We start from the raw sequence: 72,089 nt of genomic DNA, 5'->3' as shown, positions 1-72,089 counted from the left end.
TGACCCAAAATGGGAGGTGTGACGAGGTGTCGTTTCAGGGTTTCAAAGGAGGTCTGGCACTCTGCCGTCCATCGGAATTCCACTCCTTTTCACTTCAATGCGTTGAGTGGTTCTGCGACCTGGGAGAAGTTCAACACAAACCGATGGTACCATCTAGCCATCCCAAGGAACCGTTGAAGGGCCTTGAGGGTGGTTGGCACAGGGAAGTCTTGTACAGCCTTGGTCTTTTCAGGATCCACATGGATGCTGTCAGAAGACACTATGGCCAAGAAACGTCAGGGAAGTTTGGCAGAAGTTGCTCTTCTTCATGTTCAATGTCAGACCAGCTTATCTTAGCTTGTTCAACACTGCTTGAAGATCTTGAAGGTGTTGGTCTCTGGTCTGGGAGTCGATAATTATATCGTCCAGATAGACAACATATTTTCCCTTTGAGCTCACCTAACGCAATATCCAGCAGTCTTTGGAAAGTGGCTTTAGTCCAAAAGGCATCCCTTTAAAGGAAAACAGGCCCTCAGCAAAGACAAAAGCAGTCTTGTCCTTGCTTTCCTGGTCCATCTCAAACTCAAAATAGCCAATATTAGGGTAATGAACACAACAGCGCCAGGATCTCTTGGATGGTGGGAAGAGGATAGGCATCAGTCTGGGAGACGTATTTGGTCTTCCTATAGTCCACATAAAATCTAAGACCACCGGTATTTTTTGGTATGAGGACAACAGGATAGGCCCAGGGAGAGGAGGAACGTTCAATAATACAGTATCTTGTGTCAACGTATTATTAATCAGTCCCTGTTGGATAATTAGCTCCACTGGAGACAAACGATATGTCTTCTTCTTTATCGGCATTTCCTGTGTAAGGAATATTTTGTGCTTCAGGAGCCCTGTGCGCCCCAGCTTTGAAGTGCATACCTCAGAGTTATTCTGCAGCTGTTCCAACAGCCTTAACTACTCTGGCTGTTCCAGCTGAGCTTATCGCGCAGCCTATAAAAGGAGATCATCAGAAGGATAACCAAGGGTTAGCTGTACCGGAAAAAACTGCCACACTTGGTTGTGCCAGCTTGGCCCTCAGTGGTCTGAACAGAAGTGGACACCAGAGAAGCTCTGTGCAAGGAGTTGAGCCTAATGGAGGCCATGTCAATAGATACGTCATTCCAACATTTTACCACATTTAGAGAGCTCTGTCTGCTAGTGGTCTACAGTGTTAACCAGAGGAGAAAAAACATACTTAACGTTCTTGAGCACCTCAGTGTGGTGATCAAATTCTCTGTCCATGGCACCAGTAACATCCCGTCTTTCACTCACCCTGAGCTCTGTCAGCGTGTGAGTTAGAGTGCTCAGTGAGTCTCTGAATTCCGTTGCGCTCTGTTGCTCTTTAATCAGACATTAGAATTTATGGGGGATTAGAGTTTGGAGATGTTGTTGAGTCCAACGAATATCAAGTATGTCACCTTGAAGTTGTAAAACAACAACCTCTGGAGATAAACCCGCAATGGAGGAAGGTTGGGTGCCAGAGGGAGGGCTAGCTCAGAACTTCCACACAGGTCCATGTCAATAAGTGAGAAACTAGTTAGACCTCCCGTGGCCCAGGGCTCTGTCCCAAATCAACTCCATTCACATCATCAGTATTCACATTATGATTTGCATTGTCAGCTCCACTGTCAGAATGACCCTGTGTATTCCAATTGACAGGTATGATATGGATAAGCACATTTTCCTGAGGGGAATTGTTTAATTTAATTCCATTGTTTAATTTCTGCACAAAAGATTTTAAACTGTTCTGCCTGCGGCTATGGAACCCTGACCTGTTCACCGGACGTGCTACCTGTCCCAGACCTGCTGTTTTCAACTCTCTAGAGACAGCGGTAGAGATACTCTTAATGATCGGCTATGAAAAGCCAACACATTTACTCCTGATGTGTTCTATTATAATCTCCACCCGACACAGCCAGAAGAGGACTGGCCACCCCTCATAGCCTGGTTCCTCTCTAGGTTTCTTCCTAGGTTTTGGCCTTTCTAGGGAGTTTTTCCTAGCCACCGTGCTTCTACACCTGCATTGCTTGCTGTTTGGGGTTTTAGGCGGGGTTTCTGTACAGCACTTTGAGATATCAGCTGATGTAAGAAGGCCTTTACAAATACATTTGATTTGATGATTTGCTTCAGCTATTTCTCAATGTTGAGAGGTCCCATCTGGGGTGCCATTTTTATGTAACGGTTTTGACTTGAAGTTATTGTTTGTAGGGGTGCCAGGTAGGTTATGCCTACCAGAGAAAATATAGACTTTTCCTTGTTGTTTGGGAGGGAATGTCTGGCCTGTCAAGTCTACACCAATACAAAGTCAGTATGGAAATACTATTTTAACAAACCTTTAAAACATAAAAAAAATTACTTCAAAACAACTGTTCTTTTGCATGGGTTGTATTACCCAACATAAATGATCACACACAGAATAATATAACAAACAATGAGCTTTTGTTCCTAAAGAAAAGTCCCATACCTCGGGCATAAACAAAGTGTCCTTCCCCGGTAAATGAGTACAGTGAACTCAAGTGACCTTAGTTACGCAATGTTTGTCTGTAGCGTAAACCCAGTCTCAATCATTCAATCAAAATATCAAACTCTTTTACCACACAACCATAAGGAGTATCAAATCTCAGTAGTCTTCAACTACAAATGACCACATAAATCAACACAGTATAAATAACACTAAAACAAATTAAATACCGTATGCAAAAAGAGTTGCGGTCAGTCAGACAATCAAAACTATGACATAAACATATGGAATGATGCAGTAACCAAAAAATTGTAAAACAAATAAAAAAACATAGATATATATATGTGTGTGTATATATTTTTTATTTCACACATTGTTGTGTTACATACTGATTTAAAATTGATTAAATGTTCATTTCTCTACCATATGCCGTGTCATATGGTAGACACCACGCACTGGAAGCCTGGTGCGTGGTGTAGGGACTGGTGGTACTGGGCTGGAGCGGGGAGGTGGCGCCGGAAATACCAGACCGTGCAGGCTTACTGGCTCCCTTGAGCACTGAGCCTGCCCAACCTTACCTGGTTGTATGCTCCCCGTCGCCCGACCAGTGCGGGGAGGTGGAATAACCCGCACCGGGCTATGTAGGCGAACCGGGGACACCATGCGTAAGGCTGGTGCCATGTAAGCCGGCCCGAGGAGACGCACTGGTGGCCAGATGCGTTGGGCCGGCTTCATGACATCCGGCTCAACGCTCAATCTAGCCCGGCCGATACGTGGAGCTGGAATGTACCGAACCGGGCTATGCACGCGTACAGGAGACACCATGCGCTCTACTGCGTAACACGGTGTCTGCCCGTACTCTCGCTCTCCACGGTAAGTACAGGGAGTGGGCACAGGTCTCCTACCTGACTTCGCCACTCTCCCTTTTACCCCCCCCCCCCCCCCCCCCCCAAGAATTTTTTGGGGTTTACTCACAGGCTTTTCGGGTTTCCAGCCACGTCTCCTTGCTGCCTCCTCATACCACCGCTCCTGGGCTTTAGCTTCCTCCCTCTCTTCAACAGAGCGGCGAGATTCCCCTGTCTGAGCCCAGGGTCCTTTTCCGTCCAATATTTCCTCCCATGTCCACGAGTCCTGGTTTCTTTGCCGCTGTTGTTGGTTCCTCTCACGCTGCTTGATCCATGGTTGGTGGGTGATTCTGTAACGGGTGTCCTCCTCCTCTTCAGACGAAGAGGAGGAGTAGGGATTGGACCAAAGCGCAGCGTGATAATTTGACATAATGATTTTTATTTAAACAAACGAACTAAACATGAAATAACTTCAACAAACTACAAAATAACAAAACGACGTAGACAGACCTGAACATGGAACTTACGAGCAGGAACAGACTACATCAAACGAACGAACAAACCGAAACAGTCCCGTATGGTGCAACAAACACAGACACGGAAGACAATCACCCACAAACAAACAGTGTGAACAGCCTACCTTTATATGGTTCTCAATCAGAGGAAACGTCAAACACCTGTCCCTGATTGAGAACCATATAAGGCTAATTACAAATGACCTAAACATAGAAACACAAAACATAGAATGCCCACCCCAACTCACGCCCTGACCAACTAAACACATACAAAATTAACAGAAAACAGGTCAGGAACGTGACAGGCTCTTAACCAACCGTGCTATTTTGTTTGTTTTTTGTAACTTAATTTGTACATAATGTTGCTACTACCGTCTCTTATGACCGAACATAGTTTCTGGAAATCAGAACAGAGATTATTCACCTTGAAGTGGACGAAGAATTTTTCTTTAATGAGTCGGATGAGAGGGATTTAATCCAGACACCCGAACAGGCCCTCATCCCCATCATTCGCAGGAGAAAGAGACGGAAAAGATATTGTGAAAAGAAACCTTGTGAGGATCCGCCGACGAGAGGCTAATCTGCCCTTGCCATCCGTACTACTGGCCAACATACAATCACTGGAAAATAAATTGGATGAGCTAAAATCATGTATATTCCACCAACGGGACATTAAAAACTGTAATATCTAATGTTTCACCGAGTCGTGGCTAACCGACGACAGGAACAACATACAGCTGGCGGTTAAACACTGCATCGGCAGGATAGAACAACAGCCTCTGGCAAGACAAGGTCTATGTATATTTGTAAACAACAGCTGATGAACGAAATCTAAGGAAGTCTCAAGGTTTTTCCCACCTGAGGTAGAGTATCTCATGATAACCTGTAGACCACACTATCTACCTAGAGAGTTTTCATCTGTATTTTCCGTTGCTATCTACATACAACAACAGACCGATGCTGGCACTAAGACCGCACTCAATGAGCTGTACACCGCCAAACGCTTATCCAGAGGCGGCGCTCCTAGTGGCCAGGGACTTTAATGCAGGGAAACTTAAATCCCTTTTACCTCATTTCTATCAGCATGTTAAATGTGCAACCAGAGGGAAGAAAACTCTTGACCACCTTTATTCCACACACAGAGACGCGTACAAAGCTCTCCCTCGCCATCCATTTGGCAAAAATGACCATAATTCTATCCTCCTGATTCCTGCTTACAAGCAAAAACTTAAGCAGGAAGCTCCTGTCAGAGACTCCAGTCACCCAAGTCATAGACTGTTTTCTCTGATACCGCACAGCAAGCGGTACCGAAGTGTCAAGTCTAGGACCAGAAGGCTCCTTAACAGCTTCTACCCCCAAGCAATACGTCTATCCCCATGACACTGGACTATTTACATTGACCCCCCCCCCCCCCTCCATTTGTTTTGTACACAGCTGCTTCTCACTGTTTATTATCTATGCATAGTCACTTTACCCCTACCTACATGTACAAATTACCTCGACTAACCTGTACCCCTGCACATTGACCCGGTACCGCTACAGCCTGTATATAGCCTCATTATTGTTATTTTATTGTGTTACTTACTTTTTTTTTTACTTTCGGTTATTTAGTAAATCATTTCTTAACTCTATTTTCTTAAAACTGCATTGTTGGTTTAAGGGCTTGTAAGTCAGCATTTCACGGTAATGTCTACACCTGTTGTATTCGGCGCATGTGACAAATACCATTTGATATTGATTTCATTGTCACAATATCTGTTTTAATTCAATGTTCAAAGCCGCATGAAAAGGAATGTTGGCTAATTCAAACATTTTGTCCGGTGTTGTTTGTTGCTGTGTTTTCATAACCCTGGTGTCAAACCATTATTAACTCAAATATTTTGCTCTGTCTAGTGTTGACTGTTACCAATAGGAAGCTCTTGCCAGCACAGTAAGTACACACAGGATACACTGCCATCTAGTGTTGAGATTGTGCCCCTGTAGTCCACTAACTTAATACAACCATCCGGAAGTCTCGCAAGCTTACATTCTGTTTAACTATGCAGCTGCAGTGGTAATCAGTCTGGTACTTACAAGGCTAGTAGTCCACTGCCCACCTACATAAACTGCACACTTACAGCAAACAGTAAAAGGCAATAAGCCTCTGCTTGATTGAAACCTGCTCTTTCAGCTCCCACAGTGCAGATGGTAGTGGTAACATGTTTTGGTCTAATGACCAGTGGCTTGTATTCATGGATTCCAATGGAAGCCAGGTTTCCACAAACTATTGAAAAGAATATATATATATTATCTTTCGTCTCTCTGTGTTTCATATTTTCCTTCAATTCGCAAGAGGCCGAGAAGGAGAAAGCATCCGAGTGAGCGAAACAGCAAAACTGTCACGATCGTCGTAATGAGCGGACCAAGGCGCAGCGGGATTGAAGTTCCACATCTTTATTACGGTGAAACTTTAAACAAAAACAATAAACCAATAACGAAAGGTGAAAGTAGTGGTGCACATGGACAAACACAAAACAATATCACACAAGCAGAGGTGGGAAAAATGGCTACCTAAATATGATCCCCAAATAGAGGCAACGATTACCAGCTGCCTCTAATTGGGAAACATACAAAACACCAACATAGAAATATTGAGCTATAACACCCCCTAGTCACGCCCTGACCTACTACACCATAGAGAACCAAAGGCTTTCTATGGTCAGGGCGTGACAGAAACAGCGCCCCTCTGTCTCTCTATGTTTAGGCCATCTATCTGATGCTGTCTGGTCCAAACGAGTATGACATTGTTGCCGTCCGTAGCATTGAAGCCAAGGGAAGCCAGCGAGCATCTGGCCTCCCTTGACAAAAAAAATGTTGAGCAGAACTGTGAATGGTCCTGGCGCACCAAAACAGCTTGGATTTGACATCACTCCTATCAAATCCCATAGAGAGCATAAGTCATTGACAGAAAAACTTTAATTGTCACATCTCATTGTGGTGTCCTAGCTAGCCAAGTGGCTAGCTAGCCAGCTAAAATTGTTCCTTTCCTAAATTTGCGATGGATGGAGCTAGAGATTTGGACTTGTGGTTTTATTTAATTATATGTACTGGCCAATGATTATAAACGCGATTCTGACCCAACCATTATGTCATACATTGTTGTACCCCTGGCTTGAGAGGATGGAAGTTCAGTATATAGCTAGATGTAGAAGGCTAATGTTAACTAGCTAACGTTGCCCATGAGTGGAAGCTCGGCTAGCGAGCAAGCATTTTAGCCAGGTAGCCTAGGACAACAAAAAATAAAAGTGTGTACTGTATGACAGAGGGATAGATGATTTTGTCAACATGAAAGAGAGGAGGATGGCATTGCCGCTTCTCTACAAATAGAGTGAGTAAACATGTTTTTCTACTTGCATGAATTTGCACGAACACACACACACAAGCACACAGAAATCAGAACCATCAGCCACATCATATTTGGCTTACGTTGACTGGACTAAATGTTTCTGGTATATTTTAGTTCTCACTGTATTAGACTGAGCAGAGGTGATTTGATGATGTCAAAATGTTGAAGATGAAATGGTGCTGGAATAGGGGAGGCAGTTCTTGTTTTCTTTGTGAGTTGCGTTAACTCTCAGTGGATCGAAATCAATAGTTGTTCAGTGGTCCAAAAATGGCGGAAACATTAACTTGCTTGACCATGCTGTGGGTCATGTAACTGTCTGTTACTGTACATGCAATATGCTTTGTGGACTTCACTGGACAGAGGTTGCTATCGGGTTTTGTGATAAAACAAAGGTTTGGTTGAATTTATTCTGCAATTGTGTCTTCTTATTGTCTCGGCCTTTACAGTAAAAGGCTATAAGGCCTATATAGGCCTATATATCACAGTCGCAAGGCATATGAATTAACAGGTTATAGAGCAAACAATACATAGGTTGTAATAAAGCTTCCTGAGTGATTTTACCTAAGCACCACTACTGCTAATGACTAGCATAATGTGGGACGCTAGCGCCCCACCTCGACGACATCCGGTGAAATTGCAGAGAGCGAAATTCAAAATACAAAAATCATAATATTAAACATTCGTGAAAATACAAGTGTCTTAAATCGTTTAAAAGCTTAACTTCTTGTTAATCTAACCGCGTTGTCAGATTTCAAAAAGGCTTTACGCCGAAAGAATACCATGCGATTATCTAAGGACAGCGCCATGCATACATACTTGAGTAAAAGTCAGAAGTAAATGTAAATGTTATACATTAAATTCCTTATATTAAGCAGTGGTGGATGTACCTAAGTTTCATAAGTAAAAGTATGAAACGTAAGAGCCGTAAATTCAAAAAGCAAAACAGCCAGACCTTTTATTTGGTTTGAGCTTTTCTGAAAGGTAACAGTCTTACGGATGTAAGAAGAGCTCAGATGTAAACTAAAAAAAGTGGATTCTCAAATAGGCAACACTTCAAAATACATCTCTTACAGACAAAATAGAATTATGCCTTAATAATTAAGGAATATAGCCAGTAAACCTAAGCACTTACAAACACAGTCACTTTGCTTTAGAAAAAAACATCCTATAATAGAACCCTATACAAAAGAAAAAAACATTTAACTCATCAAAAGTACACACAACCTCACTGTAGGAATATGAGGACATCACCACTGATGGAACTGTATTAGAAATCAGGGTGTCAGGTCAAGCCTTTTAGCAAGGACACCTATAAATTGTAAATTTTACACATACATTAACAAAACGCATAAGGCATCCATGTCATTGTGCTTGCTAGCATTACGCTGTCATTACTTGAAGTTGAAGAATTGAATGTTCATCATCAGTAAAAAATGTTTTTCAAAGTTTCTGGAATCCAGCCTTGCTCTCCTGGGATTGAAAACAAGTCATGCAGTGCTGAACAGCTGATGCAGGTACGGGTGTGTTTAACCTCAGAGACAGCTTACAGACTGCCGGGAAGGACTTGAGCAACTCCATTTGATCAGATAAACAGGCCAGGCATCTGTCCAGCTGTTTGGAGCTTTCTTGTGCTTGACACGTTTTCATGGCAGAGAAGAAGTCCTACTCATCTGATGAACTGCTGCCATCACCTAGCTGCAGTAAGGGTTCTTCTAGGTGGTCCTTGATGTAGTCCATTCCTGAACTGAAAGGAAAACGGCAATATAAATCATGCAGTTATGAGCCTACATTAATCCATCCCCATCCCACATCCTCTCACTGTCAACTGCGTTTATTTTCAGCAAACTTAATAACATGTGTAAATATTTGTATGAACATAACAAGATTCAACAACTGAGACATGAACTCAACAAGTTCCACAGACATGTGACTAACAGAAATGGAATAATGTGTCCCTGAACAAATGGGGGTCAAAATCAAAAGTAACAGTCAGTATCTGATGTGGCCACCAGCTGAATTAAGTACTGCAGTGCATCTCTTCCTCATGGACTCCACCATATTTGCCCGTTCTTGCTGTGAGATGTTACCCCACTCTTCCACCAAGGCACCTGCAAGTTCCCGGACAGTTCTGGGGGGAATGACCCTAGCCCTCACCCTCAGATCCAACAGTTCCCAGACTTGCTCAATGGGATTGAGATCTGGGCTCTTTGCTGGCCGTGGCAGAACACTTTCCCGTCTTGCAGGAAATCACGCACAGAACGAGCAGTATGGCTGGTGGCATTGTCATGCTGCAGGGACATGTCAGGATGAGCCTCCAGGAAGGGTACCACATGAGGGAGGAGGATGTCTTCCCTGTAACACACAGCATTGAGATTGCCTGCAATGACAACAAGCTCAGTCCGATGATGATGTGGCACACTGCCCCAGACATTGACGGACCCTCCACCTCCAAATCAATCCCGCTCCAGAGTACAGGCCTCGGTGTAATTCTCATTTCTTCAACAATAAACGTGAATCCGACCATCACCCCTGGTGAGACAAACCGCGACTCATCAGTGAAGAGCACTTTTGCCAGTCCTGTCTGGTCCAGCGACGGTGGGTTTGTGCACTTAGGCGACGTAATTGCCGTTGATGTCTGGTGAGGACATGCCTTACAACAGGCCTACACACCCTCAGTCAAGCCTCTCTCAGCCTATAGTGGACAGTCTGAGCACTGATGGAGAGATTGTGTGTTCCTGGTGTAACTCGGGTAGTTGTTGTTGCCCTCCTGTACCTGTCCCGCAGGTGTGATGTTCAGATGTACCGATCCTGTGCAGGTGTTGTTACACTTGGTCTGCCACTGCGAGGGTGATCAGCTGTCCGTCCTATCTCCCTGTAGCACTGTTTTAGGCGTCTCACAGTACGGACAGTGCAATTTATTGCCCTAGCCACATCTGTAGTCCTCATGCCTCCCTGCAGTATGCCTAATGCACATTCACACAGATGAGCAAGGAGCCTGGGAATCTTTCTTTTGGTGTTTTTCAGAGTCAGTAGAAAGCCCTCTTTAGTGTCCTATGTTTTCATAACTGTGATCGTAATTGCTCACCGTCTGTAAGCTGTTAGTGTCTTAACGACCGTTCCACACAGGTGCATGTTCATTAATTGTTTATGGTTCATTGAACAAGCATGGGAAACAGTGTTTAAACCCTTTACAATGAGATCTGTGAAGTCATTTGGATTTTTACAAATTTTCTTTGAAAGACAGGGTCCTGAAAAAGGGACATTTCTTTTTTTGCTGAGTTTATAGAAACCAAGCAACAGGGCTAAGTAGGCTAACCATTGGACTGAACCACAAAGTCAGGAATGTAGTTTAAATGGGTGCTTCTCAAATCTATGAAGTGTCAAAATTTACACTATAAACAGTTGTTGATGAATAATAAAATACTGTTAATTAACCACATGTTGTCTTACCCATTCTGAGGGTGCGTCATCCTTTGTCCACGTTGTTGTGAATTCGGGGAGGAAGATTGCAGCTCCTATCAGCTCAGGGTCGTGAAACATGTGGCTGAAGCGCTTCTTCAGTCCCGGTTGTAGCGCATCCACCAGATGGCCTTTGTGACTGGGCTCATGGTGGCTGCATACTCTGTGAGGAAGGCGAGTTCAGCTGGATTGAACCTATGAAAATATATATATATATATATATATAATAATACAGTGTTTCCTAACCCTATACAAAGGGGACCACTAACCATTTCAACTGATTTAACTACAGTAATCAATGGCTGGATGAGTAGTTGACTAAATGGATCAATGATAGTGTATGGCTACAACATGTGAAGCAGTTATTAGTCCACAAGCAAAAGGCACAGGAAACACTGCAACAGATTTAGACAACATTCAATACCTTAAATTATGACAAAATAATATATAATCCTTACTTAGATTGGGACCTCGAAGCCTGTGCAGAGAACTCTGACGGCCACCTCTCCTTTGTCTTTGACGATCCTCAGGACTCTTTCTACAGCCATCAACCAGGAGTTCCACCTTGTAGCAATCGGGCGCAGCAGCTGGAGATCGCAAGCATCTTCAACCATTTCGGCTGCAAGTGTGGATCTTACGCATTGGTTCCAGATGCTGTAGAGCATCTGTTGAGACTGGTAGGCTCTATCCAGTGGGCTGCAACACTAATGAAGCTCTGTCTTCTTACAGACCAGCAGTCAGTGGTGGTGGTGATGTGGTCAACTCCTCTCAAGGCCTCAGTCACCTTCTTCTTCATTTCCTTGGAGGCTTCATCAATCCTGGAGCGTAGTGTGGGCCTTGATAAGATCTTTGAGTTAGGCTGCAGATCCTGGACAAACTCTCTGAACGGTTCTTGTTTTACAACAGCAAATGGTTGGAGCCCTTGGACCACATACTTCACCACAGCTTTGTCAATGGATTTTTGAGACACTGTCTTCAGTAATGTGCTCTGCTTGATGGTGGATGAAGTCTTAGGGGCATGTTTTCTCTTCAGTGTGTTTGCTGTCAGTTCTGAATACTTCTTAAAATGTGGTACAAGCTTTATCTGAAATAAGAAGAAAAGGAAAGGGGAAAGACAGTTACTTAGATAACTACCATCACCAAATACTTAAAGTATAGGTTCCTAATTTTAAAGGTATAAACAACATTAGTTAAGTGAGAGATTGTGACCACCATTTAATATTACAATGAGAAAAAAAAATACTCTAGCTAGTGGGTTACGTCAATAACTTAAGTCTACAGTAATTAGCAACTTTATCAACTAATACAGGGAATAAAATAGCTAGCTAACTTGGTGTTAGCTAAAATTTGAAAGCTAACATTAGTTAGCTAGCTAGTTTGACCAGGATTTTGGAGAAAAGGTATTTGTCTAGACTAACATTAGCTGACTAAAATATGCCCAGATTCAGAAACTACCAGTTAGATAGCTTGTTAACAAGGGCACATTTTAGCACCGAGGTAAAAGTTGGTTTTATATTCACACATTCGGATATTCATCAGACATTCGCCAAAAGCCATTTAAAATTGTAAAAATCAATAACTAATTCACCGTTTGTCAAAGAAACATCAAACAAGGTACGATTTATTCTATAAATGTCTAGCATACCTTTACAACCTTTGTTTTGAGGAAAAACTCCAGTTTTGACTGGATATAAATACACTACAGTTCAAAAGTTTAGGGTCACTCAGAAATGTCCTTCGTTTTGAAAGAAAAACACATTTTTTGTCCATTAAAATGACATCGAATTGATCAGAAATACAGTGTAGACATTGTTAATGTTGTAAATGACTATTGTAGCCGGAAACGGCTGATCTAAAAAAAAATATCTACTTAGCCGTACAGAGGGTCATTATCAGCAACCATCACTCCTGTGTTCCAATGGCACGTTGTGTTAGCTAATCCAAGTTATCATTTTAAAAGGCTATAGAAACCCCTTTTGCAATTATGTTAGCACAGCTGAAAACTGTTGTCCTGATTAAAAAGCAATACATCTGGCTTTCTTTAGACCGGTCGAGTATCTGGAGCATCAGCATTTGTGGGTTTGGCTCAACATGGCCAGAAACAAAGGCTTTCTTCTGAAACTCGTCAGTCTTTTCTTGTTCTGAGAAATGATGGCAATTTCATGCGAGAAATTTCCAAGAAACTGAAGATCTCGTACAACGCTGTGTACTACTCCCTTCACAGAACAGTGCAAACTGGCCCTAAACTGAATAGAAAGAGGAGTGGGAGGCCCTGGCACACAACTGAGCAAGAGGACAAGTACATTAGAGTGTCTAGTTTGAGAAACAGATGCCTCACAAGTCCTCAATTGGCAGCTTCATTAATTAGTACCCGCAAAACACCAGTCTCAATGTCAACAGTGAAGAGGCGACTCCAGGATGCTAGCCTTCCTGCTGCCTAGTAAAACAAGTTCACCCATCAATGTGCCAACTCGCCGATGTCGCTTGCTTATTTTTTCCAACATAATTCGTTTTTTTTCTTCCAGCTTCAGATTGATTTGATTTCGTAGCGAATAACGAAGGTGTCAGAGGAAATGTATCAGAGTAAAGTATATTTTTTCCATTTTTGATGTAGTGAAGTAAAACAAAAACTCAACAGAAATATAAACAGTAAAGTAAAGTACCGATACCCCAGAAAACTACTTATGTACAGTAACAAGTATTTATACTTCATTACATTACACAACTGGTTGTCTAAACCTATTTTCCCTGCCGTGCAAACCTAGCTTGCTTAATGATAAGCCATAATTATGACAATAGATGTTAGGAAAAACTAACCAATCACTTTCTGTACATTCTTGCACATTGAATACACTTAAATAGACAGTGTGGACACATACATGTGGTATATGCACACATTCATAAACACACTAAAATACTATGCAAATACAGTGCAGTCCGAAAGTATTTTGACCCATTAACTTTTTCTACATTTTCTTACATTACAGCATTGTTCTAAAATTGATGAAACTGTTTTTTTCCCATCGTCAACACCCCCTCACACAAAACCCCATAATGACAAAACAAAAACAGGTTTTTAGAAATGTTAGCAAATTCGTATTTTTTTTAAACACGGAAATATCACATTTACATAAGTCTTCACACCTTTTACTCGGTACATTGTTGAAGCACATTTGGCAGTGATTACATCCTTGAGTCTTCTTGGGTATGACGCTACAAGCTTGGCACACCTGTATTTGGGGAGTTTCTCCCATTCTTCTCTGCAGATGCTCTTAAGATCTGTCAGGTTGGATGGGGAGGGTCGCTGCACAGCTATTTTCAGGTCTCTCCAGAGATGTTCGATGGGGTTCAAGTCTGGGCTCTGGCTGGGTCACTCAAGAACATTCAGAGACTTGTCCTGGAGCCACTCCTGCGTTGCCTTGGCTGTGTGCTTAGGGTCGTTGTCCTGTTGGAAGGTGAACCTTCGCCCCATTCTGAGATCCTGAGCTCTCTGCAGCAGGTTTTCATCAAGGACCTCTCTGTACTTTGCTCTGTTCATCTTTCCCTCGATCCTGACTAGTCTCCCAGTCCATGTTTCTGAAAAACATTCCCACAGTATGATGCTGCACCATCCCTACAGTGAAGCATGGGGGTGCCATGCTTCACTGTAGGGATGGTGCCAGTTTTCCTCCAGACGTGACGCTTGGCATTCAGGCCAAAGAGTTCAATCTTGGTTTCAGTTCTTTAGGTGCCTCTTGGCAAACTCCAAGCGGGCTGCTGTGCCTTTTACTGAGGAGTGGCTTCTGTCTGGCCACTCTACCATAAAGGCCTGATTGGTGGAGTTCTGCAGAGATGGTTTTCCTTCTGGAAGTTTCTCCCATCTTAACAGAGGAACTCTGGACCTCAGTCAGAGTGACCATCGGGTTCTTGGTGGAAACAGGATGCACCTGAGTTCAATTTCGAGTCTCATAGCAAAGGGTCTGAATACTTATGCAAATAAGGTATTTCTGCTGTATCGTCATACCCAAGAAGACTCTAGGCTGTAATCGCTGCCAAAGGTGCTTCAACAAAGTACTGAGTACAGGGTCTAAATACTTCATTGATCCTGTCTGATCAGGTGACTACTGTTCATCCTTTTACAGGAAGCCAATGCCAAGCTCCTCTGCCTGTGGGGACGTGAGACTGTGCTGACCTCTGTCTCCCATTCCAGGTACCAGAATGATACCATTGGGCATTCAAACCTTCACTGTTAAGGCGAGGCTGCAAGCTCTTCCCGACAAATATAACCTAACTCTCTGGTACCCTGCAAATCATGTCCCATTTTGTATTCCACAAGAGTCAAATGTAATGGAGTCTGTTGCCAATGTTGTTAATGATTGCTGTTTATACAATAATTTGTACATTGCTAGACATGACCGCCTTGTCAATCTGATAGCCAGCGAGGTGAAATAGGTTGTCTCCCCAACAGCACACATCCCTAAACATTATTGTGTAAGAGGAAGCTGGTTTGATGTTGATGATGTGTTTTCCCGTGTGCCAAGTACTCCAGATGTTGTTGTTTTGGGGGAAGGCCAGAGGGAGGTGCTCATTTTGGAAGTGGGCTACTCATTTGATGGCTACATGGAGCATGCATTTGCCGACAAGCTTCTTAAATAACAGCCCCTCGTGGCACGCTTGGACAGCCTCTGGTTTAGGTGCAAGCTGGTGGCACTGACATTTGGCAGTCTCGGCCACGTGCACAGGCTTGCAGTGCGTGTTCTCCAGATTGTGGGCCGGCAAAAGACTAAGGCAAAGCTGTTGGCTAGGTACTCCTCTGTTTCAGCTGTCGTGGGCAGCCTAGCTGCGCTCTTAGAAAAAAGGGTTCCAAAAGAGTTCTTTGCCTGTCCCCATAGAAGAACCCTTTTTGTTTCTGTGGAAAGGGTTCTACATGGAACCAAGATTGTAGGTAGCACCTTTTTTTCTAAGAGTGTGTTTGGAGAAGGAGGTGCTTTCTGTACCCTTGAGAACCAAGCATCCTGGGACCTTCTTTTTTAGTGTAAATTTGATTGGTGTATTCAAATAAAGTATATGAGAGAGAGAGAGAGAGAGAGAGAGAGAGAGAGAGAGAGAGAGAGAGAGAGAGAGAGAGAGAGAGAGAGAGAGAGAGAGAGAGAGAGAGAGAGAGAGAGAGAGCTTGCATTTGTCAGTTCTCATTTGGCCTCATCAACCCACAAGGCCATGTTTGTGTGTATGTAGGGCTTTATGGCTTTAAACTAAACACGGAGACACTTCATACTGTGGACAGACAGACATACTTTATTAACCAAGAGGAAGAAAGAGGGTCTGTTTGTGTTTTAGATAAGAAACAATAAGAGGAGACTTTGTAAAAGCGTATCATGCAAGACCAAGGATTTGGGGCAATACTCGAAGCTCCTCCCAGAGGTCATGTGATGTCAGCATCTGAAGTGTGTGCCAGGCCAGTGTGTGTTTGCCGCCGCAGCGCAGCAGGCCGAGCTGGAAGAGTTTTAAGGATATTTCCGTTTGTTTGAATAACGCTGGCAAGTGCATACCTCCAGGAATATATTTGAAAGAGGGTTTTTAAACATACTCTTGAACCCAACTGGACTAGAGCCATTTGCCTGGAGTCTGGTACTGCCAAATGCATTTGCGCACACACATGCACGCACACACGCAGAAACGTACACACGCACACACTCTGCACTGTGTAGACTAGAGCACGTACCATAGAGGGGGCTTGTTAATACGCGGTCCAGTATTTGGTGGTAGCATCTATCAGATCAGAGGCGAGGGTTTAAAATCAGACCAGGCTGCTGAGAGACTCTGAAGAGACATTCTCTGGCAGAGATTAAGATAAAGTTTCCCCCCTTAGAAGATCACAGTTACCCGCTTCTGATGGAGCAATAAAATAAGGCCCAATTGTCTTGTGATGCTCATTAGAAACATTGACTTTAAATGTGGGGAGAGTTTTTTTTAGCTGTAAGTTGAGGGATAGAGTTCCTTTGAAAGTAATGGCCTTAATATTGTAACTCAGTGCATTATTGTAGTGTAACCTTGGCTACAATGTATTTACTATGTCAAACTGTGAGGCGATTTCATCAAATAATAAAGCATGATTCTGCTGTTCAGTATATCAGTCTTTACAAAGCTTTCATGGACACAGTCCAAAACAGATTGTATTCACAAAACAATTTGGCTCACCGATCACTTAGCCAGGCCTCTTGTGTGTTGAAGTACATCTTCCTGTGTGTCTAAAAGGTGTATTTTGTCAGGCAATATGAAAGGTAGTCATTCATAAACTCACTATAGAGCAGAAACATCAATGTGACCCCTATTCCGATCAAATGCTGCAAATTCAGATTAAGAGACTCACACACACACCACTTATGTGAAACGTAAAAGAATATCAGACACTAGTGTTTGTGTGTGTGCGTTTGTGTGTGTGTGTGTGTGTGCATACAGTGATGCACATTGATTAATTATAAAAATATTTCACAAACTGTTTACTCATTTATTAGCTATGTAATATTGGTTTATAAGCAGTCAATAAGCAGATCCTTATCTTGTGTGTTAACAATACCCTCTAATTCGTTACCGAAGCAACATCAGCCTTCCTCAACAGCAAGCAGAGCAGAGCGGCCACCGAACAAGCCACAGATAATGTGATGTAAAATGTGTGTGTGTGTTCAAAGGCTCACCTTTGAGGCCTTGGGTGATATCGTAGCATAGGCTTCCTTTACCTCCTATACCCACAGAGAAGGATAAAAGAGAACTAATATAATGACCTTGGCATAATGAAGGCTTGCTGATGTCCATGATTTCCCTGGTTTCCACTACTCCATATGAGAGGCTAAAATAAGCTTTGTCTGGCCAAACATTAGCAACCGACCAGAAAAAAAATGGCCCAAATACAACACAAACCCTCATTCCCATGTTCAAGTCAATAGAGCCAAGATTATAATCTCCAGGCAAATTTAATAGATGAAACACATTTTTCTCTTTTTTTTAATTAATGGCGACCAGTTTAGGAGCAATTTCCTCTAATTCGTGAAATTATTTTGAAAGTGATGTAACGTCCATTTCTTTTTATGTTGAAAGCAAAAGCAGCGTCTAGTCTTGGACCTTTCGGAGCTGCTAGTGCAGCACAACAAAATCAAAGTCTTCAAAAGAGCTTTTCATTCCACTTAAAGTGGATGAAAACCTGCGAGTGACCTCAGAATATGATTAGATTACATCAGATAGTAGGCAACAGAAATATGAAACAATACAAAACAACAATAAATAACGAGCAGTTGTTGTGATCTTCCAAAATACATGCCTGTTCCAATCTGTCCTGACTTGATATTCATAAATCAGAAATATATATTTGCCCATGTCATGCCCTTTGTAATATTTCAAAGGGCAATACAACAACATCTTGCAAGGTACACAGCAATATGCCTAATAGTACACATTTAAAAAAATTGGGATGTACTGTGAGCTCAAAGTGTTGTGAAAACACACTTTTATCTCGTTTTGGCTCTGTACTCTAGCACTTTGGATTTGATATGAGGGTAAAGTGCAGACTGACAGCTTTAATTTGAGGGTATATTCATCCATATCGGGTCAACCGTTTCAAAATTACAGCAAAAGTATTGGGACAAATTCACTTATGTGCATTAAAGTAGTAAAAAGTTCAGTATTTGGTCCCATATTCATAGCACGTAATGACTACATCAGGCTTGTGACTCTACACATTTGTTGGATGCATTTGCTGTTTGTTTTGGTTGTGTTTCAGATTATTTTGTGGCCAATAGAAATTAATGGTAAATAATGTATTGTGTCATTTTGAAGTAACTTTTATTGTAAATAAGAAAATAATGTTTCTAAACACTTTTACATGAATGTGGATGCTACAATGATTACGGATAATCCTTAATGAATCATGAATAATGTGAAAAGGTTACAGACGCATAAATATCATTCCTCCAAGACATGCTAACCATTACAAAAAAAAATGGGGGGGTATGATATTTGTGCGTCTGTAAATTTAAAATCCAAAGTGCTGGAGTACAGGGCCAAAATAACTAAATATGTGTCACTGTCCTTCATTGTATTGAGGAATTTCCATAATCTGTTACAATGGGTTTACTGATTGACCTGCTATCAGTTATTGTTGTGAGATGAGCATTGTGTCACGTAGCTAGGAGTGGTGGGTGTGGAGTCAGGCGCAGAGAGCAGAGGTTTCGGGGAAAACCGTATTTATTCGGTTTTAATGGTCACAAAAACAACAGGCGAAAAATAAAGACCGACCCAAAACAGGATACCAAACAGTCTGGAACATAACCATCCACAAACAAAACAAAGAACAAGCTCGCACAAAAGCAGGCGGGCATAAAAGGCTTAAATAGCCCTGAAAAAAAATAAAAAAGTAACAGGTGAAACCAATACAGACATAACCAACAGAAAAAAGAAAAGGGAATCAGTGGCAGCTAGTAGACCGGTGACGACGACCGCCGAGCGCCGACCGAACAGGAAGAGGACACACCTTCGGTGGAAGTCGGGACACATTGTCTATTTTCACTGCTGTGGTACATTCCATAGACACTCAAACCCACTCCTCATCCACTCACTCTCAGTAAATGAAATAAAATGTTATTGTTCACATGCTTCGTAAACAAGAGTGAAATGCTTACTTACGGGCCATTCCTAACAAAGGAGAGAAAAATGATATTGAGAAATAATAGAAAAATAAAAACGTAATAATAACATGTATAATAGATACATAATGAGTAATGGTAACGTATCTATCGATATACAAGGGGTACCAGTACCGAGTTGATGTGCAGGGGTACGAGGTAATTGAGGTAGATATGTACATATAACTAGGAATAAAGTGAGAGATAGTAAATAGTAGCAGCAGCATATGTGTTGAGTAAAAAAGGTTACTGCAAAAAGGGTCAATGCAGACAGTTAAATAGTTAACCAAATAGGTACCTGCACTAACTATACTGAACAAAAATATAAAGCAACATGCAACAATTTCAAAGATTTTACTGAGTTACACAGTTCATATAAGGAAATCAGTCAATTCAAAGAAATTCATTAGGCCCTAATCTATGGATTTCACATGACTGGGCAGGGGTGCAGTCATGGGTAGGCCTGGAAAGGGCATAGGAATATTGTCTCCAGCATAAGGTGCACCGGTGTAATGATCATGCTGTTTAATCAGCTTCTTGATATTCCACACCTGTCAGGTGAAATGCTCACTAACAGGGATGTAAACAAATGTGTGCGTTTGGAACATTTCTGTGATTTTTTTTATTTCAACTCATGAAACATGGGACCAACAATTTACATGTTGAAATTATATTTTTGCCATAGGGTAGCAGAGAGAACATTCTATGACTTGGGTGGCTGGAGTCGTTGACAATTATTAGGGCATCTGACACCGCCTGGTATAGAAGTCCTGGATGGCAGGGACCTTCGCCCCAGTAATGTACCGGGCCGTACGCACTACCCTGTAGCACCTTGTGGTGATGCAGCCAGTCAAGATGCTCTCAATGATTCTGCTGAATAACTTTTTGAGGATCTGATGACCAATGCCAAATCTTTTCAGCCTCCTGAGGCTTTGGCGTGCCCTCTTCACAACTTCACAACCTGTCTAGTCATCGTCGGTAATCAGGCCTACCACCTGACGGTGTTGAAGTCATGCGCAGCCATGCAGTCGTGGGTAAACAGGCAGTACAGAAGGAGACTAAGCACGCAGCCATGAGGGGTCCCCGTGTTGAGGGTCAGCGTGGCGGATGTTTTGTTGCCTACCCTCACCACCCGGGGGCATCCTGTCAGGAGGGAGGTTCCAGTCCCAAGGTCCTTAGCTTAGTGATGAGCTGTAGTCAATGAACAGCATTCTCAATTAGGTGTTCCTTTTGTCCAAGTGGGAAAGGGCAATGTGGAGTGCAATAGATCGTCTGTGGATCTGTTGGGGCGGTATGCAAATTGGAGTGGGTCAAGGGTGTCTGAGATGATGGTGTTGATGTGAGCCATGACCAACCTTTCAAAATATTTAATGGCTACAGATGTGAGCGCTACGGGGTGATAGTAATTAAGACAGGTTATCTTGGTGTTCGTGGGCACAGGGACTATGGTGGTCTGCTTGAAACATGTAGGTCTTACAGACTCGGTCAGGGAGAGGTTGAAAATGTCAGTGAAAACACTTGCCAACTTGTCAGCACATGCTCTGAGTACTTGTCCTGGTAATCCTTCTGGCCCTGCGGCCTTATGAATGTTAACCTGTTTAAAGGTCTTACTCACATCATCGTCCGGAACAGCCCGTGCTCTCACGCAATATTCATTGTTGCTTGCCTTGAAGCGAGCATAAAAAGCATTCAGCTCGTCTGGTAGGCTCGCGTCACTAGGCAGCTCGCGGCTGGGTTTCCCATTGTAATCCATGATAGTTTGCAAGCCCTGCCACATCTGATGAGCGTCAGAGCCGGTTTAGTAGGATTCGAGCTTAGTCCTGTAATGTTGTTTAGCCTTTTTGATGCTTTGTCAGAGGGCATAGTGTGATTTCTTATAAGCATCCGGGTTAGTGTCTCACTCCTTGAAATTAACAGCTCTAGCCTTTAGCTAAGTGCGTATGTTGCCTGTAATCCATGGCATCTGGTTGGGATATGTACAGTGCATTCGTGTTTTCAGATCTCTTCCCTTTTTCCACATTTTGCTACGTTACAGCCTTATCCTACAATGTATTAAATAAAAACATGTCCTCATCAACCTCCACACCATAATGACAAAACAAAAACAGGTTTTAGAAATACCTTATTTACATAACTATTCAGACCCTTTGCTATGAGACTCGAAATTGAGCTCAGGTACATCCTGTTTCCATTGATCATCCTTGAGATCTGTCTACATCTTGATTGGAGTCCACCTGTGATAAATTCAACTGGTCCAAGGTAAGCAGTATGTCCTGCAGCGCCGACTCGCTGAAGTACAAATCTTCAACCTAATCGAGGTTAGTAATCGTTTTACTGATGTCCAGAAGTTATTTTCGGTCATAGGAACCGATGGCAGAAACATACATGCATACATACCGTTTCGATTTTTTCCCCTCTTAATAAGAGACCACTGTACGGACGACGATAAGGACCATTTCAATGTAAGATTTTTTATGTAAGGTATGTTAGCTCTTTTGTCAACATTGTTATTGGAGTTGTTTACAGTGAGGCAAGGATGTTTTTAATTTATTTTTTTAATTGAACCTTTATTTAATCAGTTAGTGTCATTGAGATCAAAATACCTCTTTCCCAAGGGAGTGGGAGCCTGTGTGAGCGAAAGACAGAGAATGACAGAATGTATGCGAGTTGAGCAGCCGAGTTCAGCAGAACCTTGAGCTGTAAACCAGGTAAAGTTTGCCCTCTGCAGGTCATTGCCTTCCAATCAAGTCACTCACCCCATTCACTTGCATTTCTCCACAGGTGCAGTATATTGTGATGTTGAGGGGATCAACATGTACAAATAGACTGCATGTTTCACATACAGAGACTGCTATACCCCAACATCGTAGGTTTAAAACAATAAGACATTGCTCAAAGAAATTAGACTTTATAACTAGGTTGTGGGATATCAGACAAAGGACAGAATGAACTGATGTTCTAAAACATGACACATGACCTTATAATAAGGCCAAACTACCGTACACATAGAAACGTGTTATTTTATGTGGGGTGAATGTTGAAATAATGACCAGTGTTTTAAATATTATTTCAGACATTATATACTTTTTAGTGAAAGTGTAAAAAAATGTATTAAAGCAAAATGTATCTTTCATGCCAATGGACAATATTGGTGCAAAATACTGTATATTTCAGTAAAGGGTTGGGGATGTCAATGTCAAGTTAAAACATAAAACATGTAGGTGGCCAGTAGACCTAGCTTGGCTGATGCACGACCCACGTCACTACCAGAGCCGGGGTTCAGCCGGACTAAAGTAGACCTACTTAGAAGAATGTTTATTTGCTACAAAGAATTGTAAATTAATGTTATTTATAGGCATGCATAGTGAAACTTATTTTCTTTCTTTCTATTTCTAATTTAATATTTGAGACATTATCCTATTTGCATTTCTTTTGACTGTCTATTTTCCCAGGGAAACAACTGGATCACGTTAGCCGCCTGCACAACAGAATTTCCTATTTAACAACAATCAAACCTTTATTAGAGCAGATTGCTTTCTAGCCTACTTCAGAAAGTCCATAGCTCGACCGCAGTAGGGGTAAGATGAACCCCTCACTAACACGCTTCCACGTTAACCAGCTGTCCCCCTGCGGTTTCTGACTCGGCCAAACCTTTGAAATGTCTTTCAAGGCATTAAAACACAACATGTTCACAGCTTTGGTAAAAAATCGTATTTGTACACTGTATTTAACCCTTTGAGAAGTTGCAAAGTTTTGTGTTTCGAAAACCTTTACTTTTTCTCCTCTCATTTCTGATGTTGATTAGGGTGCAAATGTTGATAAGAACAAAGAGGTTTCTGATTATGTTGCTGCTGTTATCAAGGGAAGCAATCAGGAGAACTCAGTCAATCATTTTGACAAAAGTGAGACACATTTGCTCATAGCAAACACGCTTAAGGCCTGTGTATGTGTGGGCAGACGTGTGTGTGTGTGTGTGTGTAGGTGTACAGTAACAAGTTTGAAGTACATATATGGCATCCTACCTCCTTTATTGTGCTACTCACAGACCTTTCTAAATGTGGTTAGATTTCCTGCTGAGAAAAGGTTCATGTGGAGGGTACTGAAGGAAAAAGACGATTTGTTTTTTCTGTGTGGGTGTACGATGGTACCTTTATTGGAACTGACCTCTCCCAGAGTTGCTTCCTATGCAGGGGGAGCAGTAGGGGAGCCATGTTGTCTGGGAAGACTCCTCTCCAGTAATCAATAAGACTGCCCAGTTCCCCTGCCCCGTCTCACCCCACAGTCTTCAGTATGATGAGAATGAAAGGTGGGAGAAGGATAAGAGAGAGCCTGGAATCAGACACAGATGAAGCATTGTTATTCATGCAAAGAGAAGCAAGATAGAATTGTCACATGCAAAAATACTTGTTTCCCGGAAATTGTACTTCAGTGAGGGGAAATTAGAGTAACTAAAATCAGGATTATGCGTTACATATAACAAGCTGCAGTGGAATGTGATTGATATTTACAAATGGAAAGAAATATGAGTACTTTACGGATATGGAATATATGTGTGTGTGCGTGCGTGCATGTGTGTCCTTATTAGGTATACCACTTCCACATTGACCAGCCAACTACAACGATATAATACAACACACCTAAATGCTGACAAGCAGTATTTTTGTGTTGATATAAATGTATAAATTTGAAAAAAAATACATCTATATTCTCCATGATAACCACCGGTCCTGTTGATCTTTTCATTCTGTCTCGATTGATCTTAATGGAGGGCGGAGGAATGAATACAATTTAAGAATCTGATGACAACATCTTCTTACTTGCCTTGTGTTCAATTTCTCTGGTGTTGTCACACTGCACATCTCAGTGAATAGAATCAGTTACTCATCATGGAGGGAATCTCAATTTCATGAAAATGTTCAACATTTACAGAGAACAAAAATATAAATTCAACATGTAAAGTGTTGGTTTCATGTTTCATGAAATTAAAGATTGCAGAAATTTTCCACACACAAACATCTTATTTCTTTAAATGTTTTTGTACAAATTTGTGTCGATTTCTGTTAGTGAGCATTTCTCCTTTGCCAAGATAATCCATCCACCTGACAGGTGTGGCATATCAAGAAGCTGATTGAACATCATGATCATTACACAGCTGCACCTTGTGCTGGAGACAATAAAAGGCCACTCTAAAATGTGCAGTTTGGAAACACAACACAGATGTCTCAAGTTTTGAGGTAGTGCAATTGGCATGCTGATTGCAGAAATGTTTCTACCATAAGCCCCCTCCAACGTCATTTTAGAGAATTTTGGAGTACGTCCAACCGGCCTCACAACCACAGACCTCATATAACCATGCCAGCCCAGGACTTCCACATCCGGCTTCTTCACCTGCAGGATCGTCTGAGACCAGCCACCCGGACAGCTGATGAAACTGTGGGTTTGCACAACCAAAGAATTTCTGCACAATTTGTCAGAAACCGTCTGAGAAGCTCATCTGTGTGCTAGTCGTCCTCACCAGGGTCTTGAACTGACTGCAGTTTGGCATCATAACCAACTTCAATGGGACAGTTCTCACCCTCGATTGCCACTGGCATGCTGGAGAAGTGTCCTCTTCATGAATAAATCCCGGTTTCAACAGTACCGGGCAGATGGAATTAACTAAAATTAACTGTTATTGTTAAATAACAATTACTTTTATTAATTCATTGTCCTCCTAGAGTTGCTGAATCTCCTCTCTACTTCATTTTGCTCCTCAATTCATGCACCTTGGTTGGAAAGCGAGGTAGTGTCAATGATCCCTTCCCTTGGAAGTATGCTGCATTCAGACCATTCTGACCGATTTGTCAGAGACCGTTCTGTCATGAGTGAGAATGTGGTCAGTGTTTTAGTTGCAGCATACTTCCAACCCATATTTGCTTCCTACTTGAGTCAGTGGATGTGAGGAAGCACAACGTGGTCTCAGAGCATTTCGTATTATTCTGTACGTAATTCCGAGAAACTCCATTTAGTATGATACTCTGTTACTTTTCTTATGGTATGTATTAACAGCATAGTGCCCACAAAACTCATCAGCAAGCTAAGGACCCTGGGACTAAACACCTCCGTCTGCAACTGGATCCTGGACTTCCTGACGGGCCATCCCCAGGTGGTAAGGGTAACCAACAACACATGTGCCACGCTGATCCTCAACACAGGTGTCCCTCAGTGGTGCGTGCTTAGTCCCCTCCTGTACTCCCTGTTCACCCACGACTGCGTGGCCAAGCATGACTCCTACACCATCAATAAGTTTGCTGACGACACAACTTTGGTAGACTTAATCACTGACGATGAGACAGCCTATAGGGAGGAGGTCAGAGACCTGGCAGTGTGGCGCCAGGACAACAACATCTCCCGCAACGTGAGCAAGATAATGGAACTGATTGTGGACTACAGGAAAAGGAGGGCCATTCACATCGACAGGGCTGCAGTACTTGATCCAAACACACCAAGACAGTCGTGAAGAGGGCACAACAATGCCTATTCCCCCTCAAGAGACTGAAAAGATTTGGCATGGGTCCCCGGATCCTCAAAAAGTTCTACAGCTGCACCATCTAGAGCATCCTGACCGGTTGCATCACCGCCTGGTATGGCAACTGCTCTGCATCTGACCATAAGGCGCTACACAGGATAGTGCATATGGCCCAGTATATCACTGGGGCCAAGCTTCCTGCCATCCTGGACCTCTATACTTGACGGTGTCAGAGGAAGGCACAAAAATGGTCAAAGACTTCAGCCACCCAAGTCATAGACAGTTCTCTCTGCTGCGGCACGGCAAGTGGTGCCGGAGCGTGAAGTCTAGATCCAAAAGGCTCCAGCTTCTACCCACAAGCCATAAGACTGCTGAACAATTAATCAAATGGCTACCCGGACTATTTGACTTGCCTAGTTAAATAAAGGTTAAATAAATAAAAAATTGATAAAAGAAATTGCACTGCTGCTACTAGCTGTTTATTATCGATGCATAGTAACTGTATTCCCCTATGTCTTCATTGTCATTTTCAACCTCTCCCTGGCCGAGTCTGTAATACCTACATGTTTCAAACAGACCACCATAGACCCTGTGCCAAAGAAAGCGAAGGTAACTTGCCTAAATAATTACCGCCCCATAGCACTCACGTCGTTAGCCATGAAGTGCAATGAAAGGCTAGTCATGGCTCACTTCAAAATCACCATGCAAGAAACCCTACACCCACTCCTATTCGCATACCGCCCCAACAGATCCACAGATGACGCAATCTCAATCGCACCCCCACACTGCCGTTTCCCACCTGGACACAATACATCTGCCACGCTGATCTTCAACACTGGGGCCCCTCAGGGGTGTGTGCTTAGTCCCCTGCTGTCCTCCCTCTTCACCAACGACTCCAACGCCATTAGTAAGTTTGCTGACGACCATAAGATTGCTGAACAACTAATAAAATGTCCACCCTGACTATTTACATTGACCCCCCCACAGCCTCATTATTGTTATGTACATAAATTTAGTTTATATTGTAAATATTTTATTAGCTCTATTAATTGAACTGCATTGTTTGTTAAGGGTTTGTAAAGTAAACATTTCACGGTAAGGCCTACACAAAAGTTTGGATTCGCCTACTCATTCCAGGGTTTTTCTTTATTTTGACTGTTAATTTGTGGAATTTCTTTCATTCTTAATGCGTTTCAGCCAATACTTAATGTTGTGACAAGGTAGGGGTGGTATACAGAAGATAGCCCTATTTGGTCCATATTATGGCAAAACAGCTCGAATAAGCAAAGAGAAAGGACAGTCCATCATTACTTTAAGATATGAAGGTCAGTCAATCCGCAAATGCAGTCGCAAAAACCATCAAGCGCTATGATGAAACTGGCTCTCATGAGGACGGCCACAGGAAAGGAAGACCCAGAGTTACCTCTGCTGCAGAGGATAAGTTCATTAGAGTTACAGCCTCAGAAATTGCAGCTCAAATAAAGGCTTCGCAGAGTTCAAGTAACAGACACATCACAACATCAGTCTGAATCACAACCAACCGTGATTGGGAGTCCCATAGTACGACGAACATTTTGTCCAGCGTCGTCCGGGTTTGACCAGTGTAGGCTGGCATTGTAAATAAGAATTTGTTCTTAACTGACTTGTCTAGTTAAATAACTGTTCAGAGGAGACTGCGTGAATCAAGCCTTCATGGTCGAATTGCTGCAAAGAAACCACTACTAAAGGAGTACCAATAAGAAGAAACATGCTTGGGCCAAGAAACACAAGCAATGGACATTAGACTGGTGGAAATCTGTCCAAATTTGTCTTCGTGAGACGCAGAGTGGGATGATCTCCGCATGTGTGGTTCCCACCATGAAGCATAGAGGAGGTGGTGTGATGGTGGTTTGCTGGTGACACCGTTTGTGATTTATTTAGAACTCTTGGCACAGTTTACGAGCATGGCTACCATAGCATTCTGCAGCGAGTTTTTAGGAGCAATAGATGTTACTGTCACCCCGATTGTTGACATTCCATCAATTTTGGAATGTTAAATTAAAAAACCCACTGAATGGAACGAAGTCCTCATGTTGTCATAATAACTCTGTCCTGCCCCAAGATACCTATTTCCCACCTGCCCAACCACAAACAAACCTTTCCCTCTTTTCTGCTTTTCCCAGTAATACCACCCAGCCCCTCTCCACAAGCTAGAATCCCTCTTTTGGAATTAAGTCCTCTTGTTCCAGGTAATTACAGCCAGGTTTGGCCAAGAGGTCCACAAACTTAGACACATCATCGTGACAGGTCTGCAGCGTTCTGGGAAGGTAAGAGGGAACAGAGGGTTTCTCTCTCTTTCAGAGGACATTTCAGACCGAGTTTGAAATCATTCACCTTTGGCGTGGCAGTGCAGGTTAATACGCTCTGAAATTAGAATTCTGAATTGATGCTGCGACATTCTCAGCGTGACAGCAATGACGGTGACATAATGGATCTTTCCCGTTTACACCCCCTCCGAGCCACGAGGTAACGTTCAGAGGCCATTAGACAAATTCTCCAGAGGCTCACAAATTATTACAACAGTACGTTTACAACAACACCCAACCAAGAGCACAGTCCAGTAGAGTATAGTGCACACCTTGTGGTCCTTACCTTAGTGTCCAAGAGAAACACAGAAAAGGACCATACATCCATTCACACATGCAACCATTCCCACTGTCTGTTTTTTTAACTGTTTTCTTAAATAAAAAAATAAAAAGACCAAACATTAGAGAAAGACAGCTGTGTAGTCTTTGCCTGAGCTTTGGCCATCAAATGTGGCTATTCGTAGTTGTTTACAAGAGAATATGGGACTATGGGGGGGCTGGTTGGGTACAAGAAGCACCATTGTCTTACTTTCTCCACATGGCCACAAACTTGTGAACGGATACGAAGCCAGCCCTGTCACCTCCAGAACTGAACAATGGAGCTTTCCAATAGAGAGGACACTCGCACACCTGGAGAAAGAGAGATGAGAAGGGGTAAGTGTTTTAGATAAGGATCCTCTTCTGGGATGTCAGATCACTTTTCTCTGCTTGACAGGTCACATGTAATAGAAGTGTGTCGAACAAAATATGGTCCGGGCTACCCTCTTAAGTGCTCTACATTATCCTTCAATAAGGGGAGCTAAATCAGATAATTTTTCTTGCTCTCTTTCTTAAACAAACAGCTGTCAGTCATTGCTCTGATCCCACCTAAAGAGCTTAATGGAGTCCAGGAAAATTGTTAAGCCTGGTCAAAATGTGACACAGCATTTCCCTGGGCTGTGAGTGATATAGCAGCGAGTCGAGTTGAGCTGCCCGGGATGACTGGCTTCCTGAATGGCCCATCTCCCACTGATAATTGCCGTGTTTCCCTCAAAGACCTCCCTGACAAAACCTGGCTGACGTTTCTTTCTCAACTCAGGTTCCTCTCAGGTCAGCGGTCACATACCTCAGGGGGTACAGAGATAATATTTTCAAGGGTTAAGAGAAAGAGAAAAAAATTATTTGGTAAAACCAGGGGCTAATTGCGCTAATGAAAACAATTTGCTGGGTGGCTGTGGAGCTCCGGCGCTACAAATCACCATCTCACCTTGGCAACCTGCTCCATCTCCTCAAAGGTGGCCCTTTCAGTGAGGAATTTGGAAAATATTTTTTAGATCTTGGAAATGAGGCCGTCGATTTTAATGTTGGCTTTGGGCCGACCCCGTGGGAAGAAGAACTTTAGAAGGCTTTCACTCAGTGCCGTGGCAACGGACTCCTCGCTTTTCACTTGGGCCTGAAGAGAGACAGACAGGACAGAAATACATACTGTTAGCCGCTGATGCTAACACAGCACCCACTAACACCTTCTAAAGTAAGCAAAGCCTAACTAGACCTTATAAATACTCATCCGCCGGCCCCGCCTCCCTCTGCTCCATTAGGTAAGAGCTATGGTTGCTCAGCAAATGACCCCCTCCATCTACCAGTTAACTGTAATGGTTTTCTATAAAGATGTGTCAAGTTATGTTGGAATGTTCAAAACACACCATTTACACTAAGAGTCATTCTGGTGGGCAGGCGCAAATCACCAGGATAGACTCCTACAGACATAGAGTACCAGTCAAATTTTGGACACTCGTTCAAGGGTTTTTCTATACTTGTACATTGTAGAATAATAGTGAAGACATCAAAACCATGAAATAATGTAGTAAACCAAATGAAATCATGTAGTAAACCAAAAAGTGTTAAACAAATCCAAATATTTGTGTGTTTGAGCCAATCGTGTTTGAGCCAATCACTTGTGTTGTGACAAGGTCCATCTTCTGTATACTGTATATCTTCTGTATTCCCTATTTGGTAAAAGACCAAATCCATATTATGGCAGGAACGGCTCAAAGCAAAGAGAAATTACAGTCCATCATTACTTTAAGACATGAAGGTCAGTCAATCTGGGAAGATTTCAAGAACTTTGAACGTTTCTTCAAGTGCAGTCGCAAAAACCATTAAGCGCTATGATGAAACTGGCGCTCATGAGGACCGCCACAGGAAAGGAAGACCCAGAGTTACCTCTGCTGCAGAGGAAAAGTTCCTTGGAGTTACCAGCCTCAGAAATTGCATCCCAATTAATTGCTTCACAGAGTTCAAGTAACAGACACATCTCACCATCAACTGTTCAGAGGAGACTGCGTGAATCAGGCCTTCATGGTCGAATTGCTACAAAGAAACCACTACTAAAGGACACCAAAAAGAAGAAGAGACTTGCTTGGGGCAAGAAACAAGCAATGTACATTAGAACGGTGGAAATCTGTCCTTTGGTCTGATGAGTCCAAATTTGAGGTATTTGCTTCCAACCACCTTGTCTTTGTGAGACGCAGAGTAGGTGAACGGATGATCGCCGCATGTGTGGTTCCCACCATGAAGCATGGAGGAGGTGTGATGGTGTGGGGTTGCTTTTCTGGTGACACTGTCTGTGATATATTTAGAATTCAGGGCACACTTAACCAGCATGTCTGCCACAGCATTCTGCTGCGATACGCCATCCCATCTGGTTTGCGCCTAGTGGGACAATCATTCGTTTTTCAACAGGACAATGACCTAAAACACACCGCCAGGCTGTGTAAGGGCTATTTGACCAAGAAGGAGAGTGATGGAGTGCTGCATCAGATGACTTTGCCTCCACAATCACCCGACTTCAACCCAATTGAAATGGTTTGGGATGAGTTGGACCGCAGAGTGAAGGAAAAGCAGCCAACAAGTGCTCAGCATGTGTGTGAATTGACTGTTGGAAAAGCATTTCTCATGAAGCTGGTTGAAAGAATGTCAAGTGTGCAAAGCTGTCATCAAGGCAAAGGGTAGCCACTTTGAAGAAGCATTTTTGGTTACTACATGATTACATGTGTTATTTCATAGTTTTGACATCTTTACTATTATTCTACAATGTAGAAAATAGTAAAAAAATATAAAGAAAAACCTTTAAATTAGTTGGTGTCCAAACATTTGACTGGTACTGTATGGTCAACCCATTTTAATACACTCTACAGCACCATTCAAATTGATGCAAATACAGAACAATGCCAAATGTATGAGAAGTTGAATAGATTAGAAAAAGCTATAAAAGGACAATTACTGAACAGAAAAAGAAACTTCAGGCTCTCAAATTTTAAAAAGCATGCAGACCTGATGGCATCCTAAATGAGATGTACAAATATACTTGTAGAAAATGTAATTTGGCTATATTAAAACTGTTTAATTTGATCCTGAGGGTAGGTTATTTCCCTGACATCTGAAATCATGGACTCATTACCTCAATCTTTCAGAACAATTAATGAGGCATGTGTGAACAGTAACCTGGAGAAGGTTTTCTGTAGTATTATAAATGTAAGATTTCCAAACTTCCTTCAGAGAAGAAACGACTTCATCGTGTATTTTATCCCCTTGATTAAAAAATAAATTGTGCTGATCACATCCCTGAGTGAATACTACTGTGCTGGCCGTTTGTATAACCTGTCTGGTGTGTAGCGTATGTGCCCCACATTCAGCTGATTCATATTCCTTCTGGCAGAACTGTCTGGGTCTCGGCAAAATACTCGTTAGCATACCGGGAGGAGATGCCTTCTGGCATCCGCCTTTTAATTTGTATTGCGTGCCGAGCGAATGGGCTCTGACCGTTGTGATGAATGAAGAAGGGTTTGGCGCCAAGTAGATGTGACTGTCCTGGGCCGTTTTTTCACACCTGGTGATTTATGGGTTTTTCTATCATTTAATTTCTCATGGGAAGGGTCAAGGGGGGCGCACTGCCATCCGCCCCAAAATAAAGCTGTTTTGATTTCACCGCCTCCTTCGCATTTAGATCAACATTTAGTATCCTTTACTCCTCCAGCAGAGAGGGGGTCCAGTGTCGTGACTTGACTTGAACATTAATCTGAGGACTGTTATTTATCTAATCAACTAACTGTTTAATTGCTACCCGATTTAAATTAATAATGTAACAATTAACTCAGTAGGATCTGGGGCACCACGAGAGTGGTTCTTTACAGTTGCCATCTCCCGAATTAAACTCTAAAAGGTTTCTACATATCACATCTATAAATAGTCAACTTATTAATCATAACCTCATATCATACCTTGGTTTCATGCATGTTAACATTAGAAGCCTACTCCCTAAGTTTGTTTTACTCACTGCTTTAGCACACTCTGCCAACCCGGATGTCTTAGCCGTGTCTGAATCCTGGTTTAGGAAAACCACCAACAACACTGAGATCTCCATCGTCAACTATAACATTTTCCGCCAAGATAGAACTGCCAAAGGGGGCGATGTTGCAATCTACTGCAAAGATAGCCTGCAGAGTTCTGTATTACTGTCCAAGTCTGTACCCAAACAATTCGAGCTTCTACTTCTAAAAATGAACCTTTCCAGAAACAAGTCTCTCACTGTTGCCGCTTGCTATAGACCTCCCTCTGCCCCCAGCTGTGCACTCAATACCATATGTGAATTGATTGCCCCCCATCTATCTTCTGAGCTCGTGCTACTAGATGACCTAAACTGGGACATGCTTAACACCCCGGCCATCCTACAATCTAAACTTGATGCCCTCAATCTCACACAAATGATCAATGAACCTACCAGGTACAACTCCAAATCCGTAAACACGGGCACCCTCATAGATGTCATCCTAACTAACTCGCCCTCCAAATACACCTCTGCTGTTTTCAATCAAGACCTCAGCGATCACTGCCTCATTAACTGCATCCGTAATAGGTCTGCGACCAAACGACCACCCCAACGACCAAACGACCACGACCACCCCATGACATTGACCTCATCCCGTCAGTAGATGATGCCTGGCTATTCTTTAAAAGTGCCTTCTTCACAATCTTAAATAAGCATGCCCCATTCAAAAAATGTAGAACTAGGAATAGATATAGTCCTTGGTTCACTCCAGACCTGTCTGGCCTTGACCAGCAGAAAAACATCCTGTGGCGTTCTGCATTAGCATCGAATAGCCCCCGTGATATGCAACTTTTCAGGGAAGTTAGGAACAAATATACACAGGCAGTTAGGAAAGCTAAGGCTAGCTTTTTCAAACAGAAATTTGCATCCTGTAGTACTAACTCAAAAAAGTTCTGGAACACTGTAAAGTCCATGGAGAATAAGAGCACCTCCTCCCAGCTGCCTACTGCTCTGAGGCTAGGAAACACTGTCACCACCGATAAATCGACTATAATTGAGAATTTCAATAAGCATTTCTCTAATGGCCATGCTTTCCACCTGGCTACCCCTACCCCGGTCAACTGCCCGGTACCTTCCACAGCAAAGCCCCCACCATTTCTCCTTCACCCAAATCAAGATAGCTGATGTCCTGAAAGAGCTGCAAAATCTGGACCCCTACAAATCAGCCGGGCACGACAATCTGGACCCTCTCTTTCTAAAATGATCTGCCGAAATTGTTGCAAAAACTATTACTAGCCTATTCAACCTCTCTTTCGTATTGTCTGAGATTCCCAAAGATTGGAAAGTTGCCGCGGTCATCCCCCTCTTCAATGGGGGTGACACTCAAGACCCAAACTGCTACAGACCTATATCTATCCTACCCTGTCTTGCCTTTCTAAGGTCTTCGAAAGCCAAGTTAACTAACAGACCACCGACCATTTCGAATCCCACCGTACCTTCTCCGCTATGCAATCTGCTTTCAGAGCTGTTCATGGGTGCACCTCAGCCACGCTCAAGGTCCTAAACAATATCATAACCGCCATCGATAAGAGACATTACTGCGCAGCCGTATTCATCGACCTGGCCAAGGCTTTCAACTCTCAATCATCACATTCTTATTGTCAGACTCGACAGCCTTGGTTTCTCAAATGATTGCCTTGCCTGGTTTACCAACCACTTCTCTGATAGAGTTCAGTGTGTCAAATCGGAGGGACTGTTGTCCGGACCTCTGGCAGTCTCTTTGGGGGTGCCACAGGGCTCAATCCTTGGGCCGACTCTCTTCTCTGTATACATCAATGATGTTGCTCTTGCTGCTGGTGATTCTCTGATACACCTCTACGCAGACGACACCATTCTGTATACTTCTGGCCCTTCTTTGAACACTGTGTTAACTAACCTCCAGACGAGCTTCAATGCCATACAACTCTCCTTCCCTGGCCTCCAACTGCTCTTAAACGCAAGTAAAACTAAATACATGCTATTCAATGGATCACGGCCCGCACCTGCTCGCCCGTCCAGCATCACTACTCATGGACGGCCCTGTGTTAGAATACGTGAACAACTACAAATACCTAGGTACAAATACCTAGGTGTCTAGTTAGACCGTAAACTCTCCTTCCAGACTCACATTAAGCATCTCCAATCCAAAATTAAATCTAGAATCTGCTTCCTATTTTGCAACAAAGTATCCTTCACTCATGCTGCCAAACATACCCTCGTAAAACTGTCCATCCTACCGATCCTCGACTTCGGTGATGTCATCTATAAAATAGCCTCCAACACTCTACTGTGAGAGTAGTTTCTTCTAGAACTACAGAGTTGATTTTCCTTCCATTCGTTCCTGAAGATGCTTCTTTGAAGATAGGCTAATACAATGGTTTGAGCAGAGTAGTAGAATGGTGAGTTTATCGTCTCTACCTCATGTTAATATTCAGAGTTCAGACCCCATTAAATGTAAGCTGCAGCTCTAAGTCTTTGGGCTGATATGTTAATTCATCTGTTCAAACAGGCGGTTCAGTCGGGCTGACATGCTTTCTGACCTCACTCAGGGGCGTGACTTGTCACTTTTCTAAGTTTATGTCAAACAATTATCTTATGGCTCCTAAAATTACGTCCCTCTCTTAACCTCTCTTGGGTAGGAGGCAGTATTTTCACGTCCGGATGAAAAGCGTGCCCAGAGTAAACTGCCTGCTACTCAGGCCCAGATGCAAGGATATGCATATAACCCTAACCCTAACGCTATTTGTAGATTTGGATAGAAAACACTCTGGCGTTTCTAAAACTGTTTGAATGATGTCTGTGAGTATAACAGAACTCATATGGCAGGCAAAAACCTGAGAAACAATCCAACCAGGAAGCGGGAAATCTGAGGTTTGTAGTTTTTCAACTCTTTGCTTATCCAAGATACAGTGGAAATGGGGTCATGGAAATGCACTTCCTAAGGCTTCCACTAGATATCAACAGTCTTTAGAACCTTGTTTGAGGCTTCTACTGTGAAGTGGGGGCGAATGAGAGGGGAATGAGTCAGAGGTCTGCCTGGTCAGCCACCAGGCGCGTTCACGTGAGAGAGTTAGCTTGCGTTCCATTGCATTTCAGAAGACAAAAGAATTCTCCGGTTGGAACATTATTGAAGATTGATGTTAAAAACATCCTAAAAATTGATTCTATACATCGGTTGACATGTTTCTACGGACTGTATCGGAACTTTTTGACTTTTCTTCTGCACCTAGTGATCACGCGTCATGAATTTTGATTACTGGGCTAAACGCGCTAACAAAAAGGAGGTATTTGGACATAAATGATGGACTTCATTGAACAAAAGAAACATTTATTTTGGAACTGGGATTCCTGGGAGTGCATTCTGATAAAGATCATCATAGGTAAGGGAATATTTATAATGCTATTCTGACATCTGTTGACTCCACAACATGGCGGATATCTGTTTGGGTTGTGTTGGTCTCTGAGCGCTGTACTCAGATTATTGCATGGTGTGCTTTTTCTGTAAAGTTTTTTGAAATCTGACACAGAGGTTGCATTAAGGAGAAGTGAATCTAAAATTCCATGCATAACAATTGTATCTTTTAGCAATGTTTATTCTGAGTATTTCTGTAAATTGATGTGGCTCTCTGCAAAATCACCGGATGTTTTGGAACTACTGAACATAACGCGCAAATGTAAACTCAGTTTTTCGGATATAAATATGAACTTTACCGAACAAAACATACATGTATTGTGTAACATGAAGTCCTATTAGTGTCATCTAATGAAGATCATCAAAGGTTAGTGATTAATTTTATCTCCATTTGTGCTTTTTGTGCCTGGAAAAATGGCTGTTTTTCTGTGACTTGGCTCTGACCTAACATAATCGTTTGGTGTGCTTTCGTCGTAAAGACTTTTTTGAAATCGGACACTGTGGCTGGATTTACAACAAGTGTATCTTCAAAATGGTGTAAAATACTTGTATGTTTGAGGAATTTTAATTATGGAATTTCTGTTGTTTTGAATTTGTCGCCCTGCAGTTTCACTGGCTGTTGACGAGGTACCGTCCCACATACCCTAGAGAGGTTAACTTTTTATGGCTGCAGGGGCAGTATTGAGTAGCTCTGATTAAAGGTGCACATTTCAAACGGCCTCGTACTCAATTCTTGCTCGTACAATATGCATATTATTATTACTATTGGATAGAAAACACTCTCTAGTTTCTAAAACCGTTTGAATTATATCTGTGAGTCAAACAGAACTCATTTGGCACAAACATCCTGACCAGGAAGTGGAAAGTCTGAAATCGATGCTCTGTTCTACTTCCTGCCTATACATGGGCATGATACGTAAGAGTATACGTGCACTTCATAGACCTTCCCCTGGATGTCAAGAGGCTGTGAGAGAAGAAATTTCGTGTTTATCTTGGTCTGAATTGGAATACAAGCTCTTTGTATGACGTGTCCCTCATTTCCGGTACTCTTGGGAGCGCGAGGTGGACAGTGGGATTGCCTTCTGTTTAGTTGCCGTTATGGACGACTACTATCTCCGGCTCTGATTTTATCTGATACATGTCACCATGTCATCGTAAAGTATGTTTTTTCAATATAGTTTAATCAGATTATTGAATTTTTTTTGTGAGTTTTGCCGTGTTACGTTCTCTGACTTTGTTGACATTGGAGAGATCCGTGCCACTTGGCTAGTGCGCATGCTAAATGAAGAGGGAAAGTTGCCGTTCTAAATCCAAACAACGACTGTTCTGGACAAAGGACACCTTGTCCAACATTCTGATGGAAGATCAGCAAAAGTAAGAAACATTTCATGATGCTATTTCATATATCTGTCGTAGATGTGAACTAGTAGACGGCGCCCAAGTGTTTCTGGCTATTGTGCTAAGCTAATATAACGCTACATTTTGTTTTCGCTGTAAAACACTTAATAAATAGGAAATATTGGCTGGAATCACAAGATGCCTGTCTTTCATTTGCTGTACACTATGTATTTTTTCAGAAATGTTTTATGATGAGTAATTAGGTATTTGACGTTGGTGTCTGTAAGTTTTATGGCTGCTTTTGGTGCAATTTCTGATTGTAGCTGCAATGTAAAATATGATTTATACCTGAAATATGCACATTTTTCTAACAAAACATATGCTATACAATAAATATGTTATCAGACTGTCATCTGATGAAGTTGTTTCTTGGTTAGTGGCTATTTATATCTTTATTTGGTCGAATTTGTGATAGCTACTGATGGAGTAAAAAAGTGGTGGAGTAAAAAAAGTGGTGTCTTTTGCTAACGTGGTTAGCTAATAGATTTACATATTGTGTCTTCCCTGTAAAACATTTTAAAAATCGGACATGTTGGATGGATTCACAAGATGTGTACCTTTCATATGCTGTATTGGACTTGTTAATGTGTGAAAGTTAAATATTTAAAAAAATATATAATTTGAATTTCGCGCCCTGCACTTGACCTGGCTGTTGTCATAAGTGTACCGACGTCAGGCTTGCAGCCATAAGAAGTTAACAAAAACACTCATAATTTTTCATATTTCATGAACAAAGCATAGGATGGACACTTCATGTGTGTAGTGGGCATACTTTCCAAGTTACAGTATTTCCTTTATATCATTTTTAATGATCTCACAAAATAACAAACTAAATGACATTAGTGTTCTATAGGCCGCCTCTGACCATTCCTCATGAGAGTTTCAAAGGCAAAAGGTCTATTGAAACAAAAGACATTCCTCTTGTGAACATTGGAGAGGGAGTGCTGAATGTTCTGTCAACATTAAAAATATTTTCATATGACCCTCTATAATGTTTATGACCACAAATAAGAATAACTGCAGCAACCCTGTGTTTATAAACGTGGGTATAAACTTTTCCACTTCAGCATGCTTTTGTGACACTGTCGATGTCGCACGGGCACGGGCAAGAAGTTTGAGGGTTTGCCGACCACGACGGACAAAGCATACTGATTTCGGGCACTTCAAAATCATGATTTGCGTTTTCAACGCCGCAATAAAGACTGTCAATCTCGACCAACAGAAAATACATCCCTCCCTACCTTGCAGTTTTACCCAGTATTGAAAGTTTGGCTTGACAATCTCCAAATGTCATTAATATTTTTGGTGTTTTGTAACAGATCTCTCTTTCCAATCATCAAATGGCTGCTGCACAGATTGTTGTTAACATCCTGTGTGTGTGTTGTTCAGGATGTGGTGAACTCTCACACATGCCTGGCCTTCCTGAAGGAGACGTCTGACTTTCACTCAAGCTACATCATCACAGAAAGTCAACATACATACCACACCAAAATACCACTAAGTTTGTCTGAAGAGGTTAAAGTGTTTTGTTAAATATCATGTAAAATGTGTTCCGTCTTAATTGGATTGTGTGAGTGACTCTGAAGCATTGGTGTCACATAATCTTTATTTTTGGGGTGTGTGAGGATGAGCTGAAGTGAACTTTTGAGTATAATGGAGGCTATTAAAGCTGTCTGTTGTGTACGCAGGCTGTCTCTTGTTAATAAATCATTGTGTTGTGTACCTTGCAGGTTGTCCAGAGGATGTTCTACAATGTCAACAGGTCATGGACAGGCAGGATCAGCTGTTCTGAGCTCAGGAAAAACAGATTTCTCCAGGTAGGAAGGAAGTTCTGAGGTGGAATGGATAATTTGTCAGATGTGGAGGGGCTGTTTGGAGTCTGGATCCTCCCATGGTTTCTTCCCATCAAGGGAGGTTTTCCTCATCACTGTATAGTGAAAAGTGCTAAATAAGTTACTATTAATTGATTGGTTAATTGATTGTTTGGCTGGTTGGTTGTTGAATTGATTAGTCCAACAGAATGTGTCCCTGCTAGAGCAGCAGCCGGAAGAGGATGTGAACCAGCTGAGTTCTTCTCGTATTTCTATGTCATCTACTGCAAGTTCTGGGAGCTCGACACAGACCATGACCTCTACATAGACCAGAGAATCATTCACTTGACGTCCCAATGAGCTTGATTTATCTTGTGTGATTGTGGATCACATCTCCCCTAGTCTAAGGCATTTTTTTCACTACATTGACATTTTGGCTTCTACAGACATTTCTGTAATAGGCACCATCAAGTATTTTATGTCTATGGATTCAGCAAACTGTTAGCTACAATAAATATAATGTCAACAACAACAAAAACGTTGAGACACATGAGCGAAAATATGCCATAAAGGTAAAAAATATATAAAATGTTGAATTTCTTTGTTTCTTGTTGTGAAAAGCACTGTAAACCATAATAAACAAGATATCCAACACCAGATTGTGGTTCCCCCAGGTCTTGAGAATAATGTACCAGTGTTTGGAGGCACAAATATCAATGAAACAAACAACTATATACATATTTGGGACTACTGCCCACGTCTGTTTTCAACAGAACATAAGCCCATTCATATATAATGGCCACGTCTGACCCTCACATATTTTGTCACAGGTTAAAGCCATTCCTAATTTCACAGAGGGTCACCCCAGTGATCCCACAGTCATTAGTGGGACTAGCTCCCCATCTACTGGCCTTCAAGTGTATTGCACCGCAGGGAACTACTTAAGCAATAAGGCCCGAGGAGGTGTGGTATATGGCCAATATACCACAGCTAAGGGCTGTTCTTATGCATGACGCAACGCAGTGCCTGGATACAGCCAATAGCCATGGTATATTTGCCATATACCACAAACCCCTGAGGAGCCTTATTGCTATAAACAGGTGACCAATGTAATTAGAACAGTATAAAAATATATATGTTTTGTCACACCCGTGGTATATAGTCTGATATAGCACAGCTTTCAGCCAATCACCATTCAGGGATCAAACCACCCAGTTAATAATAATGTGTGTATGCATGTACAGTTCATTCGGAAAGTATTCAGACCCCTTGACATTTTCCACATTTTGTTACGTTACAGCCTTAATTCGACTAACCGTTGCCCCAGCACATTGACTCTGTACCGATACCCCCTGTATATAGCCTCGCTATTGTTATTTTACTGGTGCTCTTTAAATATTGGTTACTTTTATTTCATTTTTTTAATGTAATTTTCTTAACTGCATTATTGGTTAAGAGCTTGTAAGTAAGCATTTAAGGTGAAATTTAAGGTAAGGTGAAATTTCACTCAAGCAAAACACCAGTCTCAATGTCAACAGTGAAGAGGGGACTCCGGGATACTGGCCTTCTAGGCAGAGTTCCTCTGTCCAGTGTCTGTGTTCTTTTGCCCATCTTAATCTTTTATTTTTATTGGCCAGTCTGAGATATGGCTTTTTCTTTGCAACTTTGCCTAGAAGGCCAGCATCCCGGAGTCGCCTCTTCACTGTTGACGTTGAGACTGGTGTTCACGGGTACTATTTAATAAAGCTGCCAGTTGAGGACTTGTGAGGCGTCTGTTTCTCAAACTAGACACTCTAATGTACTTGTCCTCTTGCGCAGTTGTGCATCATGGCCTCCCATTCCTCATTATATTGTGCTTAGAGCCAGTTTGCGCTGTTCTGTGAAGGGCGTAGTACACAGCGTTGTACCAGATCTTCAGTTTCTTGGCAATTTCCAGCATGCAATAGCTCAGAAAAAGTATAGACTGACGAGTTTCAGAAGAAAGTTCTTTGTTTCTGGCCATTTTGAGCCTGTAATCGAACCCACAAATGCTGATGCTCCAGATACTCAACTAGTCTAAAGGACAGTTTTATTGCTTCTTTAATCAGGACAAAAGTTTTCAGCTGTGCTAACATAATTGCAAAAGGGTTTTCTAATGATCAAATAGCCTTTTAAAATTATAAACTTGGATTAGCTAACATAACATGCCATTGGAACACAGGGGTGATGGTTGCTGATGGTCCTCTGTACGCCTATGTAGATATTCCATAAAAAAATCAGCTGTTTCCAGCTACAATAGTCATTTACAACATTAACAATGCTTACACTGTATTTCTGATCAATTTGATGTTATTTTAATGGACAAAAAATGTGCTTTCTAAGTGACCCCAAACTTTTGAACGGTAGTGTATCGAATCAAATGTTATTGGTCATATCCCATAGGAAAGCAAAATCCAAGATGAGAGCTCCTTTATAACCACTGTCCATTTTGTCTCATAGAGCACTAGTCAATACTAAAGTAAGATGCTGTGCATTTTCTCATGCATCTCAATTGTCACTCCTGAGAAGTAGACATGGATCTGTGTCACAGTGACCACGGTATGAGTTCTCCGAACTCTCTCACACGTGTCTCTTCTCTCCGTCTCAGCTACTAGATAAATGAGAGTAGTACTTCAAGATTTCAATGTGATACGAACAATTAGATGCTCTCTCTCAAACATGTCTTACATTCATCCCATACAGATCTCAGCGGTATTCACACATTGTAATCTTGGACCTATCTCACATATATGAGACTAATTATTACAGGTCTGATCAATTCATGCAAATGTCATCTCAGAGATATCTCTACATGATCTCAAAGCGGTGCTGAAGGGGGAAATAATCACAAAAGTGGAGCAGATATGATTTATTTCCATTAATTCATCATTCAATATACATTCATACTGTTCCAACACAAGTCATTTGTTGAGCATACCTAGTCCTTCTCAAGTGTGTTTTTGGAAAGGAGTTGCAAACACAATACCGGGCATAGACGTCAAGTCAAGGAAAACAAATTTGCCCAAAACATGCTCAAGGGCAATTACAACTGTGTTGACAGGGGTGTCCAATAGGGGCTCAACATGAAAGCATGTACCATGTGTTACAGTATCTTGCAGCAAAGAAAAACCTGCACATTCAAATTCGCTAATAAGTGCCCATTTGTCACCTGATTCCTCAGAGGTAAAGAAATCAATCTGCCCATACTTTATTTGTGCTACTTTAGAAGAAGATTTTTTTTTTTTTTTTTTTTTTTTTTTTTTTAAACGTGTCCTTATTTCTCCTTTCCCATAATGCCTTGATGTGAGACGAGTTCTCTTAACTTGTGCCCTGTAAAATGCCTTCACTGAATGTGGTGAATTAATGTGGCGACCAGCATGTTTTTCTATTGCAGAGAGGTGCCTAGCCTCCAGTTGATGCTCCAATGATGTTTGTTCTCGACTTATCACTGTTTTCGTCATAAAAACTATGGTCACTGGTCATCCGTGCGTAAAAGTCAGCTATGGCATTAGCTGGCTTTAGGATTTTGCAAAATAGCAGGGGATAGACTGCACTAGTGTGGCTGCATGGACCATTTGCATGGGTATATTTTGAGTACACTTAACAAATAGCCATTTTTGTCTTCAAAATGGAAACAAGAATGAGTCCATGATGGGCCAAGGGCTCTGACGCTGTCTGCTAGGTGCACAAGAAGTTGAATATTTGCAGTTTGGTAACGCTCACCATAGAGATGACTAATTTGAGAGCAAAAGTTCCATAGCAGTTTCTCTGCATGACCAATATGTTGTATTAATATGGATATGGAGTCCATCAGAAGAATGAAAATAACTTAGAAGGAGGAAGTGGTTGTAGTAAAGCGTTCCAAGAACACAACGGAAAACAAAAGGTCCAAAAAAGATTAAAAGAGTCCTATATTCTGATGCCTTAAAAAACATCCTGTGAGATGCTACTGATCGAGGATATCGTGTCAAGGATGGTGGTCGGACATCTTGCAATCGCTTGTCTATTTTTTTTTGTTTCTTTTGAAATGCTGAAGGTCTGATGAGAAGACTCGGTGGAAAATCATAGAAGCATCAGAAGGCGCATCAATCCTAACAGCTGAGTTATTACAGGTCTGATCAATTCATGCAAATGTCATCTCAGAGATATCTCTAAATTATCTCAAAGTGGTGCTGAAGGGGGAAATAATCACAAAAGTGGAGCAGATATGATTTATTTCCATTAATTCATCATTCAATATACATTCATACTGTTCCAACACAAGTCATTTGTTGAGCATACCTAGTCCTTCTCAAGTGTGTTTTGAAAAGGAGTTGCAAACACAATACCGGGCATAGACATCAAGTCAAGGAATTTGTTTCTTTGAAATGCTGATGGTCTGATGAGAAGACTCGGTGGAAAATCATAGAAGCATTAGAAGGCGCATCAATCCTAACAGCTGAGTGCATGTAGTCACTGCCAGTGCTACGGATTAGGTCATAACTTTTAAGTTGGCTGAGCCAATAGGGACCCTTCACACCTTTCACAGTGTTTTTTGTCTCAGGCCATTTTAGCATCATCAAATGATTGATATTGCGTGGTGGCTCTTTTGGATGCATTTCTTCGAATGGAAATGCATGAACATGCCTCCTTTGCCCTGTCTTCAGTCTTTCCAGGCTGCTCACATTTCGAACATCCAAAGTTCCCATTGAACTGCACTATATTTAGTACTATCGCTTTGGCAGGCAAGTCACATGTGCCAGCAATGGTGAGCACTTTGCACAAAAAAAAAGTTGCAGAGCCCTCTGCAGGTTGCACATGAATTCCATCCTCTTGAAGTTTACTCAGTGTGTTACTTAGTGGTCTAAGAAATGTAACCATAGATGGTTTTGAGTCCCCATACCAAAGCCCAGCAAAAATCGTATTACATTTTCTTGTGCGTTCAATAAAGCTTAATTCATTAATGATACAATAAAGGCCACACTGAAAATGTCAACAATTTAAAAATGTGTACCCCATCTGTGTTCCATGTAAGTGAGACGTTTCTAGGATCACTAAGAGGTCCACCTCCATCTGCATGATGTCTGTAAACTTCTGCATCATATGTATATTCTATGTTGTGAGGATCTTTCTTCATCCTACAAAATCCAAAGTTAAGCTTTTCCTGAAAAAAAAAACAGGCTTGAGAAACAATGATCTTATGTGAGCATCAATTTCAACCTCCATGGAGGATGTGGCTGATCCTTCTTCTGACATGCCGGTCCCACAGGTGAGACAAGTCTCTGAACTTCTGTACACTGCCCAAGCAGTCTGTACTGAGACTGGACAGTGCAATGCTGTTATTTAAGCAAAACACTAAGGGCCTTACCAGTTACTTTATGACAGTTTGCGTAAGCCATGATTACCAAAAGGCACTCTCCAACGGTTATGGATGCATTGTCATATAAAGGTTTGCCTGTTTCTGTTGAGTCGTTGGATGTTGACTGTGCACCCTCCTCGCTAGACACATTTTCAAATCCCTCACTGAAGATAAAGTTATCATCATAGGGTCAATCCATGAAATCAGGCAACGCTTCAGATGGATCATACTGATCAATATTGTCACATACAGTTGTTAGGACATCAGGAGTATCTCTGCTGGCCGATCTGAAGTTGGAAGCTGGCTCTTCATTTTCAATGGTCATTGAAACATTCTCTTGTGCCGGTAACAGCAAATAATAAAACAACAGTTTAATAGTATGTTTAGACAGCATTTATTAATAGTAGAACATTGTGTTGCACAATCACTGTGTGTGTACACATGGGTCTCAAACAAAAAAAACTTGGCAAGATAACACACGTGATTAAAATAAAATGTGATGTTTATGCAAATATGTTTCTAGTACAAGAGGGTGCTACTATAAAACATAGGAAGTGGAATAAGAACGTTTAATAACTTACTGAAATATTGTTCATTCGTCATGATGGGGCGGGTGTGTTCTGTCCTGATGGGGCGGTTGCGTTCCATTCATGCGGGCAGGCTGCAGGGAGTAAAATGAAAAACAATATTCAAATTGTGTCTGCTATGTTAAAAGATGGCAGAGCAATGCCACGCCACTCACCAAATGTGCAATCCTTCTTGGTCGTTTAGGTGGCCCAGCGTTGTCTTCATTCACCTTTCTTCTCCATCGGCTTCCATGCTCTGGTCTTGTCATTTTGAGTCTCCAATATTATTCAATAGAGATACAACTAATTACGGCTAGCCCAGTGTGGCAATGTGTTTGCTCACTCAATTATCATCAAGATATATAGGCCTCATCTTATAAAGATTTAAGATGCAATACTAATATGCATTGCCAAATAAAATTGTTAGGAATTTTGTCCCTTATAAACAGTACACACACATGCTGAAATACTAGGGGTGTTGTTTTGCATATCAACAATAAAAAATAAGGCTACCAGCTGGGCTAACGTTATATTGGAATGGAATATGCATGGGGGTCTCGACTGAAGTATATTATGTGATAAAGTTGCAGAACTAACACAAACAGATAAAGCTATTTTACTTACTTAGTTAACTCTTGCGAACACTGACACAACTTTTCCCTGATGAGTTTGTAAGAAGAGCTCCCTGGCAAAACCATATAAAGTCTATTTGCTCTCAGGCAACTAGCTAATCAACCCGGGCATACACTGTTATGCGTTTATTTCAAAGAACACATAATTCATTGGACGACCTTACTTGAAATGTGATTGGACGCCAGTCAAAGACCCGCGGGAATGACAGTTGGAGATTGGATTGAGATCATTACTTTGCTGATGATGAGTGAGTAGTAAAGTAAAGAAGGTAAGCATCATAATCAACTGAATACTCTGTGAATTATTAAATTATCGTACCCCAAGGTGAAATAATAATAATATATATAATATATAATTTTCAGGGTCATTTTCCAACATTAGCTACAGCCAGGTTAGCAGTTGCGTGTTGAAAAATACAACGGCACAATTTTCCATTTTGATCTCCCAGACTAGTGCTATTGTTCAGATTTAAAGTTACTGGTTTTAACAAAAAGGTATAATTATGGATAAAAATTAGCTAGCTACCTAGCTAGCTGCTAGCTACCAGCACTTCTAAATAATCTCTAACTTCTGTCCAAATGACCCAATAATTTTAATCTGCTTGCTAAATTAACTGAATTTAGATAAAGCAATGATTGTAGTTATCGTTATATCATGAGTGATTGATGGGTTTGAATTTGTATTTATATAAATTGGTCAAAGCAGGCAAATTACAATTGAAACTGCAAATTTTCTTGAAAACAAACAGATTGAAATTACTATTCACAGAATGGACATGCCAAAGCCTAAAAAGAATTGTCCTCCAAAGAGACAAAGGTTTCCCACAAAGAAGGTGCAACATATGTCTCCAGAATTGGACCCAAATGAGCATTCTGGTAAGTACTGCGCTAATCTGAAATCATATCAACGTTTTCTACCAGTAGGATAAGCACCATGCAGGAGAAAATAATGATGTGCAAATGTGTGTCTCAACCAGTGAACTTTTGAGTAACACATGGCAGACCGCCTTTAACATTTTCTCTCCCTCTTCTCAATTGCTCTCAGGACATTTAGCTTTTGTGAGGTTTGAGGATGGATACACTGCGAAAATCTTCCAAACATCTGATATTCTAGGTGAAGAGGACGTTCCTATCAGACAGCTGCAAGATCTTAGGTCAGGAGTAGCCATTCTAGCCAAGGGGTCAGATGGCAGATTGTATAGGGCCACTGTTGAATACATTAGGCAGCCAGACCAGATTGGGAAAAAAAGGTTTGAAAGAAAAACAATGACAGACTCTTAGAAATGGACAACCAAGAGAATGGCCGCCCAACTCAACCAACAGTATGTCAGTCACCCACAACTGAACATTAAAGCTCACTGTGTACAAGTGACACTGTAATAATTGAGAGGAGCCCACTGTCTGAAAACAGCGAAGATGCAGATCAATACCCCCCCCTGCAGACAAAACACAGCCAGTCCACCTCTCTATGGTGGCAACGCACCCGCCCTAGTGAGACAGCATCAACCAGCCCCAAATGAACAGTACGCACCAACCCCAGTTGTGCAGCATCCCACAGCCCCCTTGAGACAGCACACACCCACTCTGTTGAGACAGCATCCACCAGCAGTGGGATAGCTTCCCCTAGTCCCCGTGGGACAGCACGCACAAGCCCTCACTGGATGGAACGCATCAGCTCCAGTGGGACAGAACGCACCAGCCGCATGGCAGCCATGTGATGGTTGCAGTTACGAGGTCGAAAAAAATCCTCCGTGACAAGGGAAGGATGGAGGAAGTTTGCATTTGCATAGCAAAGAGGGACTTTGCTGTTAATTGCAATTCATCTGATCACTCTTCATAACATTCTGGAGTATACACACATTGCCATCATACAAACTGAGGCAGCAAACTTTGTGAAAATTCATATTTGTGTCATTCTCAAAAGTTTTGGCCACGAGTGTACTGTATGTGCTATTGTCTCCTCTCAGACTCAGTCCAGATCCGAGAGCTGCAACCTCTCATTGACATCGTTGGAGAGAAACACTGTGAGCTACAGGAGAGAAGGCCATCGGTGCCGTTCGGCCAGCAAGAGTTGTTTTCTGACAGTGGCATGTTCCTCTCATCGATCTAGGCAAGATGGCTTGCGTCTGTTTCATTTGCTTTTTGACCATTTTTTCTCAGTGGAAGAATGTGTCAATTCAGTTGCCTTTGGATGCCATGGCAAGATCCCCCGAGGGGAAGCGAGTCCTTGACCGGAAGAAGGTCAGCGGAATTCTAAGTAAGCATTTTCTCAAAGCTAGCCTCTTGAGAATACAGGGGGTGCTGTTTTCCATTAGCATAATTTCCTCTACAGATTAAACTGCCTCTTATTCAATTATTGCTCCTACTATATGCATATAATTAATACCATTGGATAGAAAACAATCTATAGTTTCTAAAAACCGTTTCAATTTTGTCTCTAAGTGAAACAGAAGTCTTTTGACAGCACTTTCCCTGATCAAGAAGAAGAATGCAAGATGTGTATGCTCGCTTCAACGCTCTGCCTATATATGGTCACGCCACCTATGACCCGAAACACACTTCATTCTTCTTCCTCTGGGTGTCAAGAGGACGTCAGAGGAGAAATTTTTTGTTTATCTTGTACTGACGTGAAATAAGACCTATTTCTTTGGCGTGACCGACAACTTCCGGTTCTCTGATTCGCGGGATTTGCAGGTGCGATTGTATACTGTTTTGCTGCCGTTACGGATGAAAACTATCTCCGTCTCGAAGTTTGTTTGATACATGTGACCATATCATCTTAATGTATGTTTTTTCAATATAGTTTAATCAGATTATTTGAATTTTTTCGGGAGTTTTGCCGTGTTCCGTTCTGTGAGTTTTTTAACTTTGGACAGAAGCGTGCCAGTCGACCAGTACATATGCTAAATGAAGAGGGAAAGTTGCCATTGTGAATGGATTGAACGACTCATCAGGACTAAGGACACATTGATCAACATTCTGATGAAAGATCAGCAATAGTAAGACCCAATTTACGATGTTATTTCATATATCTGTCGTGCATGTGAACTGGTCGGGCGCGCCCAGCTGGTTCTGGCTGGCGTGGCTATGCTAATTTAGCGCTACATTTTGTTTTCGCTATAAAACATTTAATAAATCTGAAATATTGTTTGGATTCACCAGATGTTGGGCTTTCAATATCTGTACGCTGTGTATTTTTTCTGAAATGTTTTAAGACAAGTAATTAGTTATATGACGTTGGTCTCTGTAATTGTTCTGGCTGCATCGGCACTATTTCAGATTGCAGCTGCAATGTAGAACTGTGATTTATACCTGAAAAATGCACATTTTTCAAAAAAAAACTATGCTATACCATAAATATGTTATCAGACTGTCATCTTATGAATTTGTTTCTTGGTTAGTGGCTATATATATTTTCATTTAGTCGAATTAGTGATAGCTACTGACGCAGGAAAAAACTGTTGGAGTAAAAAAATTGTGTCTTTTGCTAACGTGTTTAGCTAATAGATTTACATATTGTGTCTTCCCTGTAAAACATTTTAAAAATCTGAAATGGTGGCTTTATTCACAAGATCTGTGTCTTTCATTAGGTGTCTTGGACTTGTGATTTAATGATATTTAGATGCTACTATTTAATTGTGACGCTATGCTAGCGATGCTAATCAGTGTGGGGGGGGTGGGGGGTGCTCCCGAATCCGGGGTAGGTGCTCGGTAGAGGCTAGGTTACTTTGTTACTTAACTGTCTACAGCAAATTAGGATTTATTCTTGATGAAAAATGTACGTATGTTATTTGCTAATACATTACTGCAATCAAGTTTCTGAAAAAATGCAGCTTAAATACCTCAGAAACAAACCAAAATCCCCAATGTCCTTTTAAGACGTTTGTGTTTTGCATACTGTAAGTCCTTGAGTAGAATTGTCATGTGTTATTTATGTGTTATTTGTCAAAATATGAATTAAATGTTTTAAATACTTTATTCCAGCCTACGTCTTGCGATGTGCTACCTTGGATGGTTGGACCGGAATCGATGAAGCCAAACTGAAGAAGAATTTCATCAACAAGTGTAGGACCAGAGCAGGACATAAAGAGTAGTGACTGTTCTAAAATATTTTTGTTTGTGTACCATGTGCAATGTTCATATTTGAAATAAGGTTAATTTAAGAACACACTGTTATGGGCTTACTGGTGTCACATGTAGGTTAGACTTTATGTTCACTACATCTGGTGGGTGGCAACTGCCTATTTTCATTTCTACAATATTATTTGGGGGTTTACCTAATGTTTCAAATCAGGTACAAGAGCATATGCTAAATATTAATTTTCTTTACGTTCTTAGAGTTAATGGAACCCAAGCTGTGCTGGGAATGAAAATGATATGCTTTGTAAATATAATAAGCACTGTTGAATACATTTGTTGAACACTATCAGTCTTCATTCTGTTTTTTAATCATAATTAATACTGCAAATGAATGCTAACAAATTAAATTCTTAATTGTTTCTCATCCCACTAATCAAGCTCCTGCATAGCTTCTGTAGTAATTTTAAGATACATAAAATGTAGAGATCTCCTTTATGGCTCATTCTTCTTAGATATTTCTGAAATGATCACCTCAGACGAAGATCATTAGTCTAATAAAAGTCTCAAACATGTCTCAGGAACTTATTATTGCTCCTTTAAAATAACAGAGGCAAGAATGAACATCAAAGGTATACAATGATGAGACCTCCTCTGCTGATCATACTTCTCAAATACTGCAAAAACCGTCATCTCAATTCATCTTCATGTGTTCTATATACGTCTCATAGAAGTCTCTAACTTCATCTCAATATTTCGCCTAAGGGGCCTTTAGGAGCAATAAACCAGACACAAATGGTCACAGAATGATTCAAAATTGAGAAGCTCTAGGTAGTCTCAAAAGATCTGGAGGATATCCGAGTAAGAAACAGATATTTTCCTATGGGATGTGCCGAATGCAGGTGTAGAACTTACTGTGAAATGCTTACACGCCCTTAACCAGCAATGCAGTTGTAAGAAAATATATATATTTTTAAATTACAAAAGAAACTATATAAACGAATAAACTATATATAGACACAGTGCCTTCGAAAAGTATTCAGACCTGTTGACTTTTTCCACATTTTGTTATGTTAGTCTTATTCTAAAATATAAATAAATTAAAATAAATCCTCAGAAATCTATACACAATTTCACGAAAATGACCAAGTGAAAGCAGGTTGTTAGAAACTTTTGCAAATGTATAAAAATAAATTATTTACATAAGTATTCAGACCCTTTGAGGTGAGACTCGAAATGGAGCTCAGCTGCATCCTGTTTCCATTGATCATCCTTGAGATATTTCTACAACTTGATTGGAGTCCACCTGTGGTAAATTCAATTGATTGGACATGATTTGGAAAGGCTGCCTATATAAGGTCTCACATTTGACAGTGCATGTCAGAGCAAAAACCAAGCCATGAGGTCAGGAATTGTCCGTAGAGCTCTGAGACAAGATTGTGTCAAGGCACAGATCTAGGGAAGGGTAAAAAAAAAAATCAGCATTAAAGGTCCCCAAGAACACAGTGGCCTCCATCATTCTTAAATGGAAGAAGTTTAGAACCACCAAGACGCTTCCTAGAACTGGCCACCCGGCCAAACTGAGCAATCGGGGGGGGAAGGGCCTTGGTCAGGGAAGTGACCAAGTACCTGATGGTCTCTCTGACAGAGCTCTAGAGTTCTTCTGTGGAGATGGGAGAACCTTCCATAAGGACAACCATCTCTGCAGCACTCCACCAATCAGGCCTCTATGGTGGAGTGGCCAGACAGAAGACACTCTTCAGTAAAAGGCACATGACAGCCCACTTGGATTTTCCCAAAAGGCACGTAAAGACCCAGACCATGAGAAACAAGGTTGTCTAATCTGATGAAACCAAGACTGAATTATTTGGCCTGACTGCCAAGCGTGACATCTGGAGGAAACCTGCCACCATCCCTATGGTGAAGCATGGTGGTGGCAGCATCATGCTGTGAGGATGTTTTTTAGCAGCAGGGTCGGGGAGACTAGTCAGGATCCTGGGAATGATGAGTGGAGCAAAGCACAGAGAGATCCTTGATGAAAACCTGCACCAGTCTCAGTGCCCCTCAGACTGGGGTCTGAGGTCCAAAAGGACAACGACCCTTAGTACACAGCCAAGACAACGCAGGAGTGGCTTCGGGACACGTCTCTGAATGTCCTTGACTGAACCAACCAGAGTGTAACCTGATTGAGCAACTCTGGAGAGACCTGAAAATAGCTGTGCAGAAACCCTCCCCATCCAACCTGACAGAGCTTGAGAACATCTGCAGAGAAGAAAGGGAGAAACTCCCCAAATATAGGTGTGCCAAGTTTGTGGCATCAATCCCAAGAAGACCAGATGCTATAATCACTGCCAAAGGTGATTCAACAAAGTACTGAGTAAAGAGTCTGAATACTTATGTAAATGTGAAACCTGTTTTTGATTTGTCATTATGGGTTATTTTGTGTAGATTGATGAGGGGGAAAAAACAACGTTAATACATTTTAGAATAAGGCTGTAACGTAACAAAATTCGGAAAAAGTGAGTACTTTGCACACTCTTGGCATTCTCTCAACCAGATTCATGAGGAATGAATCAAGACAACAGTCTTGAAGGAGTTCCACCATATGCTGAGCACTTGTTGGCTATTTTTCCTTCAGTCTGCGGTCCAATTTGGTTAAAGTCGGTTGATTGTGGAGGCCAAGTCATCTGATGCAGCACCGTCAATCTCCTTCTGGTCAAATAGCCCTTAAACAGCCTGGAGGTGTGTTGGGTCATTGTCCTGTTGAAAAACAAATGATAGTCCCACTAAGCGCAAACCATATGGGATGGCGTAACGCTGCAGAATGCTGTGGTAGCCATGCTGGTTGAGTGTGCCCTGAATTCTAAATAAATCACATACAGTGTCACCAGCAAAGCACCCCCATACAATCACACCTCCTCCTCCATGCTTCACGGTGGGAACCACTCATGCAGAGATCATCCGTTCACCTACTCTGCGTTTCACAAAGACACGGCAGTTGGAACCAAAAGTCTCAAATTTGGACTCATCAGACCAAAGGACAGATTTCCACCGGTCTAATGTCCATTGCTCGTGTTTCTTGGCCCAAGCAAGTCTCTTCTTATTATTGGTGTCCTTTAGTAGTGGTTTCTTTGCAGCAATTTGACCATGAAGGCCTGATTCACGCAGTCTCCTCTGAACAATTGATATTGAGATGTTTGTTACTTGAACTCTGTGAAGTATTTATTTGGGCTGCAATCTGAGGTGCAGTTAACTCTATTTTTTTATTTAACTAGGCAAGTCAGTTAAGAATAAATTCTTATTGACAATGACGACCTACCAAAAGGCAAAAGGCCTCCTGCGGGGACGGAAGCTGGGATTAAAAAATAAATAAAATATAGGACAAAACACACATCACAACAAGAGAGACAACAGAACACTACCTAAAGAGAGACCTAAGACAACATAGCAAGGCAGCAACACATGACAACACAGCATGGTAGCAACACAACATGACAACAACATGGCAGTAGCACATGGGTGCAGCACAACACATGGTACAAACATTATTGAGCACAGTCTGATGGCCTTGAGATAGAGACTGAAAAACAGCTTCTCGGTCCAAGCTTTGATGCACCTGTACTGACCTCGCCTTCTGGATGATAGCAGGGTGAACAGGCAGTGGCTCGGGTGTTTGTTGATCCTTGATGATCTTTTTGGCCTTCCTGTGATATCGGGTGCTGTAGGTGTCCACTGGTGATGTGTTGTGCAGACCACACTACCATCTGGAGAGCCTTGCGGTTGTGGGCGGAGCAGTTGCGGTACCTCTCTCTCCCTTGATGTCCTTGAATAAACTGGGAAAAAAGTGTAAAATGGAAAACACCAGTTAGCTAGGTGGAGAGAGTGAGGTTCCTTTATTGGAGGTCCTGGTTTGGGGTGGTGGTCAGGTAGCTCTCTCTCTCAACATTGACTCATTATTCCACAGTACAGGCAGAGGAGTGGTGGCAAATGTAGAGGTCAAGAGAGAGTGAGAGGAGGGAGGGCAAGAGAATAAAAACAACAGCTGTCTTACACCTCCAATAGGCCTCTTTCTCTCTTCCTAATGCACTTATCCTCTGCAGCAGAGGTGACTCTGGGTCTTCCTTTCTTGTGGCTGTCCTCGTGAGAGCCAGTGTAATCATAGCACTTGATGGTTTTTGCAACTGCACTTGAGGAAACTTTCAAAGTTCTTGAAATGTTCAAGATTGACTGACCTTGATGTTTTAAAGTAATGATGTCGTTTCTCTTTGCTTATTTGAGCCGTTCTTGCCATAATATTACTAAATAGGGCTATCTTCTGTATACCACCCCTACCTTGTCACAACACAAGTGATTGGCTCAAACGCATTAAGGAAATCAATTCCACAAATTAACTTTTAACAAGGCACACCTGTTAATTGAAATGCATTCCAGGTGACTACCTCATGAAGCTGGTTGAGAAAATGCCAAGTGTGTGCAAAGCAGTCATCAAGGCAAAGGGTTTGAAGAATATTTTTATTTGTTTAACAACTTTTTTGTTACTACATGATTCCATATGTGTTATTTCATCGTTTTGATGTCTTCAATATTATTCTACAATGTAGAAAATAGTAAAAATAAAGAAAAACACTTGAATGAGTAGTTGTGTCCAAACTTTTGACTGGTACTGTATATTACAGAGTTTGTTGTATATGAAGAAAAAAGGGTCCAGTACCCTGTACCATCTCTTAGTCTTGTGGTACACAGAGTAGTACTGTCGTGTCCATCCACCTGGTAAAGAGTAGGTTTACCATCCCTGACCCACCTGACCTGTGGTGTGGCTCATCTTATCTTGACTAAAATAAAAGTAGTTCTAAATGGTAAAAATGTTGCCACATTTCAAAAGCAGAAAATCCTTCATTACCAACATTCATACTTTTTCCCCTGACTAAATTATCTACCCTTCCCCATTTAGCTCAGTGGGGGTGTGTAAGGGGAGAATGTTAAAGCCTGCCCTATGCTATTGTTTTGTTGTAGTGGTAGGGGGTTGAGGGAAGTTATGTGAAAATATATCATTGTTTCTTTTTTCGTGCTATAGCCTATCATGATGTAGTCTATTTCAATATAAAATAAACCCTGTATCACCAAATGTGTATATTTTCATTTACAGATGTATTCAGCAATGAAATAAATAATAACGGCACATCCAGTCAAGTTATTGTAGACTTCGCTACTCCCTTATCGTACCAACAAAGTAAATAGACGGCGAATTTACCGTTAGGCTATTTAAACAGTAAAATAATAAAATGCCTTGGACGTTATCGTTATCCACACTGTAAATAGTAAATGTTTTCGAATGAACCAAATAGCCGATATGTTATCACACAGTAAATATTTCCGAAGAATATCACAATTATAAAGTAGACCTAGTTACGATGCCTCCACAATGAATTCCATCCAGTTCATCATAAGAAAACTACCTAGACCAAATCATCTCCTTCATCCTCACTGATCTTCAAAGTCGCGTCTAACACTTGTTTCATGGTGAACGATTTACTTTCCATAATTGTTCATGCACAAAGCAAACAGAAAACATCTTATTTCTACCTCACAGACGTGTTCACTCGCCCCGTAGGCTTCGGTATGAAACTGAGAATCACAAACTGACTTCCAGTTAGTTGTGTGACATCATATGACAAGGTGACAACAAAGTCTGTGATTGGGTAACAAAGTCTGTACACATCGAGATACTGTAAGATTGACTACTGTACCATCCATTGATGTGTCCAGGGAAATCCAGATAAACTGGACGTTTTCCGTCACCTTACGTAAATTGTGATACCCGGAACTAGACAAGCCATATACTGTGTTATTCAGCGAAATTTCAGCTTTCATTGAAAAAACTATGTTTCTAACAATTACCGTTCAATCGTTATTAATATAAATATAAACTATGCATGTTTGGCGCATGGGTTCGTCAATCGACTTTAGGGGTTTCTATAATGAAGACCATGTACAGTGACTCACTTCACATTATCTTGCTGAGGTTGTAAAAGTTATTTATCTTGTGTGTTTTCCAGCCATTTCCCACAAGATTATTAAAACAATATTTTACGGGACAGTTACCAGGTAAGAAACATGAACGAATGGCTGTTATGTAGTTCCACACTGTGTTTTGTATTGTTGGTCAATTTCTTCAACAAATGATCAGGTCTATATAATTATCAAACATACATTCGTAATGGAAAGGAAACACAGACTCTTTGTTTAAGTATTACAATTATCCTTTAGTAATACAATTGTAGGCAGAAGTTGGTACAGAGTACAGTACATGATAGCTCTCCCCAGATTCTGAAAAATGTCTTAAGACATCCTGTAACTCATATAGCTTCTCCCAGTCCTCCTTGCATGAGTTTCCATGGCAACACAATTCTGAACATCAGTAGAAAGAAGGGCAAAACCAGCAATAGTCAAATTCATGTGGACCTGCATGGAGTAGGTGATGTTATTAATCCAATCCCCTAATACTTTAATTCCAACCCCTGGGAAGAGTGCCAATCTGAACAGTTCACCATTGCTATGAGAAAATCCACTAGCCAAGCCATTATCTGCCTTTGCTCGTTTCACACGGCTACCGCGGTGCGCTGTAGAGTTACGCTTAGTCTCCAATAGGGTCAGCAGTTGGTCGCGACTTCAATTTGAGTTTGGCCTAAATAACAGCAACCATCCCACCCATTAGGCAATTGTAGGAAGCCATTTTCACCGCAAACCCACATAAGCCCATTAGGAACCCCCAATCCAGACCCTATAACGGATATCAAAATCAAATTTGTTTATATAGCACTTCTTACATCAGCTGATATATCAAAGTGCTGTACAGAAACCCAGCCTAAAACCACAAACAGCAAGCAATGCAGGTGTAGAAGCATGGGTATGGGTATTCCAGCTATAGAGAATATAGAGTCAGAGAATGTTAATGCATGATTCATATTAAGGGAGGGTTCAGTAGTTGGTGGCACACCCACGTAACTCCTACAGCTGTCTGAAAGGCCCATAGTAGTACTAACTCTACCACAAAGATGAAGTTGGGGTTCGGTTACAGGTATCAAATTATTCAAGACAGGTTCTATCTTGTTATTTCTAAATGCCAAAGGCAGTGGATGAATGGGATATTTAGGACATTCAATAGCAGAGAAGACATTATATAACTTAGAGGCATACTTCTTACCCCTTAACATAAGGGCTGGTCCTAGACTAAGGCTCTGGATGGACCCATTACTGGGGCGTATATTTCTCATTCGGGCGCATGGATTGGTAAGGTGACCAGAAACCTTATGAAAGCCAATAGTATGGTTAATCGTGGTGGAATACTCTTTGGAGACATATAATTAGACGCATCTGGGTTGATTCCTAGCTGTCTTAACTTGTTGGAGGATGTATGAGAGGACACTGCATGCGGTAGGCGTACTTACAGTTGAAGTTGGACGTTTACATAGCTTACATTTACATTTACATACCTTAGCCAAATAAAACTCAGTTTTAAACTCAGTTCTTCACAATTCCTGACATCTATTCCTGTTTTAGGTCAGTTAGGATCACCATTTTATTTTAAGAATGTGAAATGTCAGAATAATAGTTGAGAGTGATTTATTTCAGCTTTTATTTCTTTCATCACATCCCCAGTGGGTCAGACGTTTTTGGTAGCATTGTCTTTAAATTGTACTTGGTAGCATTGCCTTTAAATTATTTAACTTGGGTCAAACGTTTTGCGTAGCCTTCCACAAGCATCCCACAATACCTTGGGTGAATTTTGGCCCATTCCTCCTGACAGAGCTGGTGTAACTGAGTCAGGTTTGTAGGCCTCCTTGCTCGCACACGCTTTTTCAGTTCTACCCACACATTTTCTATGGGATTAAGGTCAGGGCTCTGTGATGGCCACTCCAATACCTTGACTTTGTTGTCCTTAAGCCATTTTGCCACAACTTTGGAAGTATTGTCCATTTGAAAGACCCATTTGCGATCAAGCTTTAACTTCTTGACTAATGTCTTGATGTTGCTTCAATATATCCACATAATTTTCCTTCTTCCTGATGCCATATATTTTCTGAATTTTTTTATTTTATTTTACCTTTATTTTTACCAGGTAGGCCAGTTGAGAACAAGTTATCATTTACAACTGCGACCTGGCCAAGATAAAGCAAAGCAGTGAGACACAAACAACAACACAGAGTTACACATGGAATAAACAAACGTACAGTCAATAACACAATAGAAAAGTCTATATACAGTGTGTGCAAATGAGGTAAGATTAGGGAGCTAGGCAATAAATAGGCCGTAGTGGCGAAGTAATTACAATTTATTATGGGGGATGAGGTAGTTGGATGGGCTATTTACAGGTGCAATGATCTGTAAGCTGCTCTGACAGCTGATGCTTAAAGTCAGTGAGGGAGATGTGAGTCTCCAGCTTGAGTGATTTTTGCCATTCGTTCCAGTCATTGGCAGCAGAGAACTGGAATGAAAGGCGGCCAAAGGAGGAATTGGCTTTGGGGGTAACCAGTGACATATACCTGCTGGAGCGCGTGCTACGACTGGGTGCTGCTATGGTGACCAGTGAGCTGAGATAAGGCGGGGCTTTACCTAGCAAAGACTTATAGATGACCTGGAGCCAGTGGGTTTGGCAACGAATATGAAGCGAGGGCCAGCCAACGAAAGCATACAAGTCACAGTGGTGGTGGCACTGTGATAGACTGCATCCAATTTGCTGAGTAGAGTGTTGGAGGCTATTTTATAAATGACATCGCTGAAGTCAAGGATTGGTAGGATAGTCAGTTTTACAAGGGTATGTTTGGCAGTCATTTTTCCAGCTAAAGACAGGAGTCACAAAAAGCAGAAATAGAGATAAAATGCATCACTAACCTTTGATGATCTTCATCAGATGACACTCATAGGACTTCATGTTACACAATACATACAGTGGGGCAAAAAAGTATTTAGTCAGCCACCAATTGTGCAAGTTCTCCCACTTAAAAAGATGAGAGAGGCCTGTAATTTTCATCATAGGTACACTTCAACTATGACAGACAAAATGAGAAAAGAAAATCCAGAAAATCACATTGTAGGATTTTAATGAATTTATTTGCAAATTATGGTGGAAAATAACAAAACAAAAGTTAACAAATAACAATAACAAAAGTTTATCTCAATACTTTGTTATATACCCTTTGTTGGCAATGACAGAGGTCAAACGTTTTCTGTAAGTCTTCACAAGGTTTTCACACACTGTTGCTGGTATTAACATTATGCATATGAAGGTAAAAACAGAAATGTTTATTAGTTTACTCCAATTGGGGGATCGGTGGTAGGGTTTGCGGGGAATAATAATAAAGGTATACTCTTTAAAAAAGTATGTATGTCTATGTAGGAATGTGTATGTATATATGTGTATATGTATGCATACGTGAATGGATATATATATTTACCCCAAAAAATATGGGGGATTGGAAATGATGCAGACAATTACATTGGAAGCAACATTCTTTCCGCAATATTAAGCTGATTCACCCCCCCAAAAAATAAAAAATAAAATAAAAAAAACATTATGCATATCTTATATTCTGGGGATGAGTAGCTGGCAGTTGAATTTGGGTATGCTTTTCATCCAAACGTGAAAATGCTGCCCCCTATCCTAGAGAAGTCAATGTCTTAAGCTAAATTACGGATTGCCTCTTAACATACTATTATCGTTCCTCTTATCGTTCCCCCATGCCATAGTTTGTAAATCTTATTGTAAGTAGAAAACACATTTGTTTAAGCAAGTCAGCCATATAAGCAATGTTTTTTAAAAGCCAGTAAATGAGGCTGTTTTGTTTTGCTGCCAGACAAGGCTCCGCTGATAGCCAGGTGTAGCGGTGGTAAGGATTCACTCCATGCTACTGAAAATAAATATCTGCTGTTGGGACAGCTTTATGTAGGCCCTGACAGTTTGTGCCCACCGTTTGTCACCGTTATAGTGCAATTAATGTATTGTTTAGTGTTGTGTTGTGGCTTTGCTGGCATGCATCCTAAAAAATATGTTTGAGTTTTCCCCACCAAAATGTACATGCTAAAATCCCCACTGGCTACAGGTAACTGCCAAAATAAAAGAAACACTAACATAAAATGTCATAATAGGGCATTGGGACACCACAAGCCAGAACAGCTTCAATGCGCCTTGGCATATATTCTACAAGTGTCTGGAACTCTGTTGGAGGGATGCGACACCATTTTTTCACAATATTGTTTTGTTGATGGTGGTGCAAAACACTGTCTCATGCGCAGCTCTAGAATCTCCCATAAGTGTTCAATTTGGTAAAGATCTGGTGATTGAGACCGCCATGGCATATGCCTTACATCGTGTTCATGCTCATCAAACCATTTCAGTGACCACCCGTGCCCTGCGGATGGGGGCATTGTCATCCTATGGGGGCATAGCCATGGTTGCCAAAATAATGGCCTGCCCACCATTTTTATACATGACACGAAGCACGATGGGATGTTCATTGCTTAATTGAATCAGGAACCATGTGTGGAAGCACCTGCTTTCAATATATGTACCTTGTATTCCTCATTTACTGAAGTGTTTTCTTAGCTGGCATGCCTGTTGGCAAGGTTAGCAATAATTAAATGTACTGAATAAGACTCACATTCCTTTAGATTTTTACCCAGATTTTAGCAGAGATGCAGAGAAGCATGTTACATTTCTTCAACAAAATAACCACCAGTCAGAAAACAGACAGCTCAAGAGGAATGCTTATATATGCAGAAAAATATACACATTTTTTTTACATAGAATTAAGCATACCGATTGTGGCTCTAGATTGCAGGAAAAGGCTGTTTCAGGAGTTTGAAGCATGCAAAATTGTATAACTTCCAGACCAACCCCAAGACGTCGTCACATACATTGTGCCCCCTCAGCGCTTCAATCCTTCACAGAGCCAATAAAACACTCTCAGAGGTGAACCAAAGTGAATGCTATTTTCTCACGGAAAGACGTTGTCATTTCATAACTTAACGCCTTTGTCCCGAGTCTGATCACCAATCCACCATCTAATAGAAAAGTGACTACTCTATACTATAACGGCCATGAGGCAAATCAAATAAAACAATAGATCTTACATTACATGTTCCAAACCAATAGTCCCATAATGCATTTGTTTGAACATATGTGAAAACCCCTCTTGTGCGGTTACTGACGTATCTGTACTATTCGTGTTAGGACGCAATATGTTTCGCATGCGAAAAGCTGTCATCAAAAACCATTGATTATTAATACCTCCTCTTCACCATCAATACACAATGCAACATACAGGAACTGTCCAATACAAAAGACAATCTCTGACAATAAAGCTATGCATGTAGTTTCTTTTGATCCAGTACATTGTTTTTGTTTAAATATAGCCATATTTATTTTATAACTTTCCCCCTGTGGAATCAGTGACTCTCGTAAAAACGCTTCCAAAAACTACAGAAAGTGTCCATAGACACATCACCTAACAAATACTAATATCCTCTTGAACTTGTAGCCTTGTGTGTGTGTTATTGGCTGTCCTACAGGATTTAAAGTCAATTGTTAGGTCAGGTTTGAGGAGGAAAATATGAATTGATTTATAGTCCAGCACCACCTCTGTGTAGATACATTAGCTATAACTGCAGCTGTGCATTTAACATCTGATTGTATTATCATGATTCAATTCTAACAGGAACAGGAAGTGAACTGCACGAGCCTACAGCTGTATGAGCCTACAGTCTGACAAAGAAGAACACTGCTATCTGCTGGGGAAAGGTATGATGTGTAAGACCCACAGGGTCAAACAGTGCTGAGAGTGGTGGTATTTTCTCTAGTCTTATGGATGGGTTTTTGATCGTCATTGCACAATACCCTGACTTAATCAATTTCTGCAAACAATTGATTTCCAGTCAAGATTGGGGACCTTGGGTATTTGAGTCGTATTTGAGTGCAGTGATCTTGTTCTCGTTTTCTCTAAAGGAAAGTGTCTACCTCTACTGTGGCTGTCGTACTCTGCTCCAGTGAAGAGGTGCTCCAGAATGAAGTCAAGCAGCGTCCTCTGAAGTTTAGAGTTGTGGGTGTAGAGCAAGGGGCCCACACCTGCAAATGCTAGTTCTGGGCCGTCAGGACATCACAGAGAAAGGGGGGGCGGGAGATAATGCATGCACATCGATGGGGCAGAAGCCATTAATTGTTACAATTCCGAACGGTCAGATAGCATACAACATTGACAAGAAGCTGCCATGTGGGTGGTTTGTTTCAGCTGAAAAAATATATATAGATGCAACAATTTCAAAGATTTTACTGTTACAGTTCATCTTAGGAAATCAGTCAATTGAAATAAATAAATGATGTCTTAATCTATGGATTTCATATGACTAGGAAAACAGATATACATCTGTTGGTCACAGATATCTTTTTTTTTTAAAGGTAGGGGCGTGAATCAGAAAACCAGTCAGTATCTGGTGTGACAACCATTTGCCTCATACAGCGCGACTCCTTTGCATAGTTGATCAGGCTGTTGATTGTGGCCTATGGAATGTTGTCCCACTTCTCTTCAATGGCCGTGCAAAGTTGCTGGCAGTAACTGTCGATCCAGAGCATCCCAAACATGCTCAAAGGGTGACATGTCTGGTGAGTATGCAGGCCATGGAAGAACTGGGACATTTTTAGCTCCCAGGAATTGTGTACAGATCCTTGCATTATCATGCTGAAACATAAGGTTATGGCAGCGGATTAATGGCAAGACAATGGGCCTCAGGATCTCGTTATGGTATCTCTGTACATTCAAATTGACATCAATAAAATGCATATGTGTTAATTGTCCGGAGCTTTTTTGGTAGCACATTTGGTTCCTTGGAAGATGTGGGAACTTACATTTTTGGTTTCCCATTGGTTCTGGGAATGAAGTAATAATTGTCCTATCCGGTTAAACTGAAAGTATTTTAAATGTTCTGAGAACGGAATTGGAAATTTTCATTCTTTAGGACGTTCTCTGAACGTTACTAAAGTTTTCTTGTGGTTTTTGTGTAAAGTTTTCTTAACGTTCTCGAAACAATTTGAGATAGAACCATGAGAAAACATTAACCTGTAGGAAAAGTTATATTTTCTCAGAATGTTAAGCAAAACGTTCCATAAAAACCACAAGAAAACTTGTAACGTTCAGAGAACATTTGAATAATATTATTTAAAAACGTATACCTTCCATTCTCAGCATCAACAAAACTCTCTCTATTCCTTATCCTGTTAAGTGTGTTCAGGTTAGTTGGACTCGCCCACTAATTGGCCACGCCTGATCTTAATAAGTGCTTGTTTCCTTTGAAACAACAAAAATTAACAGCTTTGTATGCGTAAAAAAAAACATGGCATTCTTTCTCCATTCTGATGATGCAGTGAACTAATTCCATAGATAGAGAACAGAGATTATAGGTTTGAATCTCACGACTGCTGTGTCCCAATTTTTTTTAAAGTGTGTTTGCATGATCAATACCTAAGGAAATTAATTTCCATGTGTCCTAAAAAAAGATAGCAGTGAGGTTACTCAAAACTTACTCATTACGTTGGTCGTCAAAAATGTAAATATAAATTACAAAACATACACTATACAGCACATTTGGAAAGTATTCAGACCCCTTGACTTATTCCACATTTTGTTACGTTACAGCCGTATTCTAAAATGAATTAAATCGTTTTTTCCCCCTCATCAATCTACACAAAATACCCCAAAATGACAAAGCAAAAGAGGATTAGACATTTTTGCAAATGTATAACAAAAAAAAACTGAAATATCATATTTACATAATTATTTAGACCCTTTACTCAGTACTTTGTTGAAGCACCTTTGGCAGCGATTACATCCTTGAGTCTTCTTGGGTATGATGCTGCAAGCTTGGCACACTTGTATTTGGGGAGTTTCTCCCATTTTTCTCTCCAGATCCTCTCAAGCTCTAAGGTTGGATGGGAAGCATTCCTGCACAGCTATTTTCAGGTATCTCCAGAGTTCAAGTCTGGGCTCTGGCTGGACCACTCAAGGACATTCAGAGAATTGTCCCGAAGCTACGCCGGAGTTGTCTTGTCTGTGTGTTTAGGGTCGTTGTCCTTTTGGAAGGTGAACCTTCGCCCCAGTCTGAGGTCCTGAGAACTCTGGAGCAGGTTTTCATCAAGGATCTCTGTACTTTTCTCTGTTCATCCTTCCCTCAATCCTGACTAGTGTCCCAGTACCTGCCGCTGAAAAACATCCCCACAGCATGATGCTGCCACCCCCATGCTTCACCATAGGGATGGTGCCAGGTTTCCTCCAGACATGACATTTGGCATTCAGACCAAATACTTCAATCTTGGTTTCATCAGATCAGAGAATATTGTTTCTCATGGTCTGAGTCCTTCAGATGCCTTTTGGCAAACTCCAAGCGGGCTGTCATCTGATTCTGTTACAGAGTTTGGGTAATCCAAATGTTACATTACTGATTACAATTTTGGGCAGGTAACTATTAACTGTAACGGATTACATTTAGAAAGTAGTGTGCCAGACATGAATACTCGTACTGTAACAAATCTTAATATACATTTTCAAAACACTATCAAGACTCATATGCAAACATACTCAGATCAACCACATGGTGGCGCATTTGGCACACATGCTCAGGGATGTGAGTATAGCTAACCTGTAGAGTATGGTGGTGTTTGGCCTCATGGTGGAACTGTTGGAAGAAGGTGAGCATCAGTTTTCTGTAGAATCTTTGAAAGGAAAAGTAGTTATTATTTGTGTTTAATTAACATTTATTTAACTAGGCATGTCAGTTAAGAACAAATAATTTTTGACAATGACGGCCTACACAGGCCAAACCCGTACGACTATGGGCCAATTGTGCACCGCCCTACGGGACTCCAAATCACGGCAGGTTGTCATACAGCCTGGAATTGAACCAAGGTGTCTGTAGTGATGCCTCAAACACTGAGATGCAGTGACTTAGACCCCTGCGCCACTCGGGAGGTTTGAGATGGGCCTATAATTTTTCAGATCATCTGGATCAAGATCAGGTTTTTTAAAGGAGTGGTTTAGTTACAGCCAGTTGTTTTATAGATATTGTAGTTTAGATTTTCAATATATATTATACACTGGCAACAGCCAAAATACATAACCTAGGAATCAGGCTTAACTTGTCATATCTGAACATTCAAAGGTAGGGCAAGACTACACAGCCTTCCCTTAAAGGTGAAAACACATCCACCGAATTATGGTCTGCCGTTCGCTGACTGCGTGGTGTGTTTTAGGGACCACCCCGCCGGTGGGCGTCTGACTGCCAAATGGGTTTGCAAATTACAGCGGGCACACTGTTTAGACTGGTGGTAAGTACTCTCGGCCGTGCTATGAACCCAAAACGAATCTGAATCACAGGACTTCAAAAAGATACATATGCACTTGCAAAGATCATTTCTATATCCATCAAGGCTTGAGTATAACATTTAATCACAGTTTCTAAATTGAACACTTCATCATTTTCTTTCAACTCACACAGTTTTGACCTCAATCATAACACAGAGGCCATATAGCCCTCTTTCCATCCATGCTCAGATGTGTGTGTGCTCTCAACATTAGAAAGGACAAAGAAACCAGACAAATGCAAACTTTGAGCGCTCCAAACTAACGACATTGGGGAAAATGACTGTAAACTCCTAAATCGAATGAAATAAACCAAAACGTATTTCTGACAAGTGTAGCATAGTTTGTGAGATCTGAAAACAATGTGTCCACTCAGAGTTAGAACGGTAAATTCATATGCATATATATTTCAGGAAAAAACAAAGATTAGCGATGTAACCACACCATAACGGTCTAGATTACTGGGAAATGATGGTGATTAACAGTAAATGCATTACTGGTGATATAATTAGCGGGGAATCAATAAACATTGAACAAACAAAGGGTATACTTAATAATTCACACAATGAAATAATGAATTTGCCCGAATTGGCAGGAGGCAGAGAGCACATGCTCTCAATTAACCACACTATCTTATTCCTATCTTTATGCAAGTTGCAGCATTCCTTCACAAAATAAATAACCCTTTTTTACTAAGGCCAAGATTCAATAATATTAAGCCGAGGTTTTGGCAGTGTAGGAGGTGGAACTGCATTGGAGCTGTCAAATCAGTGAGCAGCGGCTCTTGCAATCATTGTCAGGAAAGCCAGACCTGCCCTACTTGCGTTAGATGTTCAGAGCAAGTGTAGGCTTTATATAAATAATTACTTTCAAATTGAAAAATCATTCAACTAAATTATGAGTATTTCTATCATCTTAAACCAGGTGTAGATTACATCTCACATTCCAGTGTTCAAACTCGTAAACAAGGCTGCAAGTGATTTCTGTTCATGCGAAATCACTTTCAATGTTAATGCGAAATCACTTGCAATGTCCTCTTTAGGTATACTGCCAGGAGCCACTTGTGGATTTGATAGCTCTAACTCAGTTCCACCTCTGACAGCATCAGAACAACAGCTATGCCGATGTCGGCAAAAGCAGATCGGATTGAATAGAGCCCAAACTTTGGAAATGCAGAAGCACCATCTGCCCTGGTTTGTTACTGGATCTATATACAGCACACAAAAACATTCCATCCTGTGAAATGATTTTGAAATGTCATTTGACCCAACACGAGATATTGCGACATGCCATCTTGGTTGTCATCTGCCCTCTCTCTCCACTTTACAGGCAAAGTTTTTTAACAGTGTTGTTTAACAGAAACTCTGGCGTTTTCTCCGCCCTGTCCCCCAGACACATACTGGGCAGAGTACAGGCTCTCTCGGTGCGGGTCTGTCTTCCCTGTGTCCAGACTGCTCAGTGTTCTCAGCCTTAGCATCTGCCTTAGCTTTTGACGGAACTCCCTAGAGGCAAAGTAGTAGATGAAGGGGTCGAGGCAGCTGTTGAGGCAACTGAGGGAGAGAGTCAGCTTGTAGGCCATGTAGAGGGAGTCCCCGTAGAAGAGCCTCCGGATGGTGTGAGCCAGGAGGAGGATGTTGTTGGGAGCAAAGCAAAGTGTGAAGACCGTTAGGACGGTGACAGCAAGACGGATAGCTTTCTCTTTCTGGTTGGTCTTGGAAACTCGGGCCAGCTTGCGGATGATGCCGACGTAGCAGAATACAGTGATGCAGAACGGGATGAGGAAGAGGATGACAAACAGGGTAAGGAGGAAAGCAGCCCAGGCCTCCATTGATGGAAGCATGTCCCTCTTCAGAACGTCAAAGCAGGTGGTGATCCCGAGTTCTGGAACGTAGAACGTCAGGTCGGTTGTCATTAATGGGTACAGGACAGATAGGACGACTGTCCACATGGCGAAACAGCAAATAACAGCGAATGACTTCCTTTCCCTGGTCTCACGGAAGAGCATGGGCCAACAGATGCCCAGGTAGCGGTCTCCACTGATGGCGGTCATAGTTAGAATTGAGCAGTACATGTTGGCAAAGAAAACCAGGGTCAGGAGCCTGTGGAAGATCAGAATATTTAATCGTTATTCATCTGTGACAAAAGAAAGACATATTTCTCAATGAGACTGATCAGGATAAATAAATGATGATTAAAAAAATAAACAAAAATACCTGCATATGCCCGGGCCCAGGCTCCAATTATGCCCCTGCATCTGATACTTGATCTGGAAGGGCAGGACGAGGCCCAAGACCAGGTCAGTCAGGGTCAGGTTTATCATGAAGATGATGGAGGGAGTTTTGGGAGAGGTACGGAAGAGGAGAAGCCACATGGAGAGGCCATTTCCTGTCAGGTTGATGACGGTGACCACGATGTAGATGATGGAGATAGCTGTGCTGGCTGTCACATTCTGGAACAGGGACAAGGTGATGTTGTCCAGTTTGGTGCTGTTGGTACTCCAGGCCATGGTGACAATGACGTCACACAGACTACCTATGATCAGACAGACATTTAGATTATGTAAAAGGGTAGCATTGTCTTGTCTGTAGCCCAATGTACAAGATAGTGTCGCGTGGGGTCTGAACTTTTGTTTTAAAATAAGAATTGGTAGACAATAATGTGCCAATGAATTAAAGATCACCAAATATTTGTCACCACACCCTAATAGGGTAATTTCCCACCTAATATTGTATTAAAATATGCAAATTAGTAACCATCTAATTAAATATGCACATATTTGTATATACCGCAAATACATTTTCTTGGACACTGGATGAAGTCAGCCTAAATATTTTTGTTTAATTTTGTTATGACATTCCAGGACCGGACGTGTAAAGAGCAGATTGGGGATATTTACTTTTGTAATCTTTAAAATACTAAAGACATGTACGTAATCAGCATTTTTGGTGCATTATTCCAAATAAAATGTTATCTAGAATCAACATTTTATAAAATATCAACAACTTTGTGTATACAAGTCTGGAGAATACAATGGCTTCGCAAAGTGTTCAGACCCCTTGACTTTTTCCATTTTTTGTTACGTTACATCCTTGTTCTAAAATGTATTAAATAAATAAAACTCCTCAGTAATCTACACACAATACCCCATAATGACGAAGCGAAAACAGGTTTTTAGATTTTTTTTGCAAATAAAAAACAAAAACAAAACTGAAATACCTGAATCAAATAAGTATTCAGACCCTTTGATATGAGACTCGAAATTGAGCTCAGGAGCATCCTGCTTCCATTGATCATCCTTGAGATGTTTCTACAACTTGATTGGAGTCCACCTGTGGTAAATCCAATTGATTGGACATGATTTGGAAAGGCACACACCTGTCTGTATATAAGGTCCCACAGCTGACAATGCACCTCAGAGCAAAAACCAAGCCATGAGGTCGAAGAGATTGTCCATAGAGTTCCGAGACAGGATTGTGTCGAGGCACAGATCCGGGGAAGGGTACCAAAACATTTCTGCAGCATTGAAGGTCCCCAAGAACACAGTGGCCTCCATCATTCTTAAATGGAAGACGTTTGGAACCAGCTAGACTCTTCCTAGAGCCGGACGCGGGGCCAAATTGAGCAATTGGGGAAGAAGGACCTTGGTCAGGGAGGTGAAAAAGAACCCGATGGTCACTCTGACAGAGCTTTAGAGTTCCTCTGTGGAGATTGGAGAACCTTCCAGAAGGAAACCATCTCTGCAGCACTCCACCAATAAGGCCTTTATGGTAGGGTGGCCAGACGGAAGCTACTCCTCAGTAAAAGGCACATGACAATCCGTTTGGAGTTTGCCAAGAGGCACCAAAAGACTCTCAGACCATGAGAAACAAGATTCTCTGGTCTGATGAAACCAAGATTGAACTATTTGGCCTGAATGCCCAGCGTCATGTCTGGAGGAAACCTGGCACCATCCCTACGGTGAAGCATGGTGGTGGCAGCATCATGCTGTGGGGATGTTTTTCAGCGGCAGGGACTGAGAGACTAGTCAGGATCGAGGGAAAGATGAACAGCGCAAAATACAGAGAGATCCTTGATGAAAACCTGCTCCAGAGTGCTCAGGACCTCAGACTGGGCAAAGGTTTATCTTCCAACAGGACAATGACCCTAAGCACACAGCCAAGACATCACAGGAGTGGCTTTGGGACAATTCTCTGAATGTCCTAGGCAACAACAACTATTGTGTATGATGAACTGTATCATATATTATAGGTGTTAGTATACAAATATTGTATCAAATCAGGGTTTTTTGCATTGAGTGTGATATTTTTCTATTCTTGTGGTGACAATAAATGTGTTTTTGGCTCTGGAGTGAACTTCCCATTGTAAAATACTACAACACACCACGAGGACTAAAAACACTTTCACCCAAACATATTGAGGGTGTTCATAACCACAAACCAAATGTGACTGTGTCTGCTGGTGCTTTCTATATACTACAGAACACATTTCCAGTGTTGTACAAAATATGAAATTGCAAAAGTGCATGAAATTCCAACAGTGCATCTTGGCTCTTGCACAGTAAAATCCCCCTCCATGTGCAAGTGAAGTGGCACTCTAACCTTATATGAACTATATAACCAAAACACAAGCTTTGCCAAAAGTAAATAGCACAGGTACTGTATGCATCTAAACAGCACGCATTCATTCTAACTTCAAATATAGAATGTAATATATCTGAACATTTCCCTATTTCTGAGACAAGGTACTCTGAATTGAAACAATTATTTTAGGCTTTAACAATCTCGAATTCAGATTTTGGACATTAACAGTTAAAATTTAAGTATCTCTGTATTAAGGGCTCCCGAGTGGCGCAGCGGTCTAAGGCACTGCATCTCAGTGCTCGAGGCGTCGCTACAGACAACATGGTTTGAATCCAACCGGCTGTGATTGGGAGTCCCATAGGGCAGCACACAATTGGCCCAGCGTCGTCCGGGTTTGGCCGGGGTAGGCCGTCATTTTAAATAAGAATTTGTTCTTAACCGACTTGCCTAGTTAAATAAAGGTTACAATAAAAAATGTAAAAAGTGTAAAGCAAAGAGACAGAGCAGTACTTACCTCTGAGAATACACAGACTTGATTCAGAGAGGGGCGGTTGGGGGTTGGATGCATTGTACTGTAGCAGGTCAGGAAACGGGTGCACGTTACTGTCGAATAAGGGAAGTGCGTCATGTCTTCATATCCAACTGCCATAGGCAGGCATAACTAGTAAACAAGGTGTAATAATGTATGTGCACTTTATGTCTGTTTGGTATTTGCTTTTCTTTTATTAGGTAAGTTGATTCAGGATACATTCTCATTTACAACAACGACCTGGAAAAAATTGTGCGTGTGCAATAATTAAATTCGCTCTTGCACGCCTTGTATACAATGCCATTTTGGGGGGGGTTACGTCCACAAAACTTAGTGCACTGTGTTAATAACAGATTGTAGTTTTGGGAACAGAAAACTGTATTGAGTTTGGGCTTTTTTTCTATGAGAAAATCAGCAGAAGGTCGGCCTAGTTCCATCTCCAGACGCCTCACAAGTCCTCAAATGGCAGCTTCATTAAATAGTACCCGCAAAACACCAGTCTCAACGTCAACATTGAAGAGGCGACTCCGGGATGCTGGCCTTCTAGGCAGAGTTCCTCTGTCCAGTGTCTGTGTTCTTTTGCCCATCTTCATTTTTCTTTTTTATTGGCAAGTCTGAGATATGTTTTTTTCTTTGCAACTCTGCCTAGAAAGCCAACAGGACCAACAGCCAGTTGGGGACTTGTGACGCGTCTGTTTCTCAAACTAGACACTCTAATGTACTTGTCCTCTAGCTCAGTTGTGCAGCAGGGCCTCCCACTCCTCTTTCTATTCTGGTTAGAGACAGTTTGCGCTGTTCTGTGAAGGGAGTAGTAAACTGCGTAGTATTTTATCTTCAGTTTCTTGGCAATTTCTCCCATGGAATTGCCTTCATTTCTCAGAACAAGAATAGACTGACGAGTTTCAGAAGAAAGCTCTTTTGAGCCTGTAATCAAACCCATAAATGTTGATGCTCCAGATACTCAACTAGTCTAAATAAGGCCAGTTTTATTGGTTCTTTAATCAGAACAACAGTTTTCAGCTGTGCTAACATAATTGAAAAATGTTTTTCTAATGATAAATAAGCCTTTTAAAATTATAAACTTGGATTAGCTAACACAACGTGCCATTAGAACACAAGAGTGATGATAATGGTCCTCTGTACGCCTATGTAGATATTCCATAAAGAATCTGCCGTTTCCAGCTACAATAGTCATTTACAACATTAATCACAGTCTACACTGTATTTCTGATCAATTTGATGTTATTTTAAGGTACAAAAATGTGCTTTTCTTTCACAAACAAGGACATTTCTAAGTGACTCCAAACTTCTGAACGGTAGTGAATGTGTGTGGAGTGTATGTGTTTGCGAATGCTGTGTGTGTGTCTCTTCACAGTCCACGCTGTTCCATAAGGTGCAGTTTTAGCAGTTTATTTAAAATTCAGATTTTACTGCTTGACTGTGTTACACGACGCGGAATAGAGTTCCATGTAGTCATGGCTCTATGTAGTACTGTGTGTTACTTGTAGTCTGTTCTGGACTGTGAAGAGACCTCTGGTGGCATGTCTTGTGGGGTATGTATGGGTGTCTGAGCTGTGCGCTCGTTGCTTAAACAGGCACCTCTGTGATTTCAACATGTCAATACCTCTCACAAAGACAAGCAGTGATGCAATCAAGCTCTCCTCCACCCTGAGCCAGGAGAGATTGACATGCATATTATCAATTGGGTGGAGGCCGGCTAGTGGTGACTGTTTAACAGTCTCATGGCCTGGAGATAGAAGTTGTTTATCAGTCTCATCTG

The 72,089-nt window shown here is 41.4% G+C and overlaps 1 protein-coding gene and 2 long non-coding RNA genes across 3 annotated transcripts; 1 reads left to right on the top strand and 2 right to left on the bottom strand.

Moving 5' to 3' along the window:
- Positions 1–43,380: 43,380 nt before the first annotated feature.
- Positions 43,381–55,460, bottom strand: LOC129821414 (uncharacterized). The gene is made up of 3 exons (XR_008754309.1): positions 55,380–55,460; positions 53,423–53,629; positions 43,381–52,556 (listed from the first exon to the last, which is right to left on the bottom strand). It is a non-coding gene; the product is annotated as an uncharacterized LOC129821414 (long non-coding RNA).
- A 145-nt stretch (positions 55,461–55,605) lies between these two features.
- LOC129821413 (uncharacterized) lies at positions 55,606–62,638 on the top strand. The gene is made up of 3 exons (XR_008754308.1): positions 55,606–55,901; positions 61,511–61,593; positions 61,798–62,638. It is a non-coding gene; the product is annotated as an uncharacterized LOC129821413 (long non-coding RNA).
- A 2,632-nt stretch (positions 62,639–65,270) lies between these two features.
- Positions 65,271–70,374, bottom strand: LOC129821412 (P2Y purinoceptor 8-like). Its single transcript, XM_055879052.1, has 3 exons — positions 70,295–70,374; positions 67,414–67,732; positions 65,271–67,299 (listed from the first exon to the last, which is right to left on the bottom strand). Exons 2-3 carry the CDS (start codon positions 67,704–67,706, stop codon positions 66,540–66,542), a joined length of 1,053 nt encoding a protein of 350 aa, XP_055735027.1. The 5' UTR covers positions 67,707–67,732; positions 70,295–70,374; the 3' UTR covers positions 65,271–66,539.
- Between the last annotated feature and the right edge of the window lie 1,715 nt (positions 70,375–72,089).

This window comes from Salvelinus fontinalis, chromosome 23 (genome assembly GCF_029448725.1).
Source record: "Salvelinus fontinalis isolate EN_2023a chromosome 23, ASM2944872v1, whole genome shotgun sequence".
Classification (NCBI taxonomy): domain Eukaryota; kingdom Metazoa; phylum Chordata; class Actinopteri; order Salmoniformes; family Salmonidae; genus Salvelinus; species Salvelinus fontinalis.
The sequence above is the reverse complement of the archived record's forward strand: the minus strand, read 5'-3'. Positions and strand labels throughout refer to the sequence as shown.

Excerpts from the sequence above, each read along its gene's own strand:
- LOC129821412 (XM_055879052.1), bottom strand. The coding sequence starts at position 67,706 with ATGGCCTGGAGTACCAACAGCACCAAACTGGACAACATCACCTTGTCC. Across the intron at positions 67,300-67,413 it reads CTGGGCCCGGGCATATGCAG|GCTCCTGACCCTGGTTTTCT; the intron begins GTATTTTTGTTT and ends GATCTTCCACAG.